Here is a 68,437-nt window from a genome sequence, read left to right as displayed (position 1 = left end):
TAGCGATAGCACCCTGTCCAGCGACAGCACGCTAAGCAGTGACACCACCCTGTCTAGCGTTAGCACCCTCTCTAGCGATAGCACCCTGTCCAGCGACAGCACGCTAAGCAGTGACACCACATTCTCTAGCGTTAGCACTCTCTCTAGCGATAGCACCCTGTCCAGCGACAGCACGCTAAGCAGTGACACCACCCTCTCTAGCGTTAGCACCCTCTCTAGCGATAGCACCCTGTCCAGCGACAGCACGCTAAGCAGTGACACCACACTCTCTAGCGTTAGCACCCTCTCTAGCGATAGCACCCTGTCCAGCGACAGCACGCTAAGCAGTGACACCACCCTCTCTAGCGTTAGCACCCTCTCTAGCGATAGCACCCTGTCCAGCGACAGCCCGCTAAGCAGTGACACCACCCTCTCAAGCGTTAGCACCCTCTCTAGCGATAGCACCCTGTCCAGTGATAGCACGCTAAGCAGTGACACAACCCTCTCTAGCGATAGCACCCTGTCCAGCGACAGCACGCTAAGCAGTGACACCACCCTCTCTAGCGTTAGCACCCTCTCTAGCGAAAGCACCCTGTCCAGCGGCAGCACGCTAAGCAGTGACACCACCCTCTCTAGCGTTAGCACCCTCTCTAGCGATAGCACCCTGTCCAGCGACAGCACGCTAAGCAGTGACACCACCCTCTCTAGCGATAGCACCCTGTCCAGCGACAGCACGCTAAGTAGTGACACCACCCTCTCTAGCGTTAGCACCCTCTCTAGCGACAGCACGCTAAGCAGTGACACCACCCTCTCTAGCGATAGCACCCTGTCCAGCGACAGCACGCTAAGCAGCGACACCACCCTCTCTAGCGTTAGCACCCTGTCCAGCGACAGCACGCTAAGCAGTGACACCACCCTCTCTAGCGATAGCACCCTGTCCAGCGACAGCACGCTAAGCAGTGACACCACCCTCTCTAGCGTTAGCACCCTCTCTAGCGATAGCACCCTGTCCAGCGACAGCACGCTAAGCAGTGACACCACCCTCTCTAGCGATAGCACCCTGTCCAGCGACAGCACGCTAAGCAGTGACACCACCCTGTCTAGCGTTAGCACCCTCTCTAGCGATAGCACCCTGTCCAGCGACAGCACGCTAAGCAGTGACACCACATTCTCTAGCGTTAGCACTCTCTCTAGCGATAGCACCCTGTCCAGCGACAGCACGCTAAGCAGTGACACCACCCTCTCTAGCGTTAGCACCCTCTCTAGCGATAGCACCCTGTCCAGCGACAGCACGCTAAGCAGTGACACCACACTCTCTAGCGTTAGCACCCTCTCTAGCGATAGCACCCTGTCCAGCGACAGCACGCTAAGCAGTGACACCACCCTCTCTAGCGTTAGCACCCTCTCTAGCGATAGCACCCTGTCCAGCGACAGCCCGCTAAGCAGTGACACCACCCTCTCAAGCGTTAGCACCCTCTCTAGCGATAGCACCCTGTCCAGTGATAGCACGCTAAGCAGTGACACAACCCTCTCTAGCGATAGCACCCTGTCCAGCGACAGCACGCTAAGCAGTGACACCACCCTCTCTAGCGTTAGCACCCTCTCTAGCGAAAGCACCCTGTCCAGCGGCAGCACGCTAAGCAGTGACACCACCCTCTCTAGCGTTAGCACCCTCTCTAGCGATAGCACCCTGTCCAGCGACAGCACGCTAAGCAGTGACACCACCCTCTCTAGCGATAGCACCCTGTCCAGCGACAGCACGCTAAGTAGTGACACCACCCTCTCTAGCGTTAGCACCCTCTCTAGCGACAGCACGCTAAGCAGTGACACCACCCTCTCTAGCGATAGCACCCTGTCCAGCGACAGCACGCTAAGCAGCGACACCACCCTCTCTAGCGTTAGCACCCTGTCCAGCGACAGCACGCTAAGCAGTGACACCACCCTCTCTAGCGATAGCACCCTGTCCAGCGACAGCACGCTAAGCAGTGACACCACCCTCTCTAGCGTTAGCACCCTCTCTAGCGATAGCACCCTGTCCAGCGACAGCACGCTAAGCAGCGACACCACCCTCTCTAGCGTTAGCACCCTGTCCAGCGACAGCACGCTAAGCAGTGACACCACCCTCTCTAGCGATAGCACCCTGTCCAGCGACAGCACGCTAAGCAGTGACACCACCCTCTCTAGCGTTAGCACCCTCTCTAGCGATAGCACCCTGTCCAGCGACAGCACGCTAAGCAGTGACACCACCCTCTCTAGCGATAGCACCCTGTCCAGCGACAGCACGCTAAGCAGTGACACCACCCTGTCTAGCGTTAGCACCCTCTCTAGCGATAGCACCCTGTCCAGCGACAGCACGCTAAGCAGTGACACCACATTCTCTAGCGTTAGCACTCTCTCTAGCGATAGCACCCTGTCCAGCGACAGCACGCTAAGCAGTGACACCACCCTCTCTAGCGTTAGCACCCTCTCTAGCGATAGCACCCTGTCCAGCGACAGCACGCTAAGCAGTGACACCACACTCTCTAGCGTTAGCACCCTCTCTAGCGATAGCACCCTGTCCAGCGACAGCACGCTAAGCAGTGACACCACCCTCTCTAGCGTTAGCACCCTCTCTAGCGATAGCACCCTGTCCAGCGACAGCACGCTAAGCAGTGACACCACCCTCTCTAGCGTTAGCACCCTCTCTAGCGATAGCACCCTGTCCAGTGATAGCACGCTAAGCAGTGACACAACCCTCTCTAGCGATAGCACCCTCTCTAGCGATAGCACCCTGTCCAGCGACAGCACGCTAAGCAGTGACACCACCCTGTCTAGCGTTAGCACCCTCTCTAGCGATAGCACCCTGTCCAGCGACAGCACGCTAAGCAGTGACACCACATTCTCTAGCGTTAGCACTCTCTCTAGCGATAGCACCCTGTCCAGCGACAGCACGCTAAGCAGTGACACCACCCTCTCTAGCGTTAGCACCCTCTCTAGCGATAGCACCCTGTCCAGCGACAGCACGCTAAGCAGTGACACCACCCTCTCTAGCGTTAGCACCCTCTCTAGCGATAGCACCCTGTCCAGCGACAGCACGCTAAGCAGTGACACCACCCTCTCTAGCGATAGCACCCTGTCCAGCGACAGCACGCTAAGTAGTGACACCACCCTCTCTAGCGTTAGCACCCTCTCTAGCGACAGCACGCTAAGCAGTGACACCACCCTCTCTAGCGATAGCACCCTGTCCAGCGACAGCACGCTAAGCAGTGACACCACCCTCTCTAGCGATAGCACCCTGTCCAGCGACAGCACGCTAAGCAGTGACACCACATTCTCTAGCGTTAGCACTCTCTCTAGCGATAGCACCCTGTCCAGCGACAGCACGCTAAGCAGTGACACCACCCTCTCTAGCGTTAGCACCCTCTCTAGTGATAGCACGCTAAGTAGTGACACCACATTCTCTAGCGTTAGCACTCTCTCTAGCGATAGCACCCTGTCCAGCGACAGCACGCTAAGCAGTGACACCACCCTCTCTAGCGTTAGCACCCTCTCTAGCGATAGCACCCTGTCCAGCGACAGCACGCTAAGCAGTGACACCACCCTCTATAGCGTTAGCACCCTCTCTAGCGATAGCACCCTGTCCAGCGACAGCACGCTAAGCAGTGACACCACCCTCTCTAGCGATAGCACCCTGTCCAGCGACAGCACGCTAAGCAGTGACACCACATTCTCTAGCGTTAGCACTCTCTCTAGCAATAGCACCCTGTCCAGCGACAGCACGCTAAGCAGTGACACCACCCTGTCTAGCGTTAGCACCCTCTCTAGCGATAGCACCCTGTCCAGCGACAGCACGCTAAGCAGTGACACCACCCTCTTTAGCGTTAGCACCCTCTCTAGCGATAGCACCCTGTCCAGCGACAGCACGCTAAGCAGTGACACCACCCTCTCTAGCGTTAGCACCCTCTCTAGCGATAGCACCCTGTCCAGCGACAGCACGCTAAGCAGTGACACCACCCTCTCTAGCGATAGCACCCTGTCCAGCGCCAGCACGCTAAGCAGTGACACCACCCTCTCTAGCGATAGCACCCTGTCCAGCGACAGCACGCTAAGCAGTGACACCACCCTCTCTAGCGATAGCACCCTGTCCAGTGACAGCACGCTAAGCAGTGACACCACCCTCTCTAGCGTTAGCACCCTCTCTAGCGATAGCACCCTGTCCAGCGACAGCACGCTAAGCAGTGACACCACCCTCTCTAGCGATAGCACCCTGTCCAGCGACAGCACGCTAAGCAGTGACACCACCCTCTCTAGCGTTAGCACCCTCTCTAGCGATAGCACCCTGTCCAGCGACAGCACGCTAAGCAGCGACACCACCCTCTCTAGCGTTAGCACCCTCTCTAGCGATAGCACCCTGTCCAGCGACAGCACGCTAAGCAGTGACACCACCCTCTCTAGCGATACCACCCTGTCCAGCGACAGCACGCTAAGCAGTGACACCACCCTCTCTAGCGATAGCACCCTGTCCAGCGACAGCACGATAAGCAGTGACACCACATTCTCTAGCGTTAGCACTCTCTCTAGCGATAGCACCCTGTCCAGCGACAGCACGCTAAGCAGCGACACCACCCTCTCTAGCGTTAGCACCCTCTCTAGCGATAGCACCCTGTCCAGCGACAGCACGCAAAGCAGTGACACCACCCTCTCTAGCGATACCACCCTGTCCAGCGACAGCACGCTAAGCAGTGACACCACCCTCTCTAGCGATAGCACCCTGTCCAGCGACAGCACGCTAAGCAGTGACACCACATTCTCTAGCGTTAGCACTCTCTCTAGCGATAGCACCCTGTCCAGCGACAGCACGCTAAGCAGTGACACCACCCTCTCTAGCGTTAGCACCCTCTCTAGCGATAGCACCCTGTCCAGCGACAGCACGCTAAGCAGTGACACCACACTCTCTAGCGTTAGCACCCTCTCTAGCGATAGCACCCTGTCCAGCGACAGCACGCTAAGCAGTGACACCACCCTCTCTAGCGTTAGCACCCTGTCCAGCGACAGCACGCTAAGCAGTGACACCACCCTCTCTAGCGTTAGCACCCTCTCTAGTGATAGCACGCTAAGTAGTGACACCACATTCTCTAGCGTTAGCACTCTCTCTAGCGATAGCACCCTGTCCAGCGACAGCACGCTAAGCAGTGACACCACCCTCTCTAGCGTTAGCACCCTCTCTAGCGATAGCACCCTGTCCAGCGACAGCACGCTAAGCAGTGACACCACCCTCTCTAGCGTTAGCACCCTCTCTAGTGATAGCACGCTAAGTAGTGACACCACATTCTCTAGCGTTAGCACTCTCTCTAGCGATAGCACCCTGTCCAGCGACAGCATGCTAAGCAGTGACACCACCCTCTCTAGCGTTAGCACCCTCTCTAGCGATAGCACCCTGTCCAGCGACAGCACGCTAAGCAGTGACACCACACTCTCTAGCGTTAGCACCCTCTCTAGCGATAGCACCCTGTCCAGCGACAGCACGCTAAGCAGTGACACCACCCTCTCTAGCGTTAGCACCCTCTCTAGCGATAGCACCCTGGCCAGCGACAGCACGCTAAGCAGTGACACCACCCTCTCTAGCGTTAGCACCCTCTCTAGCGATAGCACCCTGTCCAGCGACAGCACGCTAAGCAGTGACACCACCCTCTCTAGCGATAGCACCCTGTCCAGCGACAGCACGCTAAGCAGTGACACCACCCTCTCTAGCGATAGCACCCTGTCCAGCGACAGCACGCTAAGCAGTGACACCACCCTGTCTAGCGTTAGCACCCTCTCTAGCGATAGCACCCTGTCCAGCGACAGCACGCTAAGCAGTGACACCACCCTCTCTAGCGTTAGCACCCTCTCTAGCGATAGCACCCTGTCCAGCGACAGCACGCTAAGCAGTGACACCACCCTCTCTAGCGATAGCACCCTGTCCAGCGACAGCACGCTAAGCAGTGACACCACCCTCTCTAGCGTTAGCACCCTCTCTAGTGATAGCACGCTAAGTAGTGACACCACATTCTCTAGCGTTAGCACTCTCTCTAGCGATAGCACCCTGTCCAGCGACAGCACGCTAAGCAGTGACACCACCCTCTCTAGCGTTAGCACCCTCTCTAGCGAGAGCACCCTGTCCAGCGACAGCACGCTAAGCAGTGACACCACACTCTCTAGCGTTAGCACCCTCTCTAGCGATAGCACCCTGTCCAGCGACAGCACGCTAAGCAGTGACACCACCCTCTCTAGCGTTAGCACCCTCTCTAGCGATAGCACCCTGGCCAGCGACAGCACGCTAAGCAGTGACACCACCCTCTCTAGCGTTAGCACCCTCTCTAGCGATAGCACCCTGTCCAGTGATAGCACGCTAAGCAGTGACACCACCCTCTCTAGTGATAGCACCCTGTCCAGCGACAGCACGCTAAGCAGTGACACCACCCTCTCTAGCGTTAGCACCCTCTCTAGCGATAGCACCCTGTCCAGCGACAGCACGCTAAGCAGTGACACCACCCTCTCTAGCGATAGCACCCTGTCCAGCGACAGCACGCTAAGTAGTGACACCACCCTCTCTAGCGTTAGCACCCTCTCTAGCGACAGCACGCTAAGCAGTGACACCACCCTCTCTAGCGATAGCACCCTGTCCAGCGACAGCACGCTAAGCAGTGACACCACCCTAAGCAGTGACACCACCCTCTCTAGCGTTAGCACCCTGTCTAGTGATAGCACGCTAAGCAGTGACAGCACCCTCTCTAGCGATAGCACCCTCTCTAGTGATAGCACCCTGTCCAGTGATAGCACGCTAAGTAGTGACACCACCCTCTCTAGCGATAGCACACTGTCCAGCGACAGCACGCTAAGCAGTGACAGCACCCTCTCCAGCGACAGCACCCTAAGCAGTGACAGCGCCGTCTCAAGCGATAGCACGCTTAACAGTGACAGCACCCTATCTAGCGATAGCACCCTCTCTAGCGATAGCACCCTGTCCAGCGACAGCACGCTAAGCAGTGACACCACCCTGTCTAGCGTTAGCACCCTCTCTACCGATAGCACCCTGTCCAGCGACAGCACGCTAAGCAGTGACACCACCCTCTCTAGCGATAGCACCCTCTCTAGCGATAGCACCCTCTCTAGCGATAGCACCCTGTCCAGCGATAGCACGCTAAGCAGTGACAGCACCCTCTCCAGTGTTAGCACCCTCTCTAGCGATAGCACCCTGTCCAGCGACAGCACGCTAAGCAGTGACACCACCCTCTCTAGCGATAGCACCCTCTCTAGCGATAGCACCCTGTCCAGCGACAGTACGCTAAGCAGTGACAGCACCGTCTCTAGCGATAGCACCCTGTCCAGTGATAGCACGCTAAGCAGTGACAGCACCCTCTCTAGCGATAGCACCCTCTCTAGCGATAGCACCCTGTCCAGCGACAGCACGCTAGGCAGTGACACCACCCTTTCTAGCGATAGCACCCTCTCTAGCGATAGCACGCTAAGCAGTGAGAGCACCCTCTCTAGTGTTAGCACCCTCTCTAGCGATAGCACCCTGTCCAGCGATAGCACGCTAAGCAGTGACACCACCCGTTCTAGCGATAGCACCCTGTCCAGCGACAGCACGTTAAGCGGTGACACCACCCTCTCTAGCGATAGCACCTTGTCTAGTGATAGCACGCTAAGCAGTGACAGCACCCTTTCTAGCGATAGCACCCTCTCTAGCGATAGCACCCTCTCTAGCGATAGCACCCTGTCCAGCGACAGCACGCTAAGCAGTGGCAGCACCCTCTCTAGCGAGAGCACCCTGTCCAGTGTTAGCACGCTAAGCGGTGACACCACCCTCACTAGCGATAGCACCTTGTCTAGTGATAGCACGCTAAGCAGTGACAGCACCCTCTCTAGCGATAGCACACTCTCTAGCGATAGCACCCTCTCTAGCGATAGCACCCTGTCCAGTGTTAGCACGCTAAGCGGTGACACCACCCTCTCTAGCGATAGCACCTTGTCTAGTGATAGCACGCTAAGCAGTGACAGCACCCTTTCTAGCGATAGCACCCTCTCTAGCGATAGCACCCTCTCTAGCGATAGCACCCTGTCCAGCGATAGCACGCTAAGCAGTGACACCACCTTCTCTAGCGATAGCACCCTGTCTAGTGATAGCACGCTAAGCAGTGACACCACCCTCTCTAGCGATAGCACCCTCTCTAGCGATAGCACCCTGTCCAGCGACAGCACGCTAAGCGGTGACACCACCCTCTCTAGCGATAGCACCTTGTCTAGTGATAGCACGCTAAGCAGTGACACCACCCTCTCTAGCGTTAGCACCCTCTCTAGTGATAGCACGCTAAGTAGTGACACCACATTCTCTAGCGTTAGCACTCTCTCTAGCGATAGCACCCTGTCCAGCGACAGCACGCTAAGCAGTGACACCACCCTCTCTAGCGTTAGCACCCTCTCTAGCGAGAGCACCCTGTCCAGCGACAGCACGCTAAGCAGTGACACCACACTCTCTAGCGTTAGCACCCTCTCTAGCGATAGCACCCTGTCCAGCGACAGCACGCTAAGCAGTGACACCACCCTCTCTAGCGTTAGCACCCTCTCTAGCGATAGCACCCTGGCCAGCGACAGCACGCTAAGCAGTGACACCACCCTCTCTAGCGTTAGCACCCTCTCTAGCGATAGCACCCTGTCCAGTGATAGCACGCTAAGCAGTGACACCACCCTCTCTAGTGATAGCACCCTGTCCAGCGACAGCACGCTAAGCAGTGACACCACCCTCTCTAGCGTTAGCACCCTCTCTAGCGATAGCACCTTGTCCAGCGACAGCACGCTAAGCAGTGACACCACCCTCTCTAGCGATAGCACCCTGTCCAGCGACAGCACGCTAAGTAGTGACACCACCCTCTCTAGCGTTAGCACCCTCTCTAGCGACAGCACGCTAAGCAGTGACACCACCCTCTCTAGCGATAGCACCCTGTCCAGCGACAGCACGCTAAGCAGTGACACCACCCTAAGCAGTGACACCACCTTCTCTAGCGATAGCACCCTGTCTAGTGATAGCACGCTAAGCAGTGACACCACCCTCTCTAGCGATAGCACCCTCTCTAGCGATAGCACCCTGTCCAGCGACAGCACGCTAAGCGGTGACACCACCCTCTCTAGCGATAGCACCTTGTCTAGTGATAGCACGCTAAGCAGTGACAGCACTCTCTCTAGCGATAGCACCCTGTCCAGTGATAGCACGCTAAGCAGTGACAGCACCCTTTCAAGCGATACCACCCTCTCTAGCGATAGCACCCTGTCCAGTGATAGCACGCTAAGCAGTGACACCACCCTCTCTAGCGATAGCACCCTGTCTAGCGATAGCACCTTGTCTAGTGATAGCACGCTAAGCAGTGACAGCACCATCTCTAGCGATAGCACCCTCTCTAGCGATAGCACCTTTTCTAGTGATAGCACGCTAAGCAGTGACAGCACCCTCTCTAGCGATAGCACCCTCTCTAGCGATAGCACCTTGTCCAGCGACAGCACCCTCTCTAGCGACAGCACCCTCTCTAGCGACAGCACCCTCTCTAGCGATAGCACCCTGTCCAGCGATAGCACGCTAAGCAGTGACAGCACCCTCTCCAGCGACAGCACCCTAAGCAGTGACAGCGCCGTCTCAAGCGATAGCACGCTAAGCAGTGACAGCACCCTATCTAGCGATAGCACACTCTCTAGCGATAGCACCCTCTCTAGCGATAGCACCCTGTCCAGTGATAGCACGCTAACCAGTGACACCACCCTCTCTAGCGATAGCACCCTGTCCAGCGACAGCACGCTAAGCAGTGACAGCACCCTCTCTAGTGATAGCACCCTGTCCAGTGATAGCACGCTAAGCAGTGACAGCACCCTCTCCAGCGATAGCACCCTGTCCAGCGATAGCACGCTAAGCAGTGACAGCACGCTTTCCAGCGATAGCACGCTAAGCAGTGAAAGCACCCTAACTAGTGATAGCACCCTCTCTAGCGATAGCACCCTCTCTAGCGATAGCACCCTGTCCAGCGATAGCACACTAAGCAGTGACAGCACCCTTTCAAGCGATAGCACCCTCTCTAGCGATAGCACCCTGTCCAGCGACAGCACGCTAAGCAGTGACAGCACCCTCTCAAGTGAAAGCACCCTGTCCAGCGATAGTACGCTAAGCAGTGACAGCACCCTCTCTAGCGATAGCACCCTGTCTAGCGACAGCACGCTAAGCAGTGACAGCACCCTCTCTAGCGATAGCACCCTGTCCAGTGATAGCACGCTAAGCAGTGACAGCACCCTTTCAAGCGATAGCACCCTCTCTAGCGATAGCACCCTGTCCAGCGACAGCACGCTAAGCAGTGACAGCACCCTCTCAAGTGATAGCACCCTGTCCAGCGATAGCACGCTAAGCAGTGACAGCACCCTCTCTAGTGATAGCACCCTCTCTAGCGATAGCACCCTGTCTAGCGATAGCACGCTAAGCAGTGACAGCACCCTCTCTAGCGATAGCACCCTCTCTAGCGATAGCACACTGTCCAGCGATAGCACCCTGTCCAGCGATAGCACGCTAAGCAGTGACAGCACCCTATCTAGCGATAGCACCCTCTCTAGCGATAGCACCCAGTCCAGCGACAGCACGCTAAGCAGTGACAGCACCCTCTCTAGCGATAACACCCTGTCCAGTGATAGCACGCTAAGCAGCGACAGCACCCTCTCTAGCGATAGCACTCTGTCCAGCGACAGCACGCTAAGCAGTGACAGCACCCTCTCTAGCGATAGCACCCTGTCCAGCGACAGCACGCTAAGTAGTGACAGCACCCTCTCAAGTGATAGCACCCTGTCCAGCGATAGCACGCTAAGCAGTGACAGCACCCTCTCAAGTGATAGCACCCTGTCCAGCGATAGCACGCTAAGCAGTGACAGCAGCCTCTCTAGTGATAGCACCCTCTCTAGCGATAGCACCCTCTCTAGCGATAGCACGCTAAGCAGTGACAGCACCTTCTCCAGCGACAGCACCCTAAGCAGTGACAGCGCCGTCTCAAGCGATAGCACGCTAAGCAGTGACAGCACCTTATCTAGCGATAGCACGCTAAGCAGTGACAGCACCCTATCTAGCGATAGCACCCTCTCTAGCGATAGCACCCAGTCCAGCGACAGCACGTTAAGCAGTGACAGCACCCTCTCTAGCGATAGCACCCTGTCCAGTGATAGCACGCGAAGCAGCGACAGCACCCTCTCTAGCGATAGCACTCTGTCCAGCGACAGCACGCTAAGCAGCGACAGCACCCTCTCTAGCGATAGCACTCTGTCCAGCGACAGCACGCTAAGCAGTGACAGCACCCTCTCTAGCGATAGCACCCTCTCTAGCGATAGCACGCTAAGCAGTGACAGCACCCTTTCAAGCGATAGCACCCTCTCTAGCGATAGCACCCTGTCCAGCGACAGCACGCTAAGCAGTGACAGCACCCTCTCTAGTGATAGCACCCTCTCTAGCGATAGCACCCTGTCTAGCGATAGCACGCTAAGCAGTGACAGCACCCTATCTAGCGATAGCACCCTCACTAGCGATAGCACCCTGTCTAGCGATAGCACGCTAAGCAGTGACAGCACCCTATCTAGTGATAGCACCCTCTCTAGCGATAGCACCCTGTCTAGCGATAGCACGCTAAGCAGTGACAGCACCCTATCTAGCGATAGCACCCTCACTAGCGATAGCACCCTCTCTAGCGATAGCACACTGTCCAGCGACAGCACGCTAAGCAGTGACAGCACCTTCTCCAGCGACAGCACCCTAAGCAGTGACAGCGCCGTCTCAAGCGATAGCACGCTAAGCAGTGACAGCACCTTATCTAGCGATAGCACCCTCTCTAGCGATAGCACCCTGTCCAGCGATAGCACGCTAAGCAGTGACAGCACCCTATCTAGCGATAGCACGCTAAGCAGTGACAGCACCCTCTCTAGCGATAGCACCCTCTCTAGCGATAGCACCCTCTCTAGCGATAGCACCCAGTCCAGCGACAGCACGTTAAGCAGTGACAGCACCCTCTCTAGCGATAGCACCCTGTCCAGTGATAGCACGCGAAGCAGCGACAGCACCCTCTCTAGCGATAGCACTCTGTCCAGCGACAGCACGCTAAGCAGCGACAGCACCCTCTCTAGCGATAGCACTCTGTCCAGCGACAGCACGCTAAGCAGTGACAGCACCCTCTCTAGCGATAGCACCCTCTCTAGCGATAGCACGCTAAGCAGTGACAGCACCCTTTCAAGCGATAGCACCCTCTCTAGCGATAGCACCCTGTCCAGCGACAGCACGCTAAGTAGTGACAGCAGCCTCTCAAGTGATAGCACCCTGTCCAGCGATAGCACGCTAAGCAGTGACAGCACCCTCTCTAGTGATAGCACCCTCTCTAGCGATAGCACCCTGTCTAGCGATAGCACGCTAAGCAGTGACAGCACCCTATCTAGCGATAGCACCCTCACTAGCGATAGCACCCTCTCTAGCGATAGCACACTGTCCAGCGACAGCACGCTAAGCAGTGACAGCACCTTCTCCAGCGACAGCACCCTAAGCAGTGACAGCGCCGTCTCAAGCGATAGCACGCTAAGCAGTGACAGCACCTTATCTAGCGATAGCACCCTCTCTAGCGATAGCACCCTGTCCAGCGATAGCACGCTAAGCAGTGACAGCACCCTATCTAGCGATAGCACCCTCTCTAGCGATAGCACCCAGTCCAGCGACAGCACGTTAAGCAGTGACAGCACCCTCTCTAGCGATAGCACCCTGTCCAGTGATAGCACGCGAAGCAGCGACAGCACCCTCTCTAGCGATAGCACTCTGTCCAGCGACAGCACCCTAAGCAGTGACAGCGCCGTCTCAAGCGATAGCACGCTAAGCAGTGACAGCACCTTATCTAGCGATAGCACCCTCTCTAGCGATAGCACCCTGTCCAGCGATAGCACGCTAAGCAGTGACAGCACCCTATCTAGCGATAGCACGCTAAGCAGTGACAGCACCCTCTCTAGCGATAGCACCCTCTCTAGCGATAGCACCCTCTCTAGCGATAGCACCCAGTCCAGCGACAGCACGTTAAGCAGTGACAGCACCCTCTCTAGCGATAGCACCCTGTCCAGTGATAGCACGCGAAGCAGCGACAGCACCCTCTCTAGCGATAGCACTCTGTCCAGCGACAGCACGCTAAGCAGCGACAGCACCCTCTCTAGCGATAGCACTCTGTCCAGCGACAGCACGCTAAGCAGTGACAGCACCCTCTCTAGCGATAGCACCCTCTCTAGCGATAGCACGCTAAGCAGTGACAGCACCCTTTCAAGCGATAGCACCCTCTCTAGCGATAGCACCCTGTCCAGCGACAGCACGCTAAGCAGCGACAGCACCCTCTCTAGCGATAGCACTCTGTCCAGCGACAGCACGCTAAGCAGTGACAGCACCCTCTCTAGCGATAGCACCCTCTCTAGCGATAGCACGCTAAGCAGTGACAGCACCCTTTCAAGCGATAGCACCCTCTCTAGCGATAGCACCCTGTCCAGCGACAGCACGCTAAGTAGTGACAGCACCCTCTCAAGTGATAGCACCCTGTCCAGCGATAGCACGCTAAGCAGTGACAGCACCCTCTCTAGTGATAGCACCCTCTCTAGCGATAGCACCCTGTCTAGCGATAGCACGCTAAGCAGTGACAGCACCCTCTCTAGCGATAGCACCCTCTCCAGCGATAGCACCCTCTCTAGCGATAGCACCCTGTCCAGTGATAGCACGCTAAGCAGTGACAGCACCCTTTCAAGCGATAGCACCCTCTCTAGCGATAGCACCCTGTCCAGCGACAGCACGCTAAGCAGTGACAGCACCCTCTCTAGCGATAGCACCCTGTCCAGTGATAGCACGCTAAGCAGTGACAGCACCCTCTCAAGTGATAGCACCCTGTCCAGCGATAGCACGCTAAGCAGTGACAGCACCCTCTCCAGCGATAGCACCCTCTCTAGCGATAGCACCCTGTCCAGTGATAGCACGCTAAGCAGTGACAGCACCCTTTCAAGCGATAGCACCCTCTCTAGCGATAGCACCCTGTCCAGCGACAGCACGCTAAGCAGTGACAGCGCCGTCTCAAGCGATAGCACGCTAAGCAGTGACAGCACCTTATCTAGCGATAGCACCCTGTCCAGCGATAGCACGCTAAGCAGTGACAGCACCCTATCTAGCGATAGCACCCTCTCTAGCGATAGCACCCAGTCCAGCGACAGCACGCTAAGCAGTGACAGCACCTTCTCTAGCGATAGCACCCTGTCCAGTGATAGCACGCTAAGCAGCGACAGCACCCTCTCTAGCGATAGCACTCTGTCCAGCGACAGCACGCTAAGCAGTGACAGCACCCTCTCTAGCGATAGCACCCTGTCCAGTGATAGCACGCTAAGCAGTGACAGCACCCTTTCAAGCGATAGCACCCTCTCTAGCGATAGCACCCTGTCCAGCGACAGCACGCTAAGTAGTGACAGCACCCTCTCAAGTGATAGCACCCTGTCCAGCGATAGCACGCTAAGCAGTGACAGCACCCTCTCTAGTGATAGCACCCTCTCTAGCGATAGCACCCTGTCTAGCGATAGCACGCTAAGCAGTGACAGCACCCTATCTAGCGATAGCACCCTCTCCAGCGATAGCACCCTCTCTAGCGATAGCACCCTGTCCAGCGACAGCACGCTAAGCAGTGACAGCACCCTCTCTAGCGATAGCACCCTGTCCAGTGATAGCACGCTAAGCAGTGACAGCACCCTTTCAAGCGATAGCACCCTCTCTAGCGATAGCACCCTGTCCAGCGACAGCACGCTAAGCAGTGACAGCACCCTTTCAAGCGATAGCACCCTCTCTAGCGATAGCACCCTGTCCAGTGACAGCACGCTAAGCAGTGACAGCACCCTCTCTAGCGATAGCACCCTGTCCAGTGATAGCACGCTAAGCAGTGACAGCACCCTTTCAAGCGATAGCACCCTCTCTAGCGATAGCACCCTGTCCAGTGACAGCACGCTAAGCAGTGACAGCACCCTCTCTAGCGATAGCACCCTGTCCAGTGATAGCACGCTAAGCAGTGACAGCACCCTTTCAAGCGATAGCACCCTCTCTAGCGATAGCACCCTGTCCAGCGACAGCACGCTAAGCAGTGACAGCACCCTTTCAAGCGATAGCACCCTCTCTAGCGATAGCACCCTGTCCAGTGACAGCACGCTAAGCAGTGACAGCACCCTCTCTAGCGATAGCACCCTGTCCAGTGATAGCACGCTAAGCAGTGACAGCACCCTTTCAAGCGATAGCACCCTCTCTAGCGATAGCACCCTGTCTAGCGATAGCACGCTAAGCAGTGACAGCACCCTATCTAGCGATAGCACCCTTTCAAGCGATAGCACCCTCTCTAGCGATAGCACCTTGTCCAGCGATAGCACGCTAAGCAGTGACAGCACTCTTTCCAGCGACAGCACGTTAAGCAGTGACAGCACCCTCTCTAGCGATAGCACCCTCTCTAGCGATAGCACCCTTTCCAGTGACAGCACCCTCTCTAGCGATAGCACCCTTTCCAGCGATAGCACCCTGTCCAGCGATAGCACGCTAAGCACTGACAGCCCAGGTTCTTCCGAAGTTGCAATCCGAAGATCAGCGGAGACAGCCGTGGCATCATCTACTATTGCTGCATCAACAGCAGCATCACTGGGGAGCTTAGCCGCAGCAGTGGCAGCTGCAGTATCAGGGGGCTTCGTACCAGCAGAAGAAGCTGCACAAGCATCGTCATTTGCTGCGGAACAGGCAGCCAATGCTGCATCTTCATTTTCTCTTGGCACAATAAATGCAGCTGCAGCAGCAGCAGCAGCAGATAATGCAGCAGACTCATCTGAAATTGCTGCAACCAGAGCGCATGAAGCAGCGCTTCAGGCGAACGAGGACTTGGTACCATTTGCACTACAACTCGCCGAAGCAGCAAAAAAAGCAGCAACCATAGCAAGAAGAGCTGCAATGACAACTGCCGTCGGAGCGAGCGATTTGTCTTCTGGACTCACTGCAGAAAATATGGCAACTCTAATAGATGATGCAAGAAAGGCAAACCAAGAGGCTGAGATGGCAGCGCAAGAACTACGAGCTATACTCAATTCAGCCGAGCTACCAGCAGATGTAGAGGCCAGCGTAAGACAAGCTATAGAGGAAGCTGCAAGCTCAACTTTGTTGGTGGAACAAACAGCGGCTGAAGCTCGACGTGCACTCGACACAGCCCAACAATCGACGGCATCAAATGACAGAAATATACAAGCTGAGTTAGCTAGTGAACTAGCTGTCCTGCAAATACAAAATGCAGCACAGGACGCAGTTGCGGCTGCACAGGCTGCGGAAACACCGTCGGACGCCGTCCAAGCGTCAAGAGAAGCCTCCCTGGCGGCAACAGCAGCGTCCCTCGCAGCTTCGGCGGCGACAGTTGTTGGGGCAAATACTGGAACGGATCTAAACGATCTCATCGACGGCGCCTTTGACAGTGCAGAGGCAGCAAATCGTGCGGCTATATTAGTTGCAAATGGAGAGGCAGAACCACTGGAGGCAAGAGATGCCGCAGCAAGAGCAGCAGACGCGGCAGAAGCGGTGGCCAACGCAGCAGAAGCAGCTGCGTCGTCTGGAAGTCTTGAAGCGGAAAGGTTCTCGCTCGAGGCGGCAAGGGTGTCCCTCGACGCGGCGACGGTGGCCAGACAAGTGGCGACGGCGAGCCCAGATACATTTTCCGACACCTCGGCAGAATTCGTGATGACATCCAGAAGGGCCGCAGAACTTTTCGGAAGTCAGTTGTCATCCATGCTGACACCTGAAATGTTTGAAGCAATTGCTGATGCGGAGCAAGTCGCCTTGCTGGCAGAAGCTACAGGCATCGTTGCAGGAGCCACAGAGACTTTTGAGGACGCGAGAAGCTTAGTAAGATCTGCGAGCACAACAACACGGACAGGGATAGACCTGATGCAAAACCTCATGAACAGAACAACGCTGAGCCTGGCACAAGACTCGTTAGTGGTCGGCTTCGTAGCTTCGGCTGCAGCTATAACCGCAACGAGCTCGGCGGCGGCGGGCGGAGCAGGGGCAGCGTCGGCAGCCGAAGATGCATTAACCGCCGCACGGGAAGCGGCCAGCTCTGCCACCTCACTGAGTAACAGTGAAGTTACCCTGAACTCGACAGTGAACGCCGGACTTGCGGCATCTCTCGCAGCCAATAACGCAGCCGATGCGGCCCTGGCCGTATCGCAAAATGGCTCCGACCTGGAAGTGCAGTTGGCTCGCCTGGCAATGGAGGCGGCTGAAATAGCGTCCAGGGCGACAAGAGCCGCACAAACTGTCGCCTCTGGTCAAGCAACGACGCAAACGATTACAGAAGCCAACCGAGAGGCCAGAGAAATCGACAATGAGTGGAGGATGTTTACAAGGAGGGTGCAAGACACGGTGACTGGTACTTCGCAGCCATGCACGGAGATTATTCTGGATCCGCTGGCCATCCTGTCTGTGGGGTCCACAGGGCAGGTGTGCACTGACTTAACCAAACAAGCGGCAGCGTTGGCTGTGTTAGTAACCGCGCCGGGCCGTCGCCTCAACACCGAGACGGACACCATGCGGGCTCTGGCGTCAGCGACGGCCTCGTCGGCAAATATCGCAGTGCGAACGGCAGACGCGTCGTTGGCCAAGGCTGCGTTTTTTATAAACGGCGCCAACGTACAGACGCTCTCATTCACCACCATGATCGCCGCTGTTGTGTTCACATTGCTTTTGTGAAGCGTGTTTTAAAATGAGAAAGCCATCTATTTATGTTTGTGATCAAATGTATGTCTCATATATGCGCCTTATCATTTATTCAGTAACGCTGCTTATATATAAATGTACTTATCTGTTGTTATGAAAAGTCAGTGTAAACAAAACAGTGAAGCGCACGAGTTGCGCTTCAACTTCCGCCGTGTTACACTACAGAGTGTTTTGCAATTGTGCATAAGATAAAAATTTAACTAAATAAGTTCGACTCTTCCACTTATATACGACCGTGAAGCTTCTTAAAGGATTATATGTGTTTGTAAATACTGCACTTTACTTGAAAATTGCCCCGTACATTCTTGTCTTGTGTTTTTGGAGACACCAGTTGTCTTCATATAAGAAGTCGCTCTCTTTTCAAAACAGCTCCTGAATAACATCCATTCATTATTTGAAACGCTTAGTCCCCACGGGGGTCGCGGGTGTGCTGGAGCCTATCCCAGCAGTCATCAGGCAGTAGGCGGGGGACACCCTGAACTGGTTGCCAGCCAATCGCAGGGCACACAGAGACAAACAGCTATTCGCACTCGCACTCACACCAAGGGACAATTTTGGAGTGCTCAATTGGCCTAAAAAGCATGTTTCTGGGATGTGGGAGGAAACCGGAGTGCCCGGAGAAGACCCAAACGGGCTCGGGGAGAACATGCAAACTCCACACAGGGAGGGCCGGAGGTGGAATCGAACCCGCACCCTCCTAACTGTGAGGCGGATGTGCTAACAACCTAAATTATTGTGTACTTTGTACTCTATTGCCAGTTTCAAATTTAACAATGTTTTTAAGTATTTAAACAAATGAAAAGTGGATTAGTTGGTTTTATGTATATGACTGAGTTAATGATTATTAAACCTATTTCTGGACCTAAAACAAAATGGGGTGTTTGTTTTCTACGGTATGTTTGCCGCAACTCTGAAAAGTGCGACAGCCCCAACTAGTAATTTAGAAATAAATTGAATGGTTTTCATTTCAACTGAATATAAGCAAAGATGAAAATAAACCATTTCAAAGTCAAAGTCTGCTTTATTGTCAATTTCTTCACGTGCCAAGACACACAAAGAAATCGAAATTACGTTCCCACTATCCCACGGTGACAAGACATAGTACACAATATACATACAAGTAAACAACACAAAAAAATAAAAACAAGAAGGCACAAACAATGAATAAACAAGAGTGACTTTACAACGAAAAGTGTGAAAACATTTATTTTTATTAGTTTGATTGGAGTCCCTGCTTTGATATAATATTAATGTCACGACCCGTCTTCATTTATTTCCGTGTGTCTATGTTGCCATGGTTTCTGTCTGCGTCTCTGTGTACTCGCCCCTCCCCTCCTGTGTCTACTCACAAGCTATGTACTAACCACAGTCACCTGCCTCTTGTTACCTGTCACGTATTTAAGTCCTGTCTGCATGTTACTCACTTCTTTGTCAGATTGTTCACGTGTCTGTTTTAGACGCATCTCCTGTTTCTGTTAGTTTCGGTTCGGTTCCTAGCTGCGAGTTGGTCTGTCTGTTCCCTTCATCCTCCCTTCTGTCTGGAGGTATGATAATCCTAGGCAAACATATTGCAGTATCACGGCATTAAAATTGCAGCACTAAAACGTCCTTTTAAATAGTCAAATTTTTTTTATCCATTTGTTTTAAAACCAGAATATCTAGATTGCATGTTAAGAACTGAGTAACTTGTTAAATTGAAGAAAAGAAAGAAGGAAAAAAAAAAACAATCCTTAACATTCTTCTTCTTAGCAAGTCACAATGTCCGATTACCGGTGAGCTATTTCTAGAACATGCCCATGTATACATACTCTTATTATTGTCGTTGTTAAGGACACACCATTACTTTCCAGAAAGTAGAAGAACAAAGTTAATTGGACGTAATTAACTTCAGAGGCCGCTCCTTCACTCAACTCTGAAAGCAGCCCCTCATATTATTGCTTAGACATCACCTCAAAATAAATACGAAAATAAAATAAAAAAGAATATATATACAGCCAGTATTAACGATTATTGAAACCAATGCATTAAAACCATGTTAAACTGGCAACCAGCCCATAACAATGTCACCTTGACTTGGTCCAGCATGGGTGTGTGTGGGAGAGTGTGGGTGTGGTGGCTGTTCAATTGCATTCAATAGATTCAAATTCTATTCTGCACCTGTTCTGGTTCTATTATGTGCCAATCCCTAGGCACACACCTGAGAAAACCAGCAACAGACAAGAAATCCACGTGAAGAATGTTTTTTGTCTAGACCAGAGGCGTAGCCAAGCCGGGGCGAGCCGGGGCGGCGCCCCGGTTAGGACTCCCTGCGCCCCGGTTGAAAAGAAAGAAAAAAAAAAAAAAAAAGAAAAGAAATCGAGCTTTTTCGATTCTTCATTTTCATGCAGTTTTTTTCTTTCGGTCTTGCGCGAATGTGCTTGCGCTATTCTATGTGCGCGATGTTATCCATTCACCGTTTGCCTCCCGGACGTTGTTTTAGCGATCAGCGAACGGCGTGGGTGATGTTCGATTTTTTTTCCTGTGGGCGTGCGCCCCTACTGGAAAAATTCCTGGCTACGCCTCTGGTCTAGACGCTTTGTGTGACTCTGCGGATTGAGATTTTATTCTCAAAATAGAAAAAAAAAAAAAAAAAACTGACACAAAACAATCATAATAAAATCTCCTTAAGAATAAGTTTCTTGGGTGTTTAATGAAGTTAGAGTGAACTGGATGAGCCAGATTGTCCAAGAACTCCCTGACTGTTGTTTTACTGAAGGCCGTCGCCCTTCCATGGGATTAAAAAAGTCAAAAACTCATTCCAGAGTTAATCTCATTGACCTATTTTTGTTTCTCTCTTTAATATATTTTGACATATTAGCTGTTTGGACAATGAATGAGTGAATGAATATTTAAATGGAAGGTGACAGCACTTACTTTGCTGGTTGGCCACTTGTTTCACGTGTTTGCAAGCACTTCTTCTATCTCAGATGAAAATATTCTTTAGTCAGCAACTGTGCCCCAGGGGTACTGATTTGACTTCCTTTTCCTTACGGAATTTAAGGAGACCTAACTTGGCAATCTTTCTCTTCTTTAAGCTGCTCAGAAGGACTTATTTCCCTCCTTTTGACAGTTTTCGACTGTTTCTGTCAGGGACAGTACAACCAATGTCAAGTATTTTCATTTTAAAATATGTACATTTCTGAGTCCAAATCAATCAGATTAAATTTAACATTGTTTCTCTTGGCCACCATTTTAGAAAAAACAAATCACTTCTCGTAGCAATTCCGACTTACGTGCATCAATCACGTGGGTTTATATGTATATCAACATGTATGATGGAGGCTTTGATACAACACTTTACGAAGCAATTTAATTTTACATGCAGAACATATATTTAGGGAAAGAGCAGATGCTTACTGCAGCAGTATGAGGTCCTCTTGTTCTTGGCTCAGGTAAAATGGGAGGGGCTTGAAAAGATTGCAGACACACTGACCACGAATGTGTTCGCCGTGTGTCACATTCACATGTGCACAGTGAAGTTTGCCAAAACACGTTTAGTTATCGGAATTCAGTCTGACTTTTGTACTTGCCTCTTTTGTATGGTTTATGCCAAGACTGATAAAAAATGATACAACATGCATTTTCGGTTTGCATGCGAATGTGTTGAATTATCCCTCTAAGAAACAAAAGTAAGACACATAACAGGTTGACCATTTGTGAGAGAAGTAAACTTATATAATGACAATTAGGATTTGATCAAATTTATTTCAATGAACAAACTAATGCAGATGACAGACCAACATAATGAGACTATAAATCAGCACTTGAGTACCCCTGAGATGTCTTTTCTTTTTTTTTTTTTTTAAAGTATTTTAAGTTGAAAACTAAAAAAAAATAAATAACTTTCTACGGGCAAGGTTATTCATAGTAAGCTGATTAAAAATAGCTCAAAAGGGTCCCAACATATGAAGTTTAAAATGAAAATAGTCTGAAGACTAAAATCATCGCAACGAGGCTGATGAACATGACGATGAGTAAAAAGTTGTTTTTGTCAGGTGATGTCAAGCTCCTCCACAAAAAGCTTATATAGGATTGTGACATCATTATTGAAGTGTTGCATCTCCTGTTCAATTGGAACATGAGGCTCTACCATTAATCACAGCTATGGTGACCTGTGTAACTCTACAACACGTATGTTTCCAAGCATCTACTTCTTTCTAGTTGATCCAGACTGCTTACTTACACATTCATATGTACTCCCCTAAACACACACAAACACAGTCAGATGTGAGTCTTCTTGACGTTACGTGGCGGTACGGGCGCAGCGTCTGGACACAGCCAGTGTCGCTCACAGTTTGGCTGCCATGAAATTGATGTGAGGTCTGACCAGAGGGAAGAGAGGCAGACTCCTCTTGAATTCTGTCATGTCCCGGACCAGCGCCGGCTGCAGAAACACAAAAAAAAACCATCTTTAAAGATCCTCTTTTTAGCTCACTAAGGACTAGTTGTCACATTAACAGAAACAATTTCAACATCCAAGCAAAACGCCAAGACAAGATTCATGTGTTTGTGAAAATGGAGTTCACCTGGGGCAGAGAGGGCGCAGGGGCCAAGTTGACATCGTTTTGAGCAGGAAATTCTCCAACCAGGGGACCTAAGAGACACGGTAAGGTCAGACTGAGCCGTGTGGTGTCCTTCTACTTGGTCACGTGACTGCAGATACTTACAGGTGTCCAGCTCTCTGGACAACACGTGAACTGACATCTTGTGTCTTTTAGGGGCATTCAGGGTTAGGCGCTCCTGTGGAGGGCACACAAAGGGTCAAGATGAAAATAAAACTGGAATCACAAGAGTCAGATTTTATTTTTATCCTGTGTGTGTGGTTGGTTAATCTACTTACACGGCAGAATTGCATAACGTCGTCTTTTGTTAACGTCTTCAGATGGGCCACCTCAATGTTATCTACGACACAAAGATGATCACAATGTTGGTATTCCTGCAAGCATTTTGTCTTACAGTTTACACTTTTATCTATGAACAGTACAACGCAATTAAAAAAAAAAAAAACACCTTTAAGAACCTCATCCTGAAACTAGGCTTTTATTGTCTACAGTGTCCAATATCCTGCTCCCTCTATCCAGCAATGTACTCTTAATGCGAAACATGAGCAATCACAGAAGAAATCAAAAGGTGAGGAGGACATTTGCAGCGCTAGCTCACCTCGATCAAAATTATACTGTTGGGAGATAATCTCTCCCCAGTACTTGGCACACTCAGCAGACAGCTTTTTGGGCTTGTCCAGGCGGCGGATGGCCAAGGCCTGGATGTGCTTCTGGAAGGCTTCCTCGCTCATCTCTTCCACCGATCTCTCCATGGTGCAAAGGAACGCTTCGATGCGGCTCTCCAGGTAGTGTGGCGCCTTTTCAGACTGGATGATGAAGCGAAGACCTTGGACCCCGTTCGCCCGCCTTGGCCCGCTGAACACAATGTAGCCTTTGGGGTCCAAAAGATAAATTGGGTTCGAGCTCAAAGCATAAAACACTGTTATAAAAGATATCAGGCTTCTCACCCAGCTGCTCTTTAGTTCTTAACGTGTTGAAGCACGGCTCGGAGATGATCTGACAGAAGAGCTCCAGCAGCATGTTCATGTGGGTCGTCTGCATGTCGGTCTGGTAGTAGATCTCGATGCCGCAGTTGTTATGCACGTTGTTCCTCTGCTGATAAACGTACCAGCCACCTGCCAGGAACGTGACAATATTCACCTTTTTTTTGCATGATCAAAAGAAAAGCATTGCAATGGCTCTCGGATGAATCCTAGTGGTTTGGAACTTTTTTCTGGATAGGCATGATGGAGGCCACTGTGCTCATTGCAATTCTCAAAGCAGCAAAAATGATTCTATTATTTATTATCTGTTCATAATATTAATATGTGTCCTTTTTTGGGCTCAATGACATCAATTCACATTTGCTGAGCACGAGTCTCCTTAGGTGGAATTTAGAATTTAATTGAAGCTTTTTCAAGTGTAAGGCTGCGTCACAGATGACGTGAGCATGCAAGAGGGGTGAGGGTCCTTCTCTGTGCTTGCAGTGTGAGACTGGCAGGGATTTTATGAGTGCTTTTCTGAAGTGTGAAGGACTTACCGTCTGGAACCTGTACCTCTCTGTAGCGGATCAGTTGGCTTGGTAGGAGAGGTTTGGTGCGTGCGTGCTCAATCAGAGTGTCCTCCACCATTTGGATCATGCCAAGAGCAGACTAATAACACGGCAAAGAAGGCAGAAAGAACAATTAGAAAGTGCTACAAATACAAAACATCAGGGAATATTTCTGATTGCATGCAAACACCAGAAATGATTTTCTGTTCTAAGAAGTAAAACACAAACTAACCTCCTTGGTGATGTTGCCATGAAGAAGGGCTTCGATATGTAACCGAGACAACAGCTGAGGTATGAAAGCCTTGAGGCGCTGGAGAGTTACATCTGGAATACAGATAATAGTTATTTAAAATAACATCTAGTATGTCTTACATCCCCCGCTGTCTCAAAAGGATCTTAAGAAATGAGGATACCATTGCTCAATCAAAATATATTTTAAAAAAAACAACAACAATCATCTCACCTTCTAGAGCATCTCTGAGTTCATCTTTGGTCCAAGCCACCTCAGTCATGAGTAGACGAAGGTAGTACATGGCGTGCTGGTGTGGTTGTTCTGCTCTGAAGTTATTCAAAGACCTCATGTACTGCAGAAAGAAATATATTAAAAAAATATATAAGCATAGTAAATACTGCACTGTAAAATTTCCTGGCTAGACCACAGCAATGGCGATAACGCCAATCGCGATTACCGCTTCCTTGATGATGTCAAAACGCTTCTCATCGATTTCAAATGTGGCCATCTTCTCAATGATCTTCTTCAAAAGGATGTCTTGCTTGTCATTGTAGCCTTTAACAGAAAGCTGGAACAGTGAGAAAGAGCCAGATTATTTAACAGATTGATCAATGTCAAAATGTAAGTTTAATCATTTTTATGAACTTGATGGTCATCTCTTGTGGGACGATTGGGTCTGGAGACAAGACAATCGAATCTGATACAGCCAGCCAGGGGGATGAAGCTGTTCATGCACGACCTTTTTATGGTGAAATATATCATTTTCAACACAGTGGTGCTGTATTGGGAGAAAGGAACATTCCTAGGAAACAATTGTTTTTCTGTGTAAAAACAATTTGAAAATAGAAGGAGATACAAGTTCATTTTTGAATTGCAGTGTCATCATTCTGTACCGAGAGACCACCATCATTTTCAACGAGAGGCTGTTAATGAGCAATACCAGCAAAGAGAGATTATTAGTGGATTATTCCAAACTTTACAGAAGGTTTGTGAGCGGAAAAAGGTTGTAGTAGTCAAGAAAAAACATTTCATTGACATTTGTTAATAGTACGGCTTCAAAATTTGAAGAAAGCTGATCTGGATTCAAAAAAGGAAAACGTCAGCATGTGCAAGCACCACTATTTGCTATGTCCGCCAAAGATGATGCGATGATAAGAGATACATTGCGGGTGGAGAAATGTAAATCGAGATAATGGAGTGGACTGCTTGAGCTTGCTGATATTTAGCCATTTGTGTTGACTCGAGCATTTTTGGGTTGAAACGTTTTGCAGTACATTGGTGTTTAACTTTTTGACAATTATGTTCCAGCTGATGTTAAAAAAAAAAAGCGCTCCTATTTACATAGATTATGGAGCAAACCATCCCTATAAAAGCCTTCATCTTGGAAACAACAAAGTGAGCAGGGGACAAGCAATCAATTTGACTTGCACATTCGAAAGTCCTCAAAGAGGACAGTTCACAGCACTTGCTTCACTTCCCCGCGGGACTCAAAAAGCTTACTTACAAGGATGGCATTCATCCCTGAGCCTATGCCATACACCAGCCCTGCCAGGCGGGCTGCATATGTATACTCTCTTAAATCATCCTTCAGTAACCTGAGCAACAGGTAGGTCATATTGCAGTGTAGCGGATCTGCATATAAGTAGCGACTACAGAAGGAGGGAGAACAAGAACAACAACAGACAGTTGATGGGAATGAGAGACATTGCAAATAGGTGAAGATTGACAGGAAGAGTATGTATATGCAGCCTCATGACTGTCCCGCACAAACATCAGGAGAAGCCTCACGCTTATTTTGATAGTTTCACAGCACAGGAACAAGCGTAAAAATCGACGTGCCCGAACTGAGGCACGAATAAAGGGATTCATAGGAATGAGTGTTTGGGGAAGATGAACGGAAGATAGACGCAAGATGGAAAAAAATCGGGATCGAACAAAAGCTATACTGACACCAGCCAGGTCTCGTTTATGCGTTTTATTTCCATAAGAATTTTTTCTTGAAGAAAAAGTAGATTATCTTTCACAATTAACGCCATTGAGGCCTGGCTGAGCCACTATAGCCCAGTCGGGGGAAGTGTAGGAAGGGGGGGGGACTTTTGGTTTGGGATGCAACAGAAATCTTACAACGAGGGAATCAGAATACTTACATACATCCCATAGACGGTATTTTGAAGGTCATAGTTCAAACCAGCTAGCTCGGCTGCATATGCATACTCGTTGAGGGAGTCCTTTAGGAGCTCCAGGTATAAATAAGCCATGTTACAATGTAATGGGTCCACATACGCAAACGGGCTGTAGAAAAATAGCAAGGGGTCACAGAAAGAAAGTGCATTTACAAATGACAATTATTTCCCTCTTTGACCTAGGAATCAAAATGCAGCAAAACAAAATATCACGCACACAATGTATACTATCAGCAAGTGAAGTTTTCTTGGAAATGCTTTCTTCAAATAATTTTGATACTTCTGAAAATCTTTGACCATACAAATATTTTTGCCATGCGCTGGCAGTATGTTGTCACATTTTTAACAGTCAGCACAAAACAAAGAAAAACAACAAACATTCTGCGCAATTAAGCTAATGCTGATGTGACAGAAATGGAGGAAAGGAACAAAAGCAGTTATTCTGAAGGAGTCATGACCAACTAATGTGTAATGGAATGATTGTGTGAGCTGATAAAGGTCATTTAAAAGGGTAATTTTGCAACCTTTCCGTCAGCAACCACATAATTACGTACCTGAAGAACTCAAAGTTCAGACACGCTTTGGGAAGAAAGAATTTGTCATCCTGCTTGAACCACACCTTGCTCATTGCTGTGTCCTAAAAAAAACACACAATAATAAAATGTCCTCAACCTTCTTTTAGCAAACACAATCACACCGGATTTTTTTTCTTCCTTTCTTCTACAATTAAAATCAAGCTCCTTGTGTACATTAATGATAAGTGGCACTCCAGGAATCTGACGTCAAAACACAGCCGCCAAGCCGCAACACACTCGCCTTGATTAAAGCAGGGACGGAAGCAGAGTCTTTCTCAAGAGGGTAAATTTCCAAGTTGGTCGGGATGAACTCATTTTTCATCGGTAACTTGAACTTGCCGTTGAGGTCAGCACTGGCCCATTTCTGAAACACATACATGGTTGAACGGTCTTAAGATGATGTCGTTCATCAGAAGCAAGAAGAATTTGACTGCCAGCACAGTGATGATTGATGATTGGCACTGTATTTGCAGAGATTCACCATGAGGGTCTCCATGGATATCGCCTCCTGCTTGTACTGCGTACCATACCATTCTTCTGCCTTGTCTGTTTCACCGTCAAATGACTTTGACACCAAAACAACCCTGGAAGTAGAGAATATGAGACATAACGCACACCCATACTTACTAGATCAAAAATTCATGCGTAATAAGCAATTTGGTGTTGTAGCTAAATTAGCTGTTAAATATATGCATGAGCATTATGTTACTTTCCGTCTACATGTGTTGCTCCACCATTTGTTTTCAAATATCCTGTATTATAATAATATATATATATATATATATATATAATATTGCACTAACCCAGTGCTTCTCAATCATTTTCTGTGATGCCCCCCCAGGGAGAAGAAAACATTTCACGCCCCCCCCATGCTTGTACCCTTATTAACATTAAAGAAAACAAAAAAATAAATAAAAAATAAAGATCAACTTACAATAAACAATAACTTTATTAATAACATTGTTTTTTTAGTCTGTAACAGAACAGATTCAATGTGCATCACTTTGCCTGAAATTAAAAAATAATTTATAATTATTTAAACTATAAACAACTGCCATTTTATGCTGAAAAAAATACAACAAAATAATAAACATACATATTATTAAATTAAATAACAGCGATAAATAATATTTAATTCAAAGTAATCAGCAACGTTAACTCAGGAGCACAATATATAAAACATTTTAACCTACAAAACAAAAATGAATAAAACAATTTGTGCCGTTTTTTTAATCAAAATGAGGCAGCATGACGGAGACCATATGCACGGCTGCAGGTAGTACCAGCTCTTCTGCAATGGTGTGGGGTTTTTTTTTTTGCACTGAGCAATTTGGTACGCTGCTTTATATGATGCTTACAGTGCTTGCTGATTGACTGAAGTAGCCTTCACAAAGAGGGATGATTGTTGGCAATATTCAGCCCGTTTTCGCTGAAAAACCTCAAGCATCTCATCAGCGTGAGTGAGCTGCAATGCTTTGAAGTGCCGCCTTAATTCATTTGACTTCATACTGTCCGCTGCCAACATTGTAAGGCACAGTAAACACACTGCTCTTTCCTCATCTCCCATCGTAGTCACACTGAAGCCGAGCGCTACGTACGCTTCGTCATCTTTCGTGTGACTCTCAATTCTCTTATCTCCGTCTCTCTCCGCCGTTCTTTTCAACCCTGTTCAATATTTTTCCATGGTGTCCCACTGCACTTTTTATCGCCTGCTCTGTGCTGTGCGTGCCTATGTTCCGTGCGCTCTACACTGTAGAGCGAATACTTAGTACCCTTTAATCTAGTACAGCCAAAAGAAAAGCATGTTCCCTGGTGTCACACAACGTAACGCCCCCCCCCCACTATTTGAGAAGGACTGCACTAACCTGACATATTCTGGTCTCAGCTTGTCCAGCACCATCTCAATCAAGTCTGGCCTAAAGTCTTCCAAAAGGTACTCTGCCGCTAGAACCTCTTCAAGTGGGTAATACTGAAAAAACAAATAAGACATGAACAGAAATGAGTCTCTAAGTTAAGAGCAGCATCAGGGTGAGTGTCAGGACAGGAAACAGAACCACCTACGTGTAGTAAACCAGACACTTTGGAGGTATAGCCACGGGGTCGCTCCTTGTCTTTAAATCGGAAGGCTACCTTGTTTAAATCCTGCAGAGAAAGACAGAATCAAAGTCATACAAATGGATAGCTCAAATTTAGTGTCAGTGAGAATATTTTGTGTTTCCCAAAAATACTGGAGTTACCTTGCACTCCTGAAACACCCATTCCTGAGGTCCCTCTCTACGCAGTTTCTGGATATACTGGAACATGTGAAAGATAATGTCTTCCACATGTACTGTTGGTGACACGCACGTGAAGAGGTTATTTTACAATTTAGAGTGTTCCGCAAACACCAGACTGGAAAACACGAAAGACTGCTTACAAAGGCCTTCTTCTGTCAAGTCGACATTGATGATGAAGAACATGAATCCTTTGGCTCCTTCTTTTTGGCCTCCAACAAGTGTATTCACCCATCCTTAAAAGAATGACAATTTCACTACTTAGGCACCCAATAATCATAATGATTCGATTTTTTTGAATCCTCATATGCTCAAATGTGTAATCCTTCGGTGTGCCCTACCTTTACTTTTTAGTTCCGATAACAAACTTCCAGGTCCTTCGTGACCTATCAGATGTCCCAGATAGTGTCCTGGATTTGACTTATAGAATTTCTGCAGGTCTGGGATGGGGAACGTCACGTACAGATTCCTTATGTCTTTTATGGGCACCACTTTGTAGAATTGCTGGCACAGCAAACAGGGAAAATAAAATTATTTTTTAAAATGTTATCTAATAATTCATCAGCAAAGGCAAAGAACAGCTGCTCACTTTTAGAAATTCATCTCGAAAGGGGTGATCAGGAAATTCCGGGATAGCCACGTTCTTGTTCTCTACTTCTGCAAATAACTTGACCACCATAGACGTCAGCTCATCTAAGGATTCTGTGGGTAAGGACGAGGTACGTAAAAAAAAAAAAATTGTCTGAGGCCAGATGCTCTTTACCAAATATTAGGATGTAAATCACATAACACATTGCCTCCTAAAAAAAATAAAATCTTCCTCTGGGTTGCCTTACCTCTTCCTAAAACACAGAGGCCCATTAGATTAGAGGAGTAATACGTCGAGTGAAACTTGAGGAGCTCCTGGCGGACATCAATGCCATCATTAGATGGTCTGGTCTCAAGGGTCAGCTTGTTACCTAGAATGGACAGGGCACATCATATTTGCTTCTTGAATACAATAATATATTTGTAAACGAGCCGAAATGCTGCACTGTGATGCTAACCTGTTCCAAATTTACTGAAGGGGTGATGTGGGTTGCCAGTGGCCTTCTCGAGTTGAAAGAGTCTCCAAGCATCATTCATCAGGTTCTTGTCATGCTCAGAGTCCACAGCATTCACCTCGCGGTCCTTACAGCTCTCGTCAAAGAGCGGGCACAAGAAGAACTGGGCAAACCTAAAGATGACATTATGACACAGTGGATCATTATTCAGAAAATGCTTCGTGACAATAAATTTAAATTGGGAATGCCGTTTTAAACCATGAGAGGAAATGATTTAGAAATACCGTCGAAGGCAAATCATTGTTTTTGAAAGATGAAATAGAATCAAATAAATAGTCCTTTACCTATCGAGAGCTCCTTGTAAGTGCTCATGAGACACATCAAAGTAATAATTTGTGTGCTCTCCACTGGTGAAGGCATTGGAGCTGCCAGCGTGCTCACTCAAGAACTGGCTGTACTCATTCTCTTTTGGGTATTTCTTTGTGCCCAGGAACAGCATGTGTTCACAAAAGTGCGCCAAGCCGGCGATGTTCGCCGGGTCGGATAATGAACCTGAAATTTCAAAGTAGACTGATCACTGAGGCGAGGATACATTCTTCGCTATACTGCAGATGATGGGTATACCACATAGAAATGTTCTTTATTTCTTACCAATGTGGACATCCAAAGCAGCGGAGGATTTGTCTGTCGTTGGGTCACTGATGAGCATGGCCCTCAATCCATTGTTGAACTCCAGGCCTCTGTAAAGTCGCTTGTCCTCGGGGGAGCGAATTATGTCTGCGACCACACTCTTCAGAGCTGGGTCAATCATTCTAAGTGGAGAAGATGACACCAGCCTATAATAGGGAGGATGTATACAGTATGAGCACAGATATTCATATATATTCAAACCCTAATTCCAATGAAGTTGGGACGTAAATAGGAACACAGTGATCGTTTTCAGCCTATATTCGATTTAAGACAAGACATCGAATGTTTAAACTGAATAACTTTGCTGGCACCTGAAGAAAACTCTGCACGTAAGTGGCAAGGTCGAAAAAAGCTTTTCATTTACACTGTGAAATAAATGTTAGGCTACATCGCACAACCATAAAACAAACCTGGCCACGTAACAGTTTTCATGAGGTCAAAGTTCCTAAAGCCTTCGGGTGGAAATTGGAAGGAGGCAGCCACCTCTTAATTTACGTTAATATGAAATTGTAAAGTTGTGTGGTTACTCTTATAAATATCACAATAGAGACCCCATGAACACTTGGCTTTACATGACAAGTAATACAGCATTTATTGAACTGAACTCTGAACTCCAACCACCAGCCAAGTTAATAACTCTATGGACACTACATTAGCATCCGTCTGCAATTTAAAATTACATTTTGCGATTTAAGCACTTTGAAGGAGAAAGGTCTGTAGTGTATACGGGATGTGGGGAGCCGCCCACTGGAATGAAAACCTGACTCATCAATAATGAATGTTGGGGCCATCAGCGAGAAACTAGATTAAATGGCAGTCGAATTGTATTATACAGTTCTATGAAATACATACAACACGCACTGATCCTTTAGAGTCCTTGCACCAAACAAGATGTAAGGCAGATCATTTAAGAAGAAACACAGGAAGTGGTTAAGATGGAAAGCGGAGATCAACCACCCGGCTTAACACGGCCCTGACCAGTGTCTGTAGCGAGGACTAGCTAGCGTGACTTCATGCGATAACAACACATTTACTTCTTATAACCATATAAATCGCCATGTAACACTTACGCAAATCCTTTGTTGAGATTGGGGCCGCTTCCTGCTGCTTGGAAATATTTCGTGCACTGCGCCGTTCGATTGATACACTTATACATACTTTGCATCCATGGACAACAAACCTTGCCTTTCACACCGCCATCTTAGTTCAGACAATAAAAGTCGATCCCAGATGTCATCGAGAAGTTGCGCAGGGTGTAAAAACGCTTAATTCGTTTTTGTAACAATGGGGTATAACTTTGAAGGTCATTAAAACGTGTTCCTAATGCGCGCAAAATACTACGAAGCAATAAAATGTGACTTACGCGTGTATCGATTATAAGGCTTGTAAGTTGAGTGTGATAGATCGATCTGGTTTCAAAGCTTTGACTTGTTTGCGCGTGCACAGCTGTCAGCAGACAAATGGCCACGTACTTCTTGAATATACAACGTGCTGTTTCAACAAATTCGTCACAAATTTCGTAATGTCTTGCGACGTTGATCGAATGAAAGGGGCCCTGTAGGAAATATTAACGTTGCGTTCTGTTTAACTTAAAAACCTTGGCTTTCTTTGGGTGTTTTTGATATTCTACTTGCCTTAAAAGTCTGGATAATCGCCACACAACCGTGTAAAAAGACAACACAAAAAGAAGCATTTCATAATTATTTTGATGTAAAAATAAATAGGGTTTCTATTTATAATGGCACTGATACGGGGATCGTGTTTAATTCCCATCCATGGAAAAAAACTACAGTATAAGTGACACAAAAAAAAGTCTGTTACACGCTTATTTGAAGCTAGGCAAGTCTATATTAAGTTACTCAAATGTAATTGATGTCAACACATACAACCACTAGATGGAGACACATCTCTTCCTCATTCACAATTTTTTCCTCAATCAAACTGCACTCAAGTAGGTTATTTGCTTCTAAACTGTATTACTGAAACATATCCAGACAATGATTCTGATTGTAAGCAGGTAGAGTATTTGCGTGGCCCTGCATTTTAAAACCCACAAAACACACTTTTTTTTTTTTTTTTTACTTCATATGGAATAAGCACAGTCACGCTGACCCCCCAAATAACAATTAGGTTAAAGTACAAAGACCAAAATGATGTAAAACAAGCAGAGTTAACTTGTGTGTTTACTTTGAAAAGACTCACACTGTTGTCATTGACTTTGCTCCTCCTCTTTTAAAAATTTACCTCATGCTCAGCTCTGTCACTTAGACAAGGACAACCAGAGCGAACAAGACCTCCTGACTGGGTGAGAGACCACCTGAGCAAGAATGGAGGAATCAACTAAGGAAAAAAAAGTTGTAGCAGTGGTGGGGGGTGGACTGGTAAGACAAAATTAAAGTAAAACCCTTTTTTTTCTTTTTTTTCTTGAGTCATACATTGCTTTTCCCTTTTTGATACATTGTGGGTCAAATTCACTTTAAGTAAATATACTGTAGCTGGAGCAGCTTCATAAATGTAACTAATTTAAATTTTGGAAGTCTGTCAGTGACAAGAACACCCCATCTTTTCTTTTAGGTTGGTGCACTGAATGCCTGCTTCTTTGCCAAAAGAGGTTTTCATGTACATGTGTTTGAAACTCGGGATGGTATGACAGATATTTGAATCTCCCCTGAGCCATAGAGCAAGTCTTTATCTGATAATGTGATGAAATGGTGATAAAGTCATTGTCTGACCTCTTGGCCAGATATCCGGCAAGCAAAAATCGTGAAGGGGAGAAGTATCAACTTGGCTTTATCTCACAGAGGCCGCCAGTCACTCAAGCATGTCGGAATGGAGGAGAAGGTTTGTTGACATCATTTATTGCTATAGGAGGACATAAACAACAGCCAAGCAGGAAGAACTCATGAGAAAGTTAAATTTGAAATTTTAAAGCTAATTGAATGTTACTATACACATTGACAACCAACCATTTCGACTCACCTTCACACCTATGTACAGTTTATTAACTTAAGAAGCATGTCACAATCGCTCCCAGCAGCATTAACATTGTAAACGCAACACTGGTGCAAACAAACGTCATAAAAAAAGTGAGGCCTGCGGGTTTTTTTTTCCGGATCTTCAGAAGTGGCATCTTTATTTGAGCTATTTAAGAGATTTTTGACTGAACAGGTCTGGAGGTAATCTGACTGGGTTGTGGTCTCTGGAAATGAACTCAGCTTTCCAAAAAATGTAACTAGCCATGGTTAATTATTGATTTAAGTGAGGCAAATACTTTTCTTTCCACACAGGACCAGGTAGCTTTGAATATAATGTATATATTTTTCCCATAAAAACCTATTTTAAATATGAATTTTATGTTTACTTGGGTTTTCTTTGTCTGACATTCACATTTGTTTGATGATCTTAATAAAGTGGGGAAACTGCAAAAAAAAAATGATGCATTGGAGAACAAGTTAAATACTTTTGGGAAATATCGTCAAATGTCCGTCAGTATTTACTCCTTCATTCTTGCATTGGAAAATGTATAGTTTAATATTGTAATACTGCTATCTTCATTTGTTGAGGCTTTCTGCTATATTGTGTTGCTTCTTCTTTTAGATTGTCTCCCGAGGAATCCCCATGCATGCAAGAATGATCCATTCACCAAATGGTGTGCAGTCCCCAATTCCATATGGCAAAAAGGGCCAGGTTTGAAATATTTATTCTTGCTTTTCACGCAATAATGAACAAACATTAAAACAAAAAAATGAATAATTGCTTGTCTAGCTTGCCCTGTTAATTGAAAATAGCATTTATCTGTCTAAAAATGATTGTTTGTTGCTGAGGACACAGAGATGGGAATTATCATGAACGTATGAATCTCAGGCGGTTTTCAATTTTCAGTGAACAGCATGTTGCCTATTTGTGGAGCTGTAGCTGCACTAATGAGACATTGTTTTCACTTCAGTACATCCTGTCTGTCGACCGAGCCAATCTGAACAAAGAGCTGCTAACAGGTAGGACCATTAACTGGCTTTCTATAGTTCCGCTAAAGTAACTCACTGCATTAACACTACACAGACAAATGTGACAAGACTGCAGTCATAACAGTGACCAAATTAAAGTAGCTCTTTGAATTTGAAGTGCAATTAAACTAAATCTACAAAGCCCTTGCGAAACATCAAGTATTTGATCAATTGATAAAGATTATACTGGTATATACAAGCCAAGTATAATATAGCAAAATCCTTGATTGCACTGAACTATTAATTTTATGGCGTCTTGTAGTTAAATTTAAAGTGTGTGTGAACTGTTTCCCTCATTTTTATCAGTGAGTCGCAGCTGTATTATGAAGTCGTACCTTAGTTTCCACTCTGAGATAATGTCTGGCAGTCTTTTAATTAAACTTGATCTTATCAGGACAAATGAGACTCCTGCAATGACAGCAAAAAGAAATGTGAAAACTTAAAGCTTCAACATTTTTTTTTCTTATTAACTAACAGAGGCTGAGACGTATGCAAACACCAAGTTGAACTTTGACCACAAACTACAGGATTGGAGTGCTGAATCGGGTTTAATGACCTTTATCAGGTACGTTTTTGTAACAATGAATCCAGATAGGTACAAGAACATGCACTCACCCTTACCTGCATAATATATTAAGGCTTCTGTGTTTTTATTGGTTTGTGTACCTGACATACAAGTGCATGTGGCCTTGACCATGTTTACTGTCACGCTAATCTCAGTGGTCTTTGAAGCCTCTCAATGGTTTATTTTCTTTCTAAATGCAATACAAGCTAATTAACAATGAAACACCTCAAGCGACACACCTTATTGATTCAAACAGTTTTTCATATTTAGTTCATCCTTTAATAATCCTATATTGTGCTCATTTTTACGTGTTGATTTAATGTCTGGTGGCCATTAATGTAGTCAGTTGAATGAGTCACATGAATGCATTTTCATACACTGAGGAAGACGTGCATTCTAAAATCACATACCCCTGGGAGCTCGAACGCGATCCACATTTGCTCGCTTTTACATCCTTGAACCGTGACAGCTAATTTGTTATCTACAGCTTGTGGAATTATTTATTCAAGAATGTCTTGTGCTCCATAATGGGATAAAACGATATGATAATGGAGTATTGGATCACATTACATAATGAAGTAATTGATGTGCAGGTTTTTCCGAATTTTCCTGTGAATTTCAGGCCGGACGGATCCAAAACGCAGATCGAAGCAGACCTCATTGTCGGTTGTGACGGAGCATTTTCAGCCGTTCGCAAGCAATTCCTTCGTCAGAGCCGCTTTAACTACAGTCAGACTTACATCCCCCATGGCTACATGGAGCTCACCATGCCGCCTGTCAACGGAGAGGTCAGTTCTGCTTCTAGTGCAAGAATTGAACTTTTCACACTCAAATGTTTTCTTGTCCATCCTCAGTTTGCCATGAAGGCTAATTATCTCCATATTTGGCCACGGAACACATTCATGATGATTGCGCTCCCCAATTTGGTAAGAGGGATCCATGTTTTTCCTCTTCACTTTGGATGTACGGATTAAAATGTCATCACCTGACATCATTTGCATATATTCCCGGCTAATCAGAAGCTTTGGAATCGATGAACCCTCAATGATGCCATTAGTGGGTTAATTAACCTCATTTGCCAGTCGGAACCGACGAATCAGTCACACGGCAAAATGTCTTCATCTACTTTTTACAAAGAGTGTTTTTATTTCTTTTTAGTATTAAAACCTTTCTCTGTCGCTCCTGTCTATCTTAATCCCCAAATGATTTTTCCGCATGGCTGAGTCAGCGAGTGCTCCTTTACTCTCTCAAGGTTAAAGCTGCAGACTTGAAAGTGCTTCAGAGCTCTCACTCAATGTCCTTAGCACCTAGAATGTCTTTGCACAGCAAAAAAAAAAAAAAACAAGATGTGCGACTGCTGCTGTAGAGAAATGATTGCAGAGACAATTTGTCCCTTTAGGAGTCATTTCTGTTATTTTAAATATATGTGGGTTGTTTCATCAGCCTTACAGGAGAAAAACGATTTTAGTATTCCATCAGTACCTGACAGAGAATCATGCCTCTCCTGAATGAGAAAAAATCGATGCAAATTTCTTTTGTTCTTTATAGGACAAGACGTTTACCTGCACTCTCTTCATGCCCTTTGAAGAGTTTGCAAAGATCACCACAGGAGATGAAGTCATCGAGTTTTTCCAAAAATACTTTCCCGACGCCATACCGTTAATAGGAGTGTAAGCAACGTACTGACCTTCACCTCAATTTACCATTTCATCCTCTTTTGCATCCTTTTCTCCATCCAATCAAGCCATGCCATCCTCAGAATATTTCCAAGTCATCAAATCCATCCACACAAGCACAGTCTGTGAAGTGTGAAATTGAAGTCATGTATTTATTCCACCCCGATTTTAATTGAAGGTGAAGCCTTTGTTGGGGCTGACAGAGCTCCACCAAACGCTCCAGGCTTCCTCCCAGCACTGACTTGATTTGGAGCATGGAGAGCAAACAATTGAATGTGTGCTTTAGTTCCACGAATAGTCGCTGTAGCTTAGTCAGATGGGATGACGATGCAGTGAGAAAAAAACCCCATTACAACCCAAGTGTGCTTTGTTTACAATCATGTAGCTGTCCAACAAACAGGCATAATCAGTTCAATATTTTAATTTTTCCCCCCCAAGTGTGCTTTGTTTACAATCATGTAGCTGTTCCAACAAACAGGCATAATCAGTTCAATATTTTCTTTTTTTCTCCAGTGATGCTCTCAAAAGGGATTATTTCCGATTGCCTGCCCAGGCCATGGTGTCCGTCAAGTGCTCCCCGTATCATATTGGAGACAAATGTGTCCTTATGGGCGACGCGGCTCATGCAGTGGTGCCTTTCTACGGGCAAGGAATGAATGCTGTAAGTAACACCAAGGGAATGGACGGATGGACAAAAATGCAAATATAGATTTGTTAATCCATGTCTGTTTTTTAGGGTTTTGAAGATTGCATTGTTTTTGATGAAATAATGGAGCAGTTCAATGACGATTTCAGTAAGTGCATGTGATATAAACAATGATGTGTGATGGGGTCCAATGAAGAATTTTACCGCTGCTTTTTACACAGGTGCTGTACTGCCCGAGTATTCCAGAGTGCGAGTTCCAGATGACCATGCAATCGCAGATCTGGCCATGTACAATTACATTGAAGTAATACATGTTTATTTCACCCCGTATTGTAAAATGCAACATATTGTGAACAAGGATTGTGATTAGGTGGACAAGGGTGGGAGAATATTAATACATTGATTTACATCACATATACTGTAAAGGATCCCAGGCAGGACAACAAACACAGGTATCATTTTTAAGTGCATTTTAAGTATGTATCAAAAATTTAAATGTAGTCTAAAATTGAATCCAAAGTAACTTCCTTTATTGTATATCTGAAGTACACAGCAGATCTTGATAAACTGGATCCAATGTACAGATCCGGTAATTTATTTCATGAATATAATGTATGCTAATTTATCCAGTGCAAGCTTAAAGACAGAATGCAAATGACGTCAAATTCAAATGAGGAAGGTAAATAGCAGCTGACTCAAACATTGGGAAAATGATGGCCAGACAATACACACAAAGGAGCCCAAATGTCAATGAAACGTGACAATTGAAATAATCCTCATCTTGATTTATACAACATTGATTTGAACTGAGAAATTCATTTCTCATGCTTTCATTTCAATGCATTTGTGGTATTCATTTCAAAACCTGCCCGCTGTTTATTTTGCAGATGCGAGCTCACGTCAACTCCAAATGGTTCCTTTTCCGAAAGAGTGTCGATAACATCCTCCATTTCCTCATGCCAAAGACAATAATCCCACTTTACACCATGGTAAATGCAAAATATAAAGCATAAGGTGAAATATTACGCCCACTTTTAAAATAAGCAGTATTCTTTACCCCAATTAGGTGACGTTCACAAGAACACGTTACCATGAAGCTGTGAATCGCTGGCACTGGCAAGACAAAGTAAGTCCCTGAAATCCATCCATCCACTAATAGACTGCCAGATGTGTGGTGACATTTAAAGTGCTTCACATCAAATTGACGATAAAAAAAAAAAGATGGTTCCTCTAGGAAGCTTTAATTCGATTTTTTTGGTGCCACTCAATACATTTGAGTAATGAGTTCAGTACACTGCAGCCTGGTTCACCTCGGCTGTGCAGTTCCCTGACCTCTGTAAAGGGCATGCATCTTGGCAGTGAATTGAACAAAGACCAAAACTGTGGCACAGTGTTAACCTTGGAGATGTTTTTAAACAAGAAAAACAAACATCACCCTGTGTCAATGCTTTTTTTTGCCTCCTATTCAATACAGTAATGTTCCAGATTAGAACACAGACTAACATGTATTCGGGTAAATAACTCCACTTGAATGCTATTTGAGGAAATTCAGTATTATTTTATTTGTATATTCAAAGCATGTTGTACCCTAGTAAAAAAAAAACAATCTATTATAATTCATCTGGAAAATATTAGTCTGATTTTTGATGCAATATAAAGTGCACTGCAACAAATCGGAGAGTCATTTGTTTTTATAAATGCAGCAAATGCAAATAAAGCTTAGCCTGAAAGTTTGAGCTCTTCACATTTTCATAAAATTAACAGAGTGGGATTTGAATGTAAATATTGTACTGCAATTTTTTAAAATATTTTATTTCTTTCACAGGTGATTAATCGGGGCCTGTTTTTTGCTGCTACAGGAGCAATTTTGGGAGGCTCTATAGTGCTCATCAAAAATCCCCCACAAATCAACAAGCTCAGCATTCCTACTGAGAAACTGTTAAACAAGCTTGCAGGATTTGGTACCTCCTTAACTCACATATGACGCTGAGTGTACCAATTACAACATCACTCACAGTGATGAAATGTATTCAATGAATTCTCATGCTGCGAGACAAAATGTCTCAAATGATGCTCAATTAAATTCATTACTGTGATTCATTTTATGAAAATGGCACTTGATTAGCACAGTTGTCAGATTAGATTTATTCAATATGATACATTTTATTTGGAATCATTTTAAAATAGTACCACTTCTATTACTAAACAAAGATAGAATACAAATAATTATATTGCTAGACTAGTGACTCAATGGCTTTAGTCCACATAGACTTGGGGATCATTTGGATCCAGGTCGGCATTTTCTGCTCAAAGCATTATGAGCAGCCACATTGTCATTTTGAATCATCCATGTTATGACCTGACACAATTTTCTACTCTTTGCACACCTTGAATGAAGCACAGGATCTTTTTTTAATAGATGTGCTGGTTGATCAGCGACTGTAAACATGTTCAATGGCTGTAGAGAGCCGAGGTAACAGTTGTGCAATATACTCTGGGGAGAAAGATCCTACTTTGTAAATATACAGCATTGTTCATGACGCCGGTCCTGGAACTCTTCTGACAGACGGAGCCGACTCCAAAACGAAAAAAAGTCTGTATGCCTTGAAGTCCGAGTTTTCTCTTATCTTGCTCACAGTCCTCCTCATACATACTGTAGAATTCTGCCATTTTCAACAGTGACACTGGAAAGATTTGGATTGAAAATACTCAACGCAAATTAGTTCGATAATAAAAAATAGTATCTCTTTATTAAATCCATGAACACATTTTAAGTGTCATAGCAGCGTGTATGACTGTAAGCAATACCCAATTGCTTTTAAATACCAACCATAGTTGAACTCAGTTACTAGATTAAAGATTAAAAGATTAAAGTCCCAATGATCGTCACACACACACCTGGGTGTGGTGAAATTTGTCCTCTGCATTTAACCCATCCCCGTGTGATTTTAATCCATCCCCTGGGGGAGAGGGGAGCAGTGAGCAGCAGCGGTGCCGCGCTCGGGAATCAGTTGGTGATCTAACCCCCCAATTCCAACCCTTAATGCTGAGTGCCAAGCAGGGAGGCAATGGGTCCCATTTTTATAGTCTTTGGTATGACCCGGCCGGGGTTTGAACCCACAACCTTCCAGTCTCAGGGCGGACACTCTACCACTAGGCCACTGAGCTGGTATGACAAAGAATGTATGTTTTGACAGCATAGATGTTATATAAGGGTGAGAATATTTGATTTTCCAACCCTCTCATGTGTATAAAGTGATCATATTGATTTGAGCTTAGAATAGCATGGCAGGTCGTAAACCTGTACAGGATGACAGTCTCGCCTTGGGGGGGATCACAGCGGCCTCACTTGAATGACATTAGCGGAGGACTCCGCAGGGGACGACACATCGAAGCGGCGAAAATCGTCACTTGTAATGACAAAGACGATAGAGGAGGAGCTGAAGGTCACCCTCTTTTTGGGTCTCTTTCTTCTGCCGCGTGAACTTGAAACAACGATGGGTCTGATAGGACGCTCAACCGGAGCCAGGGGCCGCTCTTTGAAGCTTTGCTGCAGCCAGGACAACCTTGAGCACAGCAGCTGCAGCAAACAGCGCCGGAACTGTGAGGCAAGTAGGTGGGAAAAGAAGAGTGAGGGTGTGCTGCTTAATGTGACAATGACATTCACCCCCCTGATTTGTATGCCAAGCACACCAGATATCTCTCTTTGGATAACAAACGAAAGTGACAGTTTCTGACCCACATTCCCATGTGCCTGTTTACATCTGGTACATCTTTTTGCTTCAATCAGTGGAGAACAACTACCCGATGACATTGATTTGCTTAAAGATTTTTCAATTAAGTCATTGGTGAGGAAAAAGAATCAAATTAGCATCACGCTACACCTTTTGCGGCCTCTCATTCCAATTTGCTCCCACACAGAATTTGTAAAAATTGATAAATACATAATTACCAACCTTCATGCTCATGAATACATAGATGAGGGGGTTGTAGGCTGTGCTGGACTTGGCAAAGAAGGATGGGATAATGGCCACAGTGGGCGAGATCATGCTCTTCCTGCCAAAAGCCACCATCATAGACACAACAGCGTAGGGTGTCCAGCACACCAGGAAGCAGGAGATCATGAGAAGAAACATGGCAGCTACCTTCTTCTCATATCTTAGGATTTTGACAATTTGGACCGTCTGAAGATCCTGGATGGAGCGCAGCTAATGAAAAAAAAGCAAAGAGCAGGAGTCAGTTCATTTATTGGTAGACTTTGCATGTTCTTCTGATACTATGTGTGTGTGCTGAAATTGTCTCTATCTGCAGTGAGATTTTTTTGACAGCAGAAATACTCAGGGTTCAGGTACTTGCTTTAGAAGATTTTCCTATAACCTCTCCCTGGTCTCCCAATAACCATGTTGCTTAAAATGCTCCTCTCGTGCATCGGAGAGCTTCGGGGACTTTGCAGACAGGTTTGCATGGAAATTCGTGTGGTAGTTAGGAATGGTCATGCTGCAGGATGTTTCACCTTTTTTTAGATTTCACAGATTTGCTTGACTCACGCAATTATCAAGCTTAACACAAGTATTTAATTGTAGTCCTCACAAACCACGCATTTGCCCTTTTTTATTGCTTTTATATTACCAGGCGACAGATGGAATAAAGCGAGAAAGCACTAAAGCTTATGATGATAATAGAGCTAGAAATGAAAGGCAGCACTCAAGTCATTTAGTGAGGGTCACAGTTCCTTTTCATTAAATATAAAAATTGTTATCTGTGTGCTTTACAGCCAACATTGATTATTAGGAATTATTGTTGCTTGATTGATTATGGGGGAACCAAACAATTAATTATGATTTAATGCTCTTTTGCAGTCAAATAGATGACACAGTTTTGCCTCATCTGCTTCAAAATAATAATAATGATTCCACACAATTAAGAGAATTCTTAATTAATCAGTTGTTAGGCAAACATGTAATTGTTTTTCCCTCGACCGCCCTTCAAGAAAGTTTAGAGGCATTTTTGTTGTTTAACCATGTGAACTGCATCTATTCTTATAGCTATGAAGCAATTCATCACATCAACAAGCCTCTGCAAAATACTGCAAGTAGTGCCATGGTCACGCATGGAATGCCACAGTTTAGAAAGTATATTTAAAGATAGGGAGAGTTATGAAATGCCCATATGGTGCTCCATTCATCAAATGGCCTCATTTTACCTTGGAAGGACAAATTAATTTTTATGTTCACTTGACATGAATTTTAATGAGCCCTTCCATTCACAGGTTTTTGCAACTGATTATTCTGACTCATTCGGAATTCATGTTCTAGTATCATCAAATTAAAAAAAAGTCATATTTAAATGCTCTCACCATTTGTACTGTGTAGAGGATGTTTCCATAGCAATAGATCATGATGCCAACAGGTACAAAGAAACAAGCCAGGAGGAATAGAAGAATGAATGAAGCATCATTTGGATTCTTGGAAGCCCAGTCCAAGGAGCATCCCAGTTGGTGGATCTCTAGTGTGTAGTGGTTCCAGCCCAGGAGAGGAGCCCCAGTCCAAACTAGGGAGTAAAGCCAGATGTGGCCAATGGCCCGCCACACCCAGGGAAAGTCCACCACCTGTGCATGGACCACCCGGATGTAGCGCTCATAAGCTAACGCTGCCAGCGTCATGATTGAGACGATGCCTGAACAGAAATTAGGATGTGGATTAGAAACTTCCAATCCTCAAAACATTTATATTTGAGAATGACATTTCTATTGTAAAACACACACGCACACACACATGCACACACACTTACATATATATATATCTACTATAAAATCCATACATCTCTTCAATTACATGCCTTAATAGCCATGCCAAAGCTGCCATTCTTCATTAACCTGCTAATCAATGGATGAAAGGCTGAACCAACATTGATAAATAGACACAAAATTTGCAGGGATCTGCACGCGCGGGTTCCTCTTCCCACATACAATTTCAGCAGGATGGACATGTTTTGCTAGACTGCTATTATTGCTACAGCTCCCATGGCTCGCCTTTGTATCAGTCAACGACCTCCACTGAGTAATACTTTGGATGAGGTGCAAGGATGATATGGCATATTTGTCAATAGAGGACATTTTCTCCACTCAGGAGGACACGGAATGATGCCAGTTGTGGGTTTTTTTTTTAGTCACGACCTCTGTCGATAAAGCTTTCTACACTGCATGATGTATCCATTATGTACTTGTGGAATTAATGAAAACTAAAAAAAGCTCTATCTAAGCCTTCCGGTGTGGACTTTGCATATTCTCACCCCCAAATATATCTAATGTGAGTTCAACTTTATTGTAAAGTTTTTCACTGATTAACCTAAAAAATAAAAATAAAATATTCTGAATTCTAAAACTGTCAGGAAAAGGGTTTCAGAAAATAACAATGATAGATTGCAATCTTACCGAATAAACTGTTACTGAAGCCGTCCCACACGCATGTTGCATGGCTCCAAATCCAGCCACCTTTGACGCACGAGACAAATGTAAAGTTTATTCCAACGACAGAAACCAGCAAATCACTCAAACTTATGTTGACGAGTAACAAATTGGTAGGTGTCCGAAGTCTCTTGAATTTGCAGTAAAGTAGAATGACAAGAACGTTGTTGCAGAAGCCAAACACTCCGATGGTTCCGATGGTGAAGGCGAGAAGTTTGTAGGTGCCAAAAGCAAACAGGTTATGTTCGGCTCTGGTTTCATTGTAAGGATTCATTGCGGGGATAAAAAGGTGGTTTCGGTCATTGTGGTGGCTTCGATGTGCGGCTGGAGCGCGCGTCCTTCACTGACAGCGAGCGAGTGCGCGCGCGCGCCCGCCCGCCGCCCGCCGCTCATTCAAACAAACCCACAAGACAGCAGCAGCAGCACGCCTCCTCAGAAATTAGGTCAATGTAACACTGTCACATGACACACTTAGAGAAATGCATTTTCAATCTTTACGTTTTTGACAAAAATGGGAATACTCTCATACGAAAAGGCAAAGAAAATAATTGGTACAAATATTATAAAATATCTGGAGGAGATTGACAAGGCTATAGCACCCCCTAGCCCAAATGTAGTGTGTCTTTTTTTAATTTGCCATAATTAGATCATTGTGTGCATCAATTTACAATGTTAGAAAAAGTAACAGGAACATGGTTTGATGGAATAAAAGCAATGAGCATATGATATATATATATATTTTAATCTTAGTCCAAGCACTATAAAAGTTGATAAAAGTGGGAATGTATTTTATTGGCATTGTTTTTCACCTTGCTGAATTACAAAAATTGGTAAATCCTGTAATCAATTTAAAAAAATACATTTTTTACTTTTTACTTTTGTGTAATCTCTACTTTCGGAGCCTAATTCTATTTAAATTGTATCAGTCGGTTTAATTTTACCAGTCTTTACACAGATGGTAACACTTTATTTGAATTTTGTTCATATATTCATATTCATGACATGACACCTGTGTGTATGGACATTTTCCTTACAGTGGTACATCTTTAGGCAGGCTACAAGATAGCCAACTGAATAACACGAGGCTGAAGACATTTGACACGTTCATCTTATCAATGGTTAAGTGTATGGGAGTGCCACACCTTCCACATGACGGATTTTTTTTCCATTCACGTCCTTTTGAATCATCACCACACAGTATCGCTGGTGACTTTGTCACGTCTGTAATTATTGGTGACCTTTTGAGGTGCTCTCCCCATCATCCAGATGCCTCTTTTGTTCACAGAGGAAGGCCACTGAGGCAAAAGGTTGGAAGACATTATTTACGCCTGACCTAATTTTCATGAGACTTCAGGTTGATTCAAAATAGCAGATCCCTCTTGAGTAACAAACATAACACACCAGAATCTCAGAATAAAATGCACAAACACAAGCCAGTATAAAGGTCAAGATATATTTTGTTACATTTTTATCTATAAGTGTACTCTTGTTGTATTGCAGTACATGATGCAGTGCATTTCAAATCTAAAATACCAATTACAAATTCAAAGTAAACCTCTTGAGTCCCCTTACAGAGAATATTGCAGCTATGTGCATGACTGCAGGCTTGTTCACACATTAAACATTTCTTTATGCATAACCACAGGGGAAAATAAAGGTGTTAATATGTTAACTTGTCATTTTGGACTTAGTGGTGCAGATTAATGTACTGAGAAAACACAATCTAGCACATCTCCATTGTTGCAATGCAAAGTACAAGATGTGGCAGAGAGTCCTAAAAATAGATGGATTGGATTTTCAAAGAAGAATTGTTGAATGTTGAAGAAGAGATCAAATTTGGATGCCATGGAAGCTTTCTGTGGACCACGAGTGCTGATTTGGCGAAAGAAAAGAAACCAAAAGGCAGCCGAATTTCATTTGTGGTCAATCAGAGGCCTTTTATAGAGACACGCATATTTTTTAAAACAGCTTTTTATACGCACGTGCTGTAATTCCAATCACTGAAAAGAACCTTTTCATCTCAACTGGACACCAGCCTGCAATTCAATATGATCATGGTGAGGCCGATGAGAGATGGGGGTTCGTTGGCTTTAATTTCCAAAGCGGGGACCCCCACAAAGGTTGGAAAATGTAGCCATTAGGTGGGCTGAAACCAGAGAAGGCAGAGAAAGGACAGTGACAGAGGGAGGCCATCTAATCTTGTCTGAGTCAACATCTCCTCACGATGAGGACACATTTCCTGCTTAGGTGGGTTAAGGTCAGGTGGAGGACGATGTAAAGTCAGATATCTAGTAATTATTGGAAGAATAATTACTTTTCAATTTTAGAATAAATTGTGTGTGTTCTTGAGTGAATTTGGATTTAACTTGATGACAAATTTTTCATTATATTTGCGTAGAAATTAGAGGTCATTGTGACCATGGGAGAAAAAGTACACTGCGTAAAGGTGCTAAAATAAAACCTCTCCACTTTGGCGGGGTTCCATTAATGCTCTGTCACGAGTCTGCCAGAGAAAGAGCAGGACAAGATGTTATCGATTGGCTGATTCCTCTCTGCTGGGAATTCACTCAAATAGAGATCATAGGGGACGGGATGGTTCACTAACAAAGGTCATCCGTTGGTAAAAACGAGCGAGGGACAATATCTCAGAATCATTGCATTCAAAGATTAAATCCATATTTTTACTAGCACCCCTCCGACGTCATGGCACATGGTGGTGGTGACAAGCAGTATCACAAGGACATTACACAACTGAGGGAAAATCTTGCAGTTACTTTAACTATGAATTCACATTTCTTGTATTAATCTCCTGAATGTACTCCAACAAATCCATATTCGTTCTTCTCTCTGTTGAATTTAAATTCATTAACAAGGGGAGCTGCCAGGAGTTGGCTGCTTCCTCCCACAACGGCGCACAGTGGCGTATATCAAGTCAAAGTCAAAGTCTGCTTTATTGTCAATTTCTTCACGTCAAGACACACAAAGAGATCGAAATTGCGTTTCCTACTATCCCACGTTGACAAGATATATTACATATATATATATACATTATATTATATTGGTCCACGGACAAACAAAACATTCAAGTAAACAATACAAAAAGTAAAAACAAGAAGGCACATACAATGAATAAATAAGAGCAATGAATAAATAATAAATAAATATTATAAAAAAATATCTGCGCTAGTATAACAAAATACCAAAAGAAATAAAACTAATGAATATTCAAACATAAACGCTTCCTTATCACATTCAGGCAGATTATATAGCAATACTCAAAGGCATGGGTTGAGTTGTGTATGTCAAGTCTCATTTTTCTTGCTACAATGAAGCGAGGGGCCAGGAGAGTTTGACCCTGAGGTGGACAGTGGACACTTGGGAACTGGGTGTGCTTGTCCAAAAATGTTTTGAAAACGAGTTTAGTTAAGTGATTGTCTGTGTTTTATTCCCACTGGTGCAACATGTCCCTGTTACTTTCAAACGGCACTTTGACTGGTACAAGAAAGAAAAAAACGTGTAACCTTCAAATGCTACATTGTGTAGCAAGACACGAGAACATAGAAAAGCAATGGAAGATTTTTCTTTTCATGTGAAATACAATCTGCAGAAGAGTTGCTAAATAACAGTGTGTAAATAGGGAGGAAAATAAACCTGCAAATATTTGATAGCAGTTGTTGATGCTACGATGAAATTACAGTCGAATATTTCCGAGCAGCCTTACAGCTATTTCACAGATGGCAGAGTAGGTACATCCGTATTACCTAGCGGTTTATTTAAATTGGCTTGATTCAAATAATATTGTACAATATTACTTTGTTATATTCTTCTTTGATAAAGCACATTCAGTTTCTTGGTTATGGTTAGAGTTGAATATTATAGTAAATAATAGTAAATTACAAATTGATTGAAATAGCTCATCTGTCTTCATTCCGTAGCAAGATGGCTTTGCACTAGGATGGAAGGATTACTTTGTCATTGCTTCTTTCATTTGGAGATGCAGACTGCTAGACACTTTGACAGCAGATCCACGCTAAGTACAAATACCTATGTGCAAATCCATTAGCAGTGCAAGTCTGTTTGGCAATGATAAAAGTCCCAGTCAGTCTGCAAGATGGATTGCAGAAAAAATATTCACCTGGAGGAAATGTGCAGGCTTGGATTTGTATTATTCCAAGAACCGTGCAGGTCCAAATATAGAATCCAAGTTTACACAAACCTTTAATGCTGCTGCCACAGCAACAATTTATATACGATTAAATGATTAAAAAAAGAAAAAAAAGTAGCCTTTTAAACATTATATTAAGCCCATAACCCCCTTAAAGTGCATTTCTATTTCTGGTTCCTTACATTAGGTCATGTGCAGATATGGAATAATTAGGCAGATTTAAAAATAGCAGTTTGCCTTTCAAAAAGGGTCCTCATCCGCTCTGATGAAATCATCAATTAAGGATCACCAGAGATTAAATGGTGATAGTGACTGATGACACCACAGTCACCATGGCTCAGCAAGAAAGATGGCAGTCTCCCATTGTTACTATAGATACTCCACTTGATGGGTGGGATGGATGGTATTTTAGGGACTCTGCCATCCCCAGATAGCCTTTAAAGGACATTTCCGTGAATAAAGCCTAAAGGTTAATGGCATATCTTCCCACCTTATAGCAAAGCCATGCGTTTCCTGATCTTCTATGAAGACATGCAGATGGAATACATGATGACCCAATAGGGGACACAAAGGAGCATACGGTAAAAAAAAAAAAAAAAAAACATCAATCACAGAAGGTCAGGAGCAATTCCTATTCATGTTTTTGCACCAAGAAATTAAAAAAACATCAATGAAAATATCAAGTAAAGATGAGGACGCTATTTAGTTTTACATTTGAAATTCATTTTGGAGAATTCTTTCTACAATATCCTCACAAGGATAGTGTTGCATGTAAACACTTCATGAAGTGAAGGATAAGATGATAGAGCTGGACACAACATGAATATGAATCATGTATAACCACTCGGAATATTTTTCTAATTTACTCTGACAATCTTATTTAGAACTGGGGCATGAGTATGCAGATACATAATGACTTTATATTTCATCTCAGACATGGTGCAAGAGTTCCGGTCAAACAAAAGGAAATGAAATCAATGAGACATGAGTACAAAATCGTCATCGTGTATCAAGGGAGAAAATAAGAAGAAATTTGTTTACAGCATGGTGTCTGTCCTCATACCATAGAAATGAAGTGCTGCAATGGGAGCTTTCAAGATTTGATTGACAGTTGACAAACTAACCTTGAGATTGAAATATAATCGAGTCAATTCGGTTCCTTTATATTTACAAAAGCGCTCCTCGGAAATATTACACAATCTGCTTCAAAGGATTATCACTGAAAGAAACCAAAGCTGTTCATTTAAATAAATAAATAAATAAATCACAGAATCCATCCTTGCCAGAAATCCTTCAAGTTTTAAAAACTCATTTATTAGTGAAGCGGTTTTTCGAATCAGGACTAGATCAGCTGGACCATGTGCTCATAACTGTTGTCTCAATTTGAAGGCTACTTGGGTTATATCTATGTCACGTCTGCCCTTCAACCGGTGCGTCTGCACTGTGACAGACGATCGATTACATCCCTTCTAATTATCTGGTCAGTATAATGTAGGGCAAAGTGCTGTGTGCAACTTTGAATAATAACTTTAATGCAAACTTCTTCTCTAGAGTAGGCTACTCACCACGCACATGAAATGATCAATTATCATATATTTAAATGATTTTTAAATATGGGAGAAGCAAAGACAGAAATGTGGATATGTGTCAAAAAACCAAGACTGCTGTGTAATATCTTTTGGTGAAAGAATTGAGTGCTGGCAGTGTGCCACCCAGTGGTTCCTTACATGTCAGCAAGCCAGTTGTACTACTTTCTTTTTTAGCTCACAGCCACATAATATAGTAATTACTTCCCACAAACATGTTTGGGTATCACACAAGGCAAAAACCAAAATTCAGCATAGGAATTGTTACTGTATAATTAAATTTTACGGGCACATATAGCACCAAAATATTTTGAACACAATGAAGGAGTTAGAAATAGGATTCTCACAAGACTTCTGAATATTTATAAATTGTGTCTGGCTTAGCTCCGCCCATATCTGGGTAACATGTATGTATATTTGAACTAACCACGCATTTTAAATAAGCCTATGCATCCATTTTCCCAAGAAGAGGGGTGTTCAGTGGCAGTTCAAGACCAATTTTACTGAGGGGCCCTGAAGCCATTTTTTTTTTTCGGAAGGGTATACTCAGCCCACTTGTAGCTCATGTTAGTTAACCATACCACAACACAAAACCAAGCAAGCCCGCAACAGTAGCCTGTTATAATAAATGTTATTTATATACTGGCTCGCTGCATTGTTGGTATTTCTCGCCATTATTTTGTTTCTATGGTTTAAAATGAACTGAACAAAGGAAAATGATGTCCTATTCCTGCATCATACACATGAAAAACATGAAGACATGACAAGTGCACATTTGTTTCTGATTGGGTTTGGCTTTCAGTAATTGCAAGTCAAACCATATTAGAGTACGAATGTGGATGTTGGAAAAGTACAACAGTAGAGGGCGCTGCTAAACTGTTTTAATTCTGAACAAAATGAATTTTAAAAATATTCAGGACTGATCAGCAGTGCAACAAGCGGTGCAGTTATAATACTCAAAACAATTTCTGGAAGGATTCCAAATGCCACAATCCACATAGACCAGACAAACATGCAAATGTTGTCAGGACAAGTTTGATTCAAAATTTGGATTTGAGGTTTCTTGTCACACAAAATGATTTAATAGTGTTTTATTTTTCCCCCTAAATTGCTGACAACATGAGACAGAAGACAAGGACTGGATTTGTGTTTTGGACTCAAATAAAATTCAGGGGGAACAGTGAGAAAAAATCAGACTGACAATAGAACAACAGGTGCCAACAGCAGGTCATGCCCTAGTCCTTAACTATGTGGAGACAAAGGTCATCCGGTAACTAAGAGTATAAAATGGTATTAAAAAGTTAACTCTGTTCATGAAAAATTGTAATCACTGAGTGTTTCAACTGTCACACGTTGGCCAGTAACAACAATGATATACTCATTTAAATGCATTGACGCAACAATGCAGCACCAAAAGTAAGCTTGATGAAATGAAACTAAAAATAAAACCTTTGGGTTCAACATTGACAAGTAACCATTTTCATCAATCTATTTTCAATACAGTCATCACTTCACACTGTTTTTTTTAAATACCCATTTCACTTCAAAACACACGCACGCACACACACGTGCACACACACTTTGACTTTTAACATATGTGTTTGTATACATACGTGTATATATATATATGTATATATATATACATATATATATATATTTTTTTTGTCAAATGGGAATTGATGGATTTCAAGACTAGTGTGTCAGGCACAATGCAACCACAGACTATTTAAAACTCCACCAAACAACCCTAAAATAAAAACCCATCAGCTTGGTGTTTAGTATTTATTTATAGAGAAAGAATCTGTCCCGAATCTTCCTCCTGAAGTGTTTGCATGGCTGGTTGGTAACAAGGTATTAACGTGGGGGTCCATCGCACATGTAGTGGGGAATAAGGGGGAATCCGAGTGGGGGTCTTACCTTAAAAGGCAGAATCCCGAAGCTTACTGTCCATAACGGAAGGAATGTACGCCTCTGACCTGAACGCTTGACATGTGCATAAACTTGATGTTTTACTGCAGTCTTGCTGGTACAATACACCATCTGTAACATCTGTAGCAGAAAAGACGTGACATCTAACAGTCAAGTGTTAATTCAATATATGTCATGACGTCATTCGTGTCGGCTACAAGCTGAGTTTGAAAGTAAACAAGCAACTGTCACGTGCCTTGGTGAGTAACATATACACATGCAGAATGAATGGCTCACTTCTTCAATTCTAATTAAATTCTCCCCACGCTACTTTCCCCAACAACTAGTTGCCATTTTTAAATTTTCTCCAAAACAAAACTTTAACCGTGGTCGTCTGGCTCAAAGTCCTTACAGATGAGCAAATGATACTTTGCTGCCAACAAATTAGAACGTAGTTCTAAGTTTGGTCTATTTTGTTGGCATGGGCCACACTAATTATAGGACAGGCATGCACTGTCAATAGAAGCCCCTCCCATTCATCTTCAATGACCTGACCACATTACTGGATTCAAGGAGGTGACAGCAGTCAAGTCGTCTCATTAGAGTCACAAGGTTGCTGTTGTTGACCTACCAGAACAAAAAATGTCTCATGATGTCACCCGGTATCTATAAGGGGAGACAGTTTCGAAGTTCAGCGCCACTCCTTCTGCATGGCATTAATGGAATTCAGAGCAAATGTATAAATACAGTACGACATGGCGGGCTGTTGCTGCACTGCGCTGTGGGTATGTGAAATGCAAAGTAAAAATAGAGGAATTTGATTTACTAAGCAAGATGATTGTTATAAAAATTAAAAGCTACACATGAGTTATGCATTGTGACACTGTGCTGAGGACAAAAAAAAACCTCACACTCAAGTGTCTTCAAGCGTCAGTGTAGTTTGCAGGGGAATTGCTGAGGATTGCAAGATGAAAACATGTGCACCATTCTGATGATTCAAATACAAAGATCATTTGCCAATAAAGTTAAATGATATGGTCTTTAGCGTGAACTTAATATTATTTCATTAATATTAGAAACTCTATTTTTTATTGAGGTGTTCATGAAATGCAACCTCCCAGCAAGCATTTCAACTATCTGGTGTTTGACTCAACTCACAGGGGGCACCTTGGCTAAATGGGTCTGGGTTTTGTCACAGAGATGAGAGTGCCGTGTTTAGCTCTCGCCCTCGTTCACGTGCTGAAGATACAAACACAAAGTGTATTTTCCATGGTTACTGTCAGACAAACAGCAGTCAACAGTGCAGAGATGTCGGGCTATCCATGGTCCGCCCGTCCGCCATACTGTACAAGGTTACTCGCATCTGCACTGCATCAACTCTGACTCACGCTCTTTTTATTCATCTCCGAGAAAGACCTCATTCTCAAAAACCCTCCTTTTGTTGTCTTTTGAAAGGAAGCTTCTGCCAATTCAGCAAATATGTAGAATACTTAAGTCCACATTTCTTGTGGGGAATCCTTAAGTCAATTTTCCCAGGGTAAGTCTTCTTCAGGTATCATAGGTGTTGCATTGTTGAACATGCACACAATAAATGTGTCTGTCCAGAAATTTTACAGTTCCGAGAAAAAGTATACATGACAGTGCTGGTAATGCTAAATCGATATTTCATCTTGAAGATTTTCTTGCCATGATGGATTATTGATGTGTTGTCACAATGGCAGCGATGAAATGGTATCGAAATGTTACTTGCCAAAAATCAACTGAGATAAGCTTAACCTTGGACAGAATTAGTGACAGAGAATATTTAAGCCCCACTGAGGGTCTCATCTGCTTCCTCCCTCATGCCAAATGTGGCTCAGCTATGAAGACGAGGAAATGCTGCCAGGTCTCTAGCAGCAAAAAAAAAGGCAGACGCCAAGTTCAGAACAATCTTCCTTCCAAGGTTAAACAACTGTTAACTCATTCATTGCCAACCCAGTTAATATCTCTGACGTCTATAACCGTCAATGGCACTGAATGAGTTAATACAGACATGGGAATGTGAATAAAAATACATGTCTCTAGTCAGCAGCTATATGTGGTTTATTCAGTTTTCTATATCTGCTGTATTTTTGTTTTTCTTTATTATCATTTTATTTATTTACTACCGTTTGTTAATTATTTTCTTACATTTGATAACAATAAAGGTTTTTATCCGAGCGTAAAAATACCCAATGTGGCCTTGACTCTACCTCCAGTGTCCCCCAGGTAAATTGAGTTTAGAGTATTTAATTAATAGCTGATATTGTCTTTAATTTCAAATGGTAAATTAAAAAAACCAATACAGTGAAAGTAAATATGAACAATTTGTCAGTGTTTTACAATCTGATCAAGGAAATATCCTAGGAATATCCTATTTTGTGGTCAAAATGTGATCTATATTTAAATGTATACAAAAACCTTAATCCGACCATGTTGGATTTTTTTGAAAATTGGATTATACCCCCAACCACACATCGCCACCCACCAGAGACTATTTGATTGGAAACCAAATTCCTCTCGCATGTACACACGTCCAGTGAGAGCAGATGAATAAAAGAGGGACTTTATGCTTCATTTGTGTCTCTGCTCTCTCCATTCTTGGCCAGCGTTCAGAGAAACAACTTACTAAATGTTCCCCTCTCATCAGTCACTTACAGTTGAGATCTACATGAGGGGCTCCATGCAAAAAAAGAGCGCTCACACTATGCACCTCTGTTCTTAGACACGGCTGGAAATATTTGCTCGATGCTTTCTTTGGCTCCGGTGGCCCTTGGCCTACAGTTTATTCATCTGGGTAGTGACAACTTCAACTCAGACAGGAAAATTGAGGTCGTGTTTCTTTGCTTTGCTGCACAAAATAGTAAATACAGTGTTTCTGTTTGTGAAAGGTCATTAATTCATCGGTTGGAAAATTCCAAGGTAGCAGGTAATGACAGCGCTTTGCCCTAACTCTTGGACTGATGTGAAAAAGCTGCAGTCAAGACCGTGTTTTTAAGTTGAGCTGAGGGGAAATTATATAATTAATGTGTAAATGGAGTCTTTATAGACTCAAATGAAGCGCGCGCACACACACACGGAATATTTTGTTGATGTGCTCGACATTTACGGTTCTAGTCACAGTTTCCTATCCTCTGTTGAAACATGAAAATAGTTCCATTAATGTGGAATAGACAGCAATAAAACAGGGACATGGTGTTCAGAGTCAAACATATGTCAAATATTTGTACTGGATTTCATAAATCATTGGTATTTCCTGGAAATTTGTGTCCAAAGATCTTTGGCGTCCCAACAGAAATTCTTTTGTAATGTTACACAACAGACGGAGGTGTGGCGATGAATTTTTTTAAGGCTGCTTGCTTGGGGTCCATTCTGAAGAAGGCTGTTATTAGGGTGGCGATGTGTGAAAATAGTAATTACATCGACAGCAAAGGTTTTCATTACTCAAGCATGGGGGTTGTTGGATGCCTGTTTGAAATTTGGGGATTTTCCAACGACTTCTGGCCTGTCGTCTGAGATGAGATGGCTTTTCTCTAACATCTGGTTCTATGACTGATTTAGATTCCTTGAGTGAGCTGATTGTGGTTGTTTATGGATACTTGGGGATTGAAACCGATCCGCGCCGTAATGGCCCGGTCAATGTCTGTATAAAGAAAAAAATAATCAATGGGTCTGGATTTGTTGATTCTTTGCACAACATGTCTTTATTGTGACTGGACCAAAGGAAACCTATCGCATCTATCGCTCAGCATTGAACAAAGTTTGCTTTTAAGTTGTATTTGTGTCATTTGGTTTTACATTTTGACTGATGGGTAGTGTGACCAGACCGACGGTCTCCTTTGGAACAGCTGATTTACGTCCGGTCCAGGACACTTATGCACTGTGACCGGAATGCAGAGAATGTCAAAGACCCCCTCCTCTGCATGTCCCTTCAACATGCAAACAAATGGTGCAGGCGCCGGCCCAAGCACCACCGGTGCTCCCACTGCAGGGCAAGGAGACAGAATGTCAGGAATGTTCGAGAAAGAAAATAAATCCATTCTGTCTTTCTGTCAATCTGTACTTCATTTTTTTTCCCCCTTGTCTGCTTCTTGCGTTACAATTTCTAATTTGTAGTCCAATTTGGTAGCATCGTACTTGTGGTGGGTTCTCACATTTGCAATAATAAAGAGATCATGTTCAGAATAAAATATTTTATTTGTGTTCAAATTCCAAAACACTTTTATGCATAATAGTCTGTCATAAAAAAAGAAAAGGCAGATTGATGAAGAGACAAAGAGTGCTTTGTTAAACCCACAACAGTGTTTGACACACAAATCTGAAAAAGAAAAACAGATAGAATATTTATAAAATTCGCCTCTCGCCCAAAGTCAACTGGGCAGGCTCCAGCACATCCGTGAATGAATGAGCATAAGCAGTAAAGAAAATGCATGGATGGATGGATGAAGATTAAAGGCACAATACTGTAACCCAGTACTACATGCATATATGAACATGCCGGCATGGCCAAAAAAAAGAGAAAAAAAAACATCACTCCATAGAAGCCAAAATAGTTATATGTTTTGATAATGAAAACATAGGCAGCTCTGTCTAACGTAGCTCACATAGTCCTTTGTTGATCATTTGATCATTCCCTTTCTCCTCCAAGGGCCTCAATGCAGCTCAAGGCCTGCTTTTCACTGCGGGTTGATCCATTATGTTGAGCACATCATCCAGGATGGATGGGCCCAGATCAAGTTCAAGGGAGAGCAGTGACCCCGTGATTCGGGTGAGGGACTCTTGTGACGTGTTCTTCTCTTTGGAAAAGTCAAAGTCAAAATCACAGATGCGGCCCTCCTCAACACCACTGTCTCTGTCCACCCACTCTCCGTTGCACTTGGGAAGCTCCTGCTTGAATTCCAGGTTAATGTTTTTCTGAAAATGACCCCGATCGTTGCTCTTGTCAGTGAGACTACCGTGGTCATTGTAAATTTTGCTCTTGTAGTCCTCTTTTGCGTAACTTTCAAAGCTGTCGTTGCTCGTGTTGCTGTGAAGGCTTCCGTTAGCTTTGTACCTGCTGCTGCCATGATTGTTGATGTAATAAGATTGCTCCTCAATCCTGCTTTCTTTTTTGTTCACCATATTAGTCTTGATAACCGCTTTCGATTTCGGCTTTTTCATGTTCTCCAGGAGATCCAGAAGGACGTCGGGCTTTGACTGGATGTCTCGAAAGTGGGGTGAGGCCTTGCTACTGTAGTTGTCCGTTGAGTGCAAGAAAGCATCCATCTGCACGATCTCTACATCCTCAATGTTGTCAGGTTTCGTTGGGGGTGCGGGCCCCGTTATGTCTCCAGGTTGCGGAGGCATTGAGAATACGGTGGAGGAGATCAGTGGTAGGGTAAGCGCCTGACAGCCACCGATGGTCGGGAGGGAGATGGCATTCTTGAGAACAGGGGATGGGGTCTCCGCGAAGGAAGCATTGCCTGTACTGTTGGCTCTCAGAAACTCAGTTTGGACGCCATACTGTGGTTGGGAATCTCCCTTTCCCGGTAGGAGCTCATATTTTCCTTGGAGGAAGGACATGTCTCCAAAGGCGTCCCTCTCGCCACCTCTGCCGATGTGAATGGTGTGTCGAAAATCGCCGAGTGGCGGACTGATCATGTCCGGTGACAAAATATCGCGTAGGCGACATTTTTTCCCCTTCTTACTGTTGGTGGGTTTCAGGTATATCGGTGCTTTTGCTGGCATGACTGTGACTTTGCGGCTCGGGAAGTAGTCGGAGTAGCTCTATAACTTGCGGATTACAGATCCCCAACGTGAATCTTGAGTTACATTCTCCGTATTACGTCGTCCATGCAGCAACTCCACTGTTCTCTGAAAACAACAAGAAAGAAAGCAAATTAAGAAAAAAAAAAATGTTGATGTTGAAAATACATTACAGTCTGTAATAACCATAACAAGTCAAAAGAGTACACAAAGGATCCTGACAGAAAGAATAAACATTTCATTGCTCAACTTGATTGGGCTGATCTTAAAAAGCTTGAAGATCAGAGAAGGATGAGCGTATCTCTTTTCACGTGTCTCTCTTTTGGTCTGCGCCATTGTCGATGTGCTAATGTAGAACAGCTGGTCTACAGATTGGATGGTAAAGGGGGGACTTTAATAGGATCAGTGGAGGGCACCCCGCTTGAGAGAAAGCGTAGACACGCACAAGATGGGCAAAAGGGTTTTAAAGGGGGATTAGATATAATAAGGGCAAGTGGATTTTAAGAAAGAAGGCGATGCAGATTTGGCACGAGATTGACTTTGAATCACAAACCCCATCAGTATGACTGATCATTATTAAGGCCTGCTAAATTTGATGAAGTTACTGATTGCTTTCGGCTCTCTCTGAGAATGTCAGCACAAGATTAAGAGTGGAATGAACTGACATACTACTAAGACAATGTTAGGACAAAACACTAGACCGGAGAAAGGGGTAAATTCTTTTTGTCTCTTTCTTTTGAGTGCATGTGTGTGTGCGATGAGTGGCAGTCGAGAGAGCGTGCCCATTTATAGACATTTACTGATGAGGTCTGTCAGCAGTGTCCGTCTGATAGTGCATCACTAAAAACAGTCAGCTTAGTTTAACAAAAAGAAAGCACAAGGTAATAATAATAAAAAAAAAAAAACACATTCCTCCATCAACCTTATCAAGGACACTTTTGGCAGGCTATGTTTATTTAGCATGGAGCCAGAGAGACCGGCACTCGCTGGGACTTGAAACTGCGGCATTTTTAACATGAATTCCTAGAAGTGCTGTTATATTGTTGTGTACTAGGTAAGAAATTTCCACGTCAGTAAAAGCCATTTTGGCTCAAGCTTTCCCAAGAAAGGACTGGACTGGAGATATAGTCAAGACAAACACTGTGTGGTGAACAACAACATATTTTGTATGGGAGTGCTTGTGGGACATGCCTGACTGTGCTTGTGACTGATAGCGCTTTTGAATGGACGCCATGCGTGAGCTGTGTTTAAGAAAAATATCAATATGATCCGTGACTTGTTTTGTTCATATTTACAATTGAGGCTTTCATTCTTTCAGCCCACACTCGTTGTTCATTCTCTGGCCTGGTACACAGATTTCAATTTGTCTCAATTTTGGTACTTATTTTATGTCTGACATATGTTAAAGATGAATTTGTCCCGATAATGGTGTCCAAAAATGAAGTCATGACTCTGTGACTTGTCACATAAAATCTTTTGAACCTCCATTTTTCAGAAAGAAAGTGCTCACTATAGCCGTTTACCAACTTCTGGTAGTCCATCAACAACATTTATCGAGCCATCCATTCTTTGCCACGCTTTTTCTCACGTGCCTCGCAGGTATGCTGGAGCCTATCCCAGGTGACTGACTATAAATCTTGGCGCACCCTGAGCTGGTCGCCAGCCAATCACATGACAAAGAACCAAACGTTCACACTCACGGAAAAAAACTTCAGTGAACCTATTATGTATATTTTTGGTATGAGGGAGGAAACTGCAGGACTCAGAGTCACCGATTAATTGATGAAATAATTGATCAGATAAACGATTCATTTGTGACAGCCCGACCAAACATCTTCGATTTCAAGTTTCACATACACTGTAACGTAATCTCAACAGTGTCATTGATTAATCGACTTCAACTCAAATTTCACCTTGTCATACTAAAAAAAAAAAAATCTTTCAACCACTACTCTGCGATGTTCTGTAGTACAATGCAAAAAATAGACAGGGAATTGGAAAAAGCAACATTTTGCGCTCTTAACTGAACTATGCCTCAAACCTTTCCAACCCTGACAGTCCCAAGTACAATTTAGGCCCAGGAGGCTCACCATTTGCTAGAATCTAAAAACAGCTTTCTGCGGGCTAGCTAACTCCGGTTGCATGCTTCAAGCTCATTGCAAGGCCTCTTCCATAAAAAGTCACTCTTAGCTATCAAACTTAATTACCCCTGCAAAGAACTCTGACCTCAACCTCAAGCAACACCTGTGAGATGAACTCGAGCTGTAAGTAGACACAGGCAGGGACTTATACGACCTCGCAAATACGGAACACAAATTCTGTCTTTCTGGAAGAATGGAAGCTGTTCGACTTGAACGGGAAAGAAGAAGCATGATATTTATTTCCTCTTTTAGTTGTGTAATAGCCAGATGTGCCAATAACTATTGTTGAAATGACAAAATGCCTGCATGGACCTAACATGGTAGTCTCACAGGGAGTGGATCCCATATGCATCTTTGCCAAGGTCAACATTGTGGCCTGTAAGAAGTCAGCTGGTGCGGTGAAAGCCTGAGGCTATGACCTTCACATCAGACATCCTGCTGGTAGATCATTTTGGCTTCAATGGCAAACATGAGAGGAATTCCAGAGGTCACATGCAAATTACTGGTAAAACAATCATGCTGCTTTTGGCTACTGCCGCCACCGCACAACACACCTGCGTGAGGTGTGGCGGGAGATGATTCGCACGTTCTCAGGAATTAAAACAATCCTCGTCAAGCTCGTCCGTGACAAACAACAATTGACTTAACCGAAAGAGTTTATTGAGGGCAACATTTGAAGTTCAAAATAATCTTTAGTTTATGGAGACCTATGATAAGCCACAAAGCCAGATTTGCACCCTGCTTTTGGTACTTGCTCAAAATGTGTTGCACGTGTTGACCAATCTGGGCCAAGCAGTGCCGCCACAACAGAATGCGGTCACGGTCTTCATTTATATCTCTCGGAGGGGGGGGAGTTGGAATCTGATGGCACACTTTCCTAAATATACTTGCCTGAGAATCTGTCCAGCACGATAAACCAGTGTCATTGGGTCAGCGATAGCTTGCTGGGTGGGCATGGAGTGATCTGGAGCCGCTCCAGCCTGAGCTTGCTCGGGCACTTAGTTATTAGTGTGGAGGCAGTATAAGGAGCAAGGTGTTGAAAGAGTTTGGCATCTGGCATTCATCGTGTGGCTCATGATTTGTGTGGGCGAGTCACGTGCACAATACAAATGGGTCAGTATATTATTAGTGGTGTAACCCAATGACAAGATTGCATATTTCTGGTGGCACCACAACGAATAAGAAGAGCAGCTGTTTAAAATGTGACCTGCATGTGACTTCCCCTATTTGTCCAAAATAGACATGACGCACCCACAAAATATTCCTCTTGAAAAAAAAAGAATGTGCTGATAGGTTTTTTGTCTTGTTTAAAAATAGATCTTGTTTGATATTTGGTTAATTGTTGTCATAAAGAAAAGACCACTTTAAAATTACTGCCTTTGCTTTCATGCCTTTGAAAGGTTGAAAGAGCTTCTTCGACTGAAAATGGCAGCCCGAGAATAGTCCGAAGTGTTTGTTTCATAAGAAAAAAGCTCAATTATAGGCAAAGGCTTTACTTCTGAGGGCCCGTGGTGGGAGTGTGAATAGCAGGGTTGCACATTTGTTCTGTCCATCTTGATTCTTTTTTTACAAGCTGTCAGCATTGCGTGATGAGTAGGAAACTCAAATCCAAGCACGCAAAACGTGAAACGAATTCCCACATGCACTGGTTCGAAATAATCTTTCAATTTGCCTGTTAAATATCATCTCTCTTCTATCATTGATCTAAATACAAAGCTATCTTTGTGATTTACTCTATAAAGGAACATCCCTTAGATGACGGAGCTTATCATGTTGCTCTTGGCAGTCAAGTGTGTGACCTTAAAAACCTGCTTTACACCGCTTGCATTCATTCACGTGTCAAAGTCAGCAGCAAGCTGCTTGAGAGATTTGCTGACAACAAAATGTGAGCACCCCATGTCGAATCCTGCGCACTACAACACCATTATGCCATTCAGCAATTCAGAGATAAAAAATAAATCTTGTGCTCACTCACCTCCTCAGTAATGCTTGATCCTCTCCAGGTTGTGCACGCTCATTGCTCTTTTTGTTTTTGTCTTCGATGGCTTCTTTTATGTTTCAGCCTCGGGGCTGCACTTCTGTCGACTGGGACGTCTGCCGGACAGCTGTTTATCAATTGCTCCTCGGCTCCTGTTCCTCTCTGAAGTAAGTCGAGTCTCCTCCTATACCTCCCTCCTCTTCCTCTCTCTCATTCTTCTCATTACTCTCTCTTTGCCTCCTTCCCCTCCCTTCTCTCTCTCTCTCTCTCTCTCTCTCTCTCTCTGTAGCAACACCTGCTGTCTCTCCTATTTGCTTCATAGATTGTTTTACTTTTATTGCTTCCCTGGGAAATGTAATAAAAAACAACTGCAGTAATCACAAGCTCAGCAAGAAATAGCATGTGGATGTCTGGCTGCATGATATGAAGGCGAGCGAGCGTGCATGTGTCTCGTTTTGTTCCGTCTCACATCTGATAAGAGCTATTCTGTAAATTCTGTCGACAGCCTCGAGATATTTGACTGGACCGGACAATTTCTTTGCGTTTTTATCCTTATCTGTCTGTCACAAACATTCTTTCCAAAAAACAAAACCTCCCTTTTCCTGTTAGAATGCTGCATTTAGATGACTAGAGGATCAGACTGTTTTGCAGGGAAGCTTTATTCTTCTAGGTTGCAGTAGGCTAGTGCCAGAGTGTGAGGAGATGCAGAACACTGCAGCAATGCAGTATCTGCAGAGGACATGGAGGTCACAGGACAGCACTTCAACCAAATAAAAAAATAATAATAATAACCATGCTGCTGTCTAGCCATATGCATTGAAAGTAACAGACCTTGTGAATTTAATTATGTGTCTTTTATTTTTTACCATTATGAGACTAAAATCTAGATGGCAACAGGGCATGTTGGGAGTGTAAAGTGATGTGCAGCAGACAATCAATATCACAATCATAAACTAAAAAAATTTTTTTTTACTTCATAATTGTATCTAATATTGTGGCCAGAGATGCATATCTGAGAAATGTTTGATGAACATACTCACAAGCAATAATGCTGCTTAAACAATTTTGCCTCATTGTCTTACAACATAGATTTGCTCATTCTTTTCCATCTTTTGTAAGATATTTTGCAAAGTTCATAATGAATGACAAAAATATTTGTGCAGGCCTGACAAGAGCTGTGAATGAAGCTCTTCCTCCAATGATGTCATCGTAGTACCCATGGTCAGCACATGATCATGATCTCATATGAAATTGCTTTATTTTATTTTGCAGATTGTTGACATGCCGTTAATCAATAAAAAAGTCTTCAAATTGCAAGTGATGTTGACATTCAGTTGCATCCTAGCAACTAGCATGCGTGCAACAACATATTCATCTGATTTAGGAAGGCATTTGACTCATATTTTCCTCGAGTTCAGGAAAATTCAGCAATTAAGCTCTCTACGTCTAAATTGTTCCATTTAAGCCACCACCACACAACAAACTACTGAGGGACGTATATGAAATGGCTGATGACGCTGACAGATTCAATTTGGATCACGTTAACGCCTGACTGTTGACACATCAGTCGACTACGCCCTTCCTCCTCCAGTTGCTACCGTACTTGTTCACACCCTTTGCAGTGCTAGCTTCATCAGTATCATTTCCTGTATGAGTGAAGTCATTGGGAGTCTGAAAAAAAAGATTGTTGGTTTTCAAGTGTCTGAGATTTGGAAATGGGCCAATTGTTATTGTTGGGCGTAAGTCAGTTTTCACATGAAGTACTGACAGACAGATATTATACAGTGTTGGGGCTTTATTAATGGTATCCGTTAATGGTGCAGCTATTTTTTAGGCCAAATGTGGACATTGTGTAAGATCATCTCATAAATTATCATTTTTAGGTGAAGGCCAAATTTTTTTTCCAAAGAGAATGACTTTAGAATAATAAAAACACATCTTGCAATAACAAGACAATTATTAACATGTATGCTGTTGTTAAACTTGGCACTAGATGCTGACAGTTTTTGTCTTGCAACTTGAGACAATTAATTTCTTAGCAATATATTCTCCTTTTCTTGTTGACAACATCAATACCCTCGGGAGAATTCGGAGCCTGGGAGCATTGTAAGGAGCCTTAGTAGATGAGTTGCTGTGTGGAGAAGATGATCTTGTGGAAAGTTTAAGCACCATTTTGCACTGTGGCTATATCTTAAAATGTATACATGTACATGGAGGCATGTTCTTGGGAGTCATTGGAGAAGACCACACATGCCAAAGTTAGCACCTTCACTTAAGTGTTTATTTCTGATATGGACCCTGGCCAGAGGTGAAAGGTGGAGTTCGATGACAAGAACATTTTAATTCATGGTAATTATTTTCTAGCCAAATTGGCTCAGCTCTGTCTTTTCCACCAATCTTGGTCTCCATGTCAATTTCAGGCAAACAAACAACAAGTGAGCGAGTTGATAACCTGTTGATCAATTATTTTTTCCACTGACGCTGTCATTTTGTTTGTCGCTAAGGATTGTGTAAAAGGGTGTGCCTCGGAATAACATCATCACATGTTGACACAAAACGACAGACAGTTTATTCACATCTTCAATTAATCCATCACATTTATTTTATTTTATTTTATTTTATTTTATTTTATTTTATTTTAGTATTGCTAGTGCTGCTATTTTGTTGAAGCCTGACAACATTCACTGATTATTTATCACAATCATGAACTGACTGAGTTGGTTGTTTGAGAATTATACAACTACACAAACATTATAACAACAGACTGACGCTTGGACTGCATGATACAGCACAACCTGATGATAATGATAATGTCTTTCCAAATCTGGCCGGGGGTGGAACAAGCTCTTGTGTACAATTAAACTGTCCGACCGCATTGAGGCTGTCTGTCTGTCGTGCATCCTTAGAAAGAGAAATGAGAGTCGAGTAATACATAACTTGGTCGTTTTCCCACCAGAATTTTGCCGCATGTTTCTCAGGCAGCAGCAATCAACGTGTGGTTGTGGCCGTTTTCAACAGCCGACATCCTGCTCCATCCACAACCCAAGTACCATTATGTCCATGAGAATTAGCAGACCGCCTAGCTTGCCTCTTTCACAGTGGCTGACCATAGTAGAAAACCATCAAGCCTCGCCCTGGCCACCTGTAGTGGTAGACATTGCATCCTGAATTTTTCTCATCACCTTTTAACTTTTTTATTGTAAATGTTGCATTCGTGTTGTTTGAAATGTTATTTAATTTGTGGCTTTTAAAAGATTCATTCGTTTTTGTCTTCATTTAAAGACGCCACTGTGATGAGTTCTGCACATTGAAACTCTTTGCCCCTGGTGATATCTGTTCTTGCTTACTGAAATATTTCACACTCCTAGAACATAATCTACCATGAAAGAATTTGGAGAATGTACACAACAGACTTTATGTTCCATTCGTGTTGGAGAGATGGAAGTTTGGATGTACCGTAAATTTCGAACTATAAGCCGCTACTTTTTTCTCAAATTTTGAACCCTGCGGTTTATAGTCCGGTGCGGCTTTTATAGTTTTTTTTCCGTGATTTTTCTCATGACTAATACACTTATAATCATCATCATTGTAATCATCAAATAATTGCAACTCCCTCAAACAATTGCAACTACCACAAAATCATCGACGTTTCACAAGTAATGAAGGAGATTCTTATGTGCTAAAAAGAAAGCACGAGTGAAGCGCAACCTGTTGCATGTTACACGGCAATCTCGTGCATATTTGCGTGAAAAAAAAAAAAACAAGCCCGAACACATTGCTATCAATTTACCCATAATTTTCCAAATGACCACTACTTTGCATAGGCACGGGGTGAGTCGATTGAAATACAAAGATTTACTTATCTAGTTTGAAACCCTTAAACTAGTTTGAAATCCTAATTTGAAACCCTGCCCCAGTTTTAACCCGAATCATGCGCAATTTGATTTCCAACTGAGACATATGGTCAGATTATCTTTTAGAGCTCAATTTATAAAACGCATTTGAGGAATCCAGCTGCCGTTGCCTGGTAATCTTGGCAACTTCTTAACTAACCCAGCAGCTTATCATTCTTTTTCGGGAGCCACGACTCTCTGTCGATCTGAGCCTTCAGCTACTGTTGCTGGATCAAGTGTCTCGGAGGGACAAGACACCAGAGAACATGATGAATGTCAGGACAATTTTGAAATGTCAAAGTGGAGCACATCTTTTATTCATCTAATTATGAGAGGTGGAACTTGGAGCAATGCACAGTAGAAGGGAGGGAAGCCTCACGAGAGCGATAAGGACAAATTTTAGGCTTACATAAACAGATTGTAGACTCACCACATTTAACATTTTGGGGCGTTCTTGCCCAGCACTGCAGATTTACGGTATTCAATACAGGAAGACTGTGAAGAAAAAAAATGACTTTGGACATCTGAGGAATTCCCATGCCCCTTATTAAATTGTTTTGGATTTATGTTTCCCCGTTGGGGCAGTTTGCTGACACATTGAGATCTTAAACTTGAGGAATGCTTCATAATTTTTCTTCAACCAAACACTCATTATGGCTTTAGTCTTAATCAGCTCCACATAATCTTGTGATAAGCAACAGTAAAACCACAGGAATGTCAGTGTTATCCTTAAAAGTCCCTTTTTCTCTGATGACTGATGCCTTGCATGTCTTTTAAATGTAGTCAGAAAATAGCTTTAGCATTACACATCTTTGACTTTAATGACACGAATTAATCCACAATCTTACTCAATCGGTATTAATTTTAGATTGAACTTGTGCTCATTGTTTAAATGGTAAAACAAAGGGAGAGAGAGAAACTGAAAGAAGACAGAAATAGTTGAGGGTGTGTAGGCACGGCGCTGACCACCGGCATGCATGTGAGGAAGCAGCCTCCACTCCACAGGCCAGCGGATGCTTGAAAGACACTCCACAGCGTCCCACTCAGGGAGCAAGTCTGCTGTCCGTCCCCACCCTCAGCTATTCTAGGCACCATGCGGGCTTTCACTCAACAACCACATGCAAAAAGCCTGAGCTCCAGCAACAGGAAAAATTGCAGCTTTTGCAGATGAGGGGAGATACATCTTTTTTTTTTTTTGTAAATAACTTAACTATGCTTTAATTTCTTTTCCCCCACAACCCTTTCTGGGTCTTCATGATGTTGTTCATTTGTGGCCTTCAAAGAGCAGGTGCACATGTATTCATACTGAGAGAGGATTGCACTGAGGGGTTTGAATATAAATACACATCACACTTTTCATATTTGTATTTGTTTAAAATTTTGAAAAGCATTGACCATAATCATTCCACGACACAGTTTATATTGGTGCATCAAATGAAATGTCAAAAGAAATTGATAATAGGGTCACAAAAACTTAAAAGGTTCAAGGGATATTAAATTTTTTTTTTTAGAGCAATGTAACTTGTGCACACTACCAACAAAAAGAGTTCAAAATGTTTTATTTGGGTGCCTCCTGCTGGTTGAATTACGTAATGGCGGGTGTCTGGCTCCATCAATCCATAGCTGAAATGAACATCCACGCGTTGATAATCCTATATTGGAAAATACATCCTATTCCAGTTCAACCATTTTTTTCATTTTTACCCATTTTTATTTGGTGTATAAAGTAAAGTTGAAGACTTGAAATGCTTTGCCAGCTTGATGTGTATTCTGTAACTGTTTTTTCAGTACCAATGTGATACTTGACTCACGCTGCCTGTGCAGTGTTTTGTTTGAGAGTCCTGTTTAACTTGATACAGAACTTTAAGCAACAAACAATGTCTTGGATAGTCTTAGGTGTGGCTCAAGAGCCCATGGGAGAACTACTGTGAATATAATTGTTAACAAAATAAGAAGCATGACAATCTGTTTATAGTCTATCTGATGCTATCTCCAAATTATTCCCCACTCATTGTCAAGTCCCAAAGTAGTCATGCTTTTATCAAGCAAATATAAACACTTGTAGGTACTCAAGTGTTGCACAAATATTTTTTTAAGCATACATTTAAATGAGAACGTGAAAATGTTGTTTTTTTTACAGGAATGTGCAATTTGGTATCACACAGCAGAGGGCAGTGACTGTCACTCAGTTGAAAAGAAAATTAAACATGAAAGGTATCAGTGTTGCAATATAGTAAATAAATATTAAAAATAAAAATAGTAAAAGGCCATGCCTGCTTAACAACTCACATCCCTTAGCTGCTGATGACAGGCCCACTCTATTATGAAACCAGGTCAAGGAATGCAGACTGAAAGTAAAACTTTGAGTGCTAGAAAAAATAATGCGGGCCTAGGAATTGCTATTGCAACATTCATCACTAGCCATTTCTTTGCAAATGATTAAACCAATTACATTCAAATCAGCTTTTTATTTTTGCTAAATACTAAACCTTGTCGATTCTCTGATTGTTGTTACACAAGACCAGAATAATATGACATGCAACAGATGCTGAAATAGCTTATCATGACTGTATCATACATGGCATTGCACTGAGGTGTGTCAAAACATTTCTTTCCTTATGTCCATAGTTTGTTAAATCCATTAGTTTTTTTTTTGCATGCACAAAAGAAAATCAGTGGCTGTTTTTATTTATTCCTGGGTAGAATGAGCAATTGAGGTGA

At 44.1% G+C, this 68,437-nt stretch overlaps 5 protein-coding genes across 7 annotated transcripts; 2 read left to right on the top strand and 3 right to left on the bottom strand.

The window, feature by feature from the left end:
* Nucleotides 1–14,359: 14,359 nt before the first annotated feature.
* Nucleotides 14,360–18,002, top strand: LOC119134643 (major cell-surface adhesin PAc-like). Its single transcript, XM_037271478.1, has 2 exons — nt 14,360–14,484; nt 15,475–18,002. The coding sequence occupies exon 2, from the start codon at nt 15,986–15,988 to the stop codon at nt 17,768–17,770; it is 1,785 nt and encodes a 594-aa protein (XP_037127373.1). The 5' UTR covers nt 14,360–14,484; nt 15,475–15,985; the 3' UTR covers nt 17,771–18,002.
* Nucleotides 18,003–21,482: 3,480 nt separating this feature from the next.
* ide (insulin-degrading enzyme) lies at nt 21,483–32,149 on the bottom strand. 3 transcript variants are annotated; one of them, XM_037271881.1, is made up of 25 exons: nt 31,996–32,149; nt 30,887–31,071; nt 30,580–30,787; nt 30,239–30,408; nt 30,029–30,151; nt 29,782–29,894; nt 29,534–29,696; nt 29,336–29,428; nt 29,157–29,248; nt 28,981–29,061; nt 28,785–28,888; nt 27,401–27,503; nt 27,161–27,283; nt 26,899–26,981; nt 26,309–26,453; nt 24,619–24,729; nt 24,393–24,513; nt 24,162–24,253; nt 23,918–24,029; nt 23,346–23,513; nt 22,997–23,269; nt 22,677–22,738; nt 22,504–22,576; nt 22,363–22,430; nt 21,483–22,220 (listed from the first exon to the last, which is right to left on the bottom strand). In XM_037271881.1, the coding sequence occupies exons 1-25, from the start codon at nt 32,088–32,090 to the stop codon at nt 22,125–22,127; spliced, it is 3,057 nt and encodes a 1,018-aa protein (XP_037127776.1). In that variant the 5' UTR covers nt 32,091–32,149; the 3' UTR covers nt 21,483–22,124. The 3 variants fall into 3 exon arrangements, with proteins under 3 accessions (XP_037127776.1, XP_037127778.1, XP_037127779.1); XM_037271883.1 differs by lacking the exon at nt 26,309–26,453 and adding an exon at nt 25,666–25,810 and having other exon boundaries at nt 22,125–22,220; XM_037271884.1 differs by having other exon boundaries at nt 22,125–22,220; nt 30,887–31,047; nt 31,996–32,148.
* A 985-nt stretch (nt 32,150–33,134) lies between these two features.
* Nucleotides 33,135–40,356, top strand: LOC119135066 (kynurenine 3-monooxygenase). Its single transcript, XM_037272395.1, has 15 exons — nt 33,135–33,306; nt 33,500–33,569; nt 33,669–33,766; nt 34,523–34,612; nt 34,872–34,920; nt 35,407–35,494; nt 36,117–36,282; nt 36,349–36,420; nt 37,043–37,164; nt 37,684–37,831; nt 37,907–37,964; nt 38,038–38,120; nt 38,704–38,805; nt 38,883–38,942; nt 39,642–40,356. The coding sequence occupies exons 1-15, from the start codon at nt 33,253–33,255 to the stop codon at nt 39,798–39,800; spliced, it is 1,419 nt and encodes a 472-aa protein (XP_037128290.1). The 5' UTR covers nt 33,135–33,252; the 3' UTR covers nt 39,801–40,356.
* Nucleotides 40,357–40,992: 636 nt separating this feature from the next.
* Nucleotides 40,993–44,644, bottom strand: opn3 (opsin 3). Its single transcript, XM_037272397.1, has 4 exons — nt 44,250–44,644; nt 43,173–43,492; nt 41,773–42,024; nt 40,993–41,417 (listed from the first exon to the last, which is right to left on the bottom strand). Exons 1-4 carry the CDS (start codon nt 44,554–44,556, stop codon nt 41,151–41,153), a joined length of 1,146 nt encoding a protein of 381 aa, XP_037128292.1. The 5' UTR covers nt 44,557–44,644; the 3' UTR covers nt 40,993–41,150.
* An 11,493-nt stretch (nt 44,645–56,137) lies between these two features.
* Nucleotides 56,138–62,030, bottom strand: cdc42ep3 (CDC42 effector protein (Rho GTPase binding) 3). Its single transcript, XM_037271997.1, has 2 exons — nt 61,821–62,030; nt 56,138–57,812 (listed from the first exon to the last, which is right to left on the bottom strand). The coding sequence occupies exon 2, from the start codon at nt 57,684–57,686 to the stop codon at nt 56,622–56,624; it is 1,065 nt and encodes a 354-aa protein (XP_037127892.1). The 5' UTR covers nt 57,687–57,812; nt 61,821–62,030; the 3' UTR covers nt 56,138–56,621.
* Between the last annotated feature and the right edge of the window lie 6,407 nt (nt 62,031–68,437).

This window comes from Syngnathus acus, chromosome 15 (assembly GCF_901709675.1).
Source record: "Syngnathus acus chromosome 15, fSynAcu1.2, whole genome shotgun sequence".
NCBI classification, from domain to species: domain Eukaryota; kingdom Metazoa; phylum Chordata; class Actinopteri; order Syngnathiformes; family Syngnathidae; genus Syngnathus; species Syngnathus acus.
This window is presented reverse-complemented; position numbering and strand designations above follow the sequence as displayed.

Coding starts and splice junctions, on each gene's coding strand:
- LOC119134643 (XM_037271478.1), top strand. CDS start 15,986: ATGACAACTGCCGTCGGAGCGAGCGATTTGTCTTCTGGACTCACTGCA.
- ide (XM_037271881.1), bottom strand. CDS start 32,090: ATGCAAAGTATGTATAAGTGTATCAATCGAACGGCGCAGTGCACGAAA. Junction 30,788..30,886: donor TGCTTTGGATGTCCACATTG/GTAAGAAATAAA, acceptor TTGAAATTTCAG/GTTCATTATCCGACCCGGCG. Junction 22,431..22,503: donor GTCCAGAGAGCTGGACACCT/GTAAGTATCTGC, acceptor CGTGTCTCTTAG/GTCCCCTGGTTGGAGAATTT.
- LOC119135066 (XM_037272395.1), top strand. CDS start 33,253: ATGGAGGAATCAACTAAGGAAAAAAAAGTTGTAGCAGTGGTGGGGGGT. Junction 34,613..34,871: donor CATATGGCAAAAAGGGCCAG/GTTTGAAATATT, acceptor TTTTCACTTCAG/TACATCCTGTCTGTCGACCG. Junction 36,283..36,348: donor TGCCGCCTGTCAACGGAGAG/GTCAGTTCTGCT, acceptor GTCCATCCTCAG/TTTGCCATGAAGGCTAATTA.
- opn3 (XM_037272397.1), bottom strand. CDS start 44,556: ATGAATCCTTACAATGAAACCAGAGCCGAACATAACCTGTTTGCTTTT. Junction 42,025..43,172: donor TCCTCTACACAGTACAAATG/GTGAGAGCATTT, acceptor TTTTTTCATTAG/CTGCGCTCCATCCAGGATCT. Junction 41,418..41,772: donor ATGTATTCATGAGCATGAAG/GTTGGTAATTAT, acceptor CTTGCCTCACAG/TTCCGGCGCTGTTTGCTGCA.
- cdc42ep3 (XM_037271997.1), bottom strand. CDS start 57,686: ATGCCAGCAAAAGCACCGATATACCTGAAACCCACCAACAGTAAGAAG.